The 72,089-nt window shown below is 36.3% G+C and overlaps 1 protein-coding gene across 1 annotated transcript; it reads right to left on the bottom strand.

Moving 5' to 3' along the window:
• Positions 1 to 26,969: 26,969 nt before the first annotated feature.
• Positions 26,970 to 38,877, bottom strand: LOC120212238. Its single transcript, XM_039210622.1, has 4 exons — positions 38,440 to 38,877; positions 28,094 to 28,491; positions 27,789 to 27,982; positions 26,970 to 27,684 (listed from the first exon to the last, which is right to left on the bottom strand). Exons 1-4 carry the CDS (start codon positions 38,730 to 38,732, stop codon positions 27,286 to 27,288), a joined length of 1,284 nt encoding a protein of 427 aa, XP_039066553.1. The 5' UTR covers positions 38,733 to 38,877; the 3' UTR covers positions 26,970 to 27,285.
• Positions 38,878 to 72,089: the final 33,212 nt, after the last annotated feature.

Below are 72,089 nucleotides of genomic sequence, written 5' to 3'. Positions count from 1 at the left end.
GTTCGTAGTTCTTTATAACTAGTGGGTCAAAGTACTTCATACCACCCCTTCAAGAAGCAATATAAAGTCTGGGTCTTTGCTCTATATAGCATTGGTTCTTCTTTGAGTCTTCTTTAAGATATTATCCTCACAACCATTCCTTTGTTTCATAAACCTTAACCATAGCCATATCAACCATCTTTCGCTACCATCTCTCAATTAAACAGCCCACCTAATCACCCATACGTTTACCACCATTAACCATTCTATTTTGAGCCATTCACTTTTTAAGTTGTTTTGCTTCCTTCCTAGATCCACAATCAATTTGTTAAGGCGTCAGAAGAGCCTTACTTCAGATGGTATAGGAAGCTTTGGTGTGGCTTCTCCTTGGCGTGAAGATGAGCAGCAAACTAGGTATGACTTGGCATCCAACTTGCGTCTAGGTGACATGGCATCAATGGGGCAGCAACTTATTATGAAAGGTCAAATTTGTATGAGGCAACATTTCATTATTTGAGCTACTTCCCATGGGTTTGAGTTGAAGTTGAGCTGGCCATAGATGAATGACATGTAGGTGAGTCTTAGATCAGCTCCTTGTGAGAAGGAACCTCTTGGAATGGCATCTCTTCATGAAAAGGTACGAATCCACAAAAATTGACCTAGACCATATTTGAAGTCCTTTGTATTGTGGTGGTGGTGGTGGTGGTGATGGTGCAACTCTCCAGATAAAATGAGGTCTCTAGCTAGCTCAAAAGTCTAGCTCAAGTGAGCTATGAGCTCGGGGGTCAGCTGGAAACTTTGTCCCAAAATATTCTTGAGTTGTCCCGGAGTTGTCCTAGTCAAGTTTCCTTAGCTCATGGACTCTAATGCTAGCTTTAAGTCAGCTCCCATCATGTGGCCGAACATGTACCTACAAAAGAAAGCATATTATAAGCTAAGTAATATAAGATATAATTATGTAAATATGTGGTTCATATATTATATTATATGTTAACATGAAACATAGTATATAATCTATTGTTTGGGGATGCATTTCTAAATGATTCAAAGGTTTTAATGCATTTGGTTGTAAGAGCTTCCCTGAACAGTTTGGCTCTTGATCGAGTTATTGGTCCTCGTGGCATTATTTCCATATTCTTTTAAGATGGTGTTGGTGTTCTCACATCATCCCCTTCTTTTATGTGATTTGTCCCCAAATCATCATCATCCTTGTTTGGAGATAGATCTGCTATATTAAAGGTGGCACTTACATTGTATTCTCCAGGAAGATCCAACTTGTATACATTGTCATTAATCTTCTCGATGATTTGAAAGGGACCATCATCTCTCGGTAAAGCTTAGATTTCCTTTTAGTTGGAAACATTTCCTTACGCAAATGCACTCATACCCAATCTCCGACTTTCAAATGGAGTGGTTTGAGTCCCTTATTGGCTTGTTAATCGTACTGCTGTGTTCTTATCTCAATATTGTGCCGAATTTGTTCATGTAACTTCTTGATGAACTCGGCTTTGTTCTTACCTTCCTTGTTAACCATTTGTTCTTGAGGTGGAGGGAGAAGGTCCAAAGGAGTTAAGAAATTGAATCCATACACTACCTCGAATGGTGAAGTCTTTGTGGCTGAATGAACTAACCGATTGTAAGCAAATTCAACATGTGGAAGGTAGTCTTCCCAAGTCTTTATGTTCTTCTTGATGATGGCTCTCAACAACGTTGATAATACTCTGTTGAAAACCTCTATTTGCCCATTAGTTTGGGGTGACAAGTTTTGAAAACAACAATTTAATTCCAAGTTTGTTCCACAATGTCCTCCATAAATGACTAAGGAACTTAATGTCTCAGTCAGAAACAATGGTCCTTGGTATACCGTGCAATCTCACAACTTATTTGAAGAATAGATTAGCCACATGGGTTGCATCATTGATTTTGTGATATGGTATGAAATGGGCCATTTTGGAGAACCGATCAACCACCAAAAATATATAATCTCAGCCATTTCTTATTTTTGGAAGACCCATCACAAAATCCATGGAAATATTAACCCATGGTGCTGTAGGAATGGGAAGAGGTGTGTAAAGTCCATGAGGCATGACCTTTGATTTAGGTTTTTTGTAAACGATGCATCTTTCACAAACCCGTTCAACGTCTCTTTTCATCTTAGGCCAATAGAGTTGTTCTTTCAAGATTTCTAACGTCTTGCTGATTCCAAAATGTCCCATGAGTCCTCCTTCATGTACTTCTCATACCAATACTTCTCGGAAGGAACCTTGTGGCATACATAGCCTTTCTTTCTTGAATAGGTATCCATCATATCTATAGAACTTCTCAACTGCACCTTTTTCACAAGACTTGTATTTCTCTCCAAAATCATGATCATTAGCATAATAGTCTTTAAGGAAAGAAAACCCAAGTAATTTAGAGTTCAAGGTGTTAAGAAGTACATACATTCATGAAAGGGCATCTGCAACAATATTCTCTTTACCTTTATTATAGTGAATGACGTATGGAAAGGACTTAAGAATTTCTACCCACTTGGCATGTCGTTTGTTGAGTTTGTGTTGGCCTTTAAAATACTTTAATTCCTCATGATCAGTATGGATGACAAACTCCTTGGGCCATAGATAATGTTTCCACTTTTCTAATGCCCTTATAAGAGAATACATCTCTTTGACATAAGTGGGGTAGTCTAGTGAAGAACCACTTAACCTTTCACTAAAGTATGCGACTGGTTGTCCCTCTTAAGTCAAAACGACACCTATAACAATTCTAGAAGCATCACATTCTATTTCAAAAGTTTTATCGAAATTAGGAAGTACTAGTAGCGGTGCTTTAGTCAAGCATTCCTTGATGGTCGTGAATGCTTCTTCTTGTTCTTTGCCCCATTCAAAGGTGGAATTCTTTTTAATTACCCCGGTTAAAGGAGATGTAATAGAACTAAAGTTGGGCACAAATCTCATGTTAAAGCTTACAAGTCCATGGATACTTTTGACTTGGCTTATTGATGTAGGTCTTGGCCAATCCTGAATTGCTTTAATCTTTTCTGAATCTACTTCAAGTCCCTGTGAACTTACAATGAATCCTAAGAATGAAAGCTTGTTAGTGTAAAAAGAGCATTTTTGAAGGTTGGCATAAAGTTTCTCCTTTTGGAGAGTTTCAAGTACTGACCTCAAATGTTGCACGTGATCTTCCAAAGTATGGCTATAAATCAAAATATACCACAAAAAACTTACCAATAAAGGCCCGGAGTACATGGTTCATTAACCTCAAGAAAGTACTAGGCGCATTGGTTTGTCCAAATGGCATAACCAACCATTCGTACAATCCTTTCTTGGTTTTTAAAGTGGTTTTCCATTCATTTCCTTCTCGCATCCTAATATGATAATATCCACTTTTAAGGTCAATTTTGGAGAAGATGGTGGCACCACTTAGTTCGTCAGTATGTCGTCAAGCCTTGGAATTGGATGTCGGTATTTGATGGTAATTTGATTAATTGCTCGGTAATCTACACACGTTCTCCACGAACCATCCTTCTTTGGTACAAGCAAAACGGGAACAACACATGGACTTAAGCTTTCTCGAATATACCCGTTTTCCATTAATTCACCAACCTATTTTTGAAGTTCCTTTGTTTCCTCCAGATTAGTTCTATAGGCTGGTTTATTTGGAATGGTATCACTGGGAATGAAATCAATTTGATGTTCAATCCCTCGAAGGGGTGGAAGTCCTCCTGGAATATCTTTTAGGAACAATGCTTCAAATTCCTATAAAACAGAAACAAAAGAAGAAGGCAAGCCTTCTTGGAGATTAGTTAAAAGTAGACTCTCCTTGTACATTAGTACAATTAAAGCCTTATGTGACAGCAAGTGTTTTCGAATCTCCCTTCTTCCAATATATATGTTCAATGCTTTATTTGTCTATTTTTCATTATTTTTATATGACTCCATGCTTTTCTTCAAATGAATCTGGTCTTAATTCACTTGACTAGGAGAAAGTGTCATCAAAGTGAATTTCTTATCAATATGGATGATAGTATATCTGTTGGTAAACCAATCATGGATTGCTCGTCGGTTGAATTGCCACAGTCTCCCCAAAAGTATATGTCCAGCATACATTGGTATAACATTGAATAGAACTTCATCTTGATATTTGCCAATTGAAAATGGAATGAAAATTTGCTTTGTGATTCTTACTTCTCCATCGTCATTTAGCCATTGAAGTTTATATGGATTCGGATGCTTGGAAGTCTTCAGACCAAGTTTTTCCACCATAATAGTTCTTGCAACGTTCGTACAACTTTCTCCATCGATGATCATGAAAGAAACTTTATTGTTTACATGACAACGAGTATAGAAGATGTTTTCTCTTTGATCATCTTCTGTGATTTGAGTTCTTAAAGCCTTTTTAATGACAAGCACTTGTCTTGAAGCTATACGAAAATCAAGCAATTCTTGAGACATGGTTAGTGAAAAAAATAAATTGAAACCTTACCAGCACGCTCACAAAAGCCTCACTTGATCACTCCAAAGAAAATTTCAGATTGCACTCCACTCACACTCGTGTTTGCACTCGAGGATATATTCTTGGCTTTTTCTTGATCCCTCTTCTGATCTCACCGTCTCGTTTGCCTTTTTCCGCTCGATTCTCTCTTGTAGGTCCTTTTTAAGAACTAACTCAAGATTGAGAAAGTCTCTTTAGTTTTTGCATCGGCTTAAAAGAAATGGTTAGGGTATAGAAAGGGTTATGGTAGAGGTAGAATAGAAAAGGTTAAGAAAATGATCAGGTAATGGAGTAAGAATAGATGAAAGAATAAGGAAATGAAATAGTAAGAAAGTGAAGATATCTTATAACTCAAGTTGCAACACTTACTATCTTCCTTAATAAGAAACAACAAGGATACCTCCTTGTAGTTTGTTGTTGGGCAGATTGTTTTGTGCTTTTCTTTTAGTGTACTTTGCAACTTTCTTTACTTCTTTTTCTTTGAATTTGTTTTCTTCTTTTAATTTTCCTTTTGTTTTTCTTCTTTCTTTTTCTTTTTGTTGCAGAACTTGATTTTCAATCCAACAAAACTCTAATACCACTTGATATAAGGCTATCCAAGCTTCTTAAATAATGGAGAAGTTGGCAGCCTTTTTATTTCCCGATCTAGGAGAGACACCAATTGCTACAATTTGAATTGATAAGTAATCTGCACAATTAAGAAATAAAATGATTAATTAGAAATAAGAAATTAAATAAATGTAAATTGATAAGAAATGAAATGGAAAGAAATGATATCAAAGTAGGTTATGGAAGTATTGTATAATTATCCTTCAAGTGATGATGAATTCGACCTCCAAATGATGTTGATGGACGTATGCCTTGTTGATGAATGAAGGATTATTTAATGGTGAAGAGATGGTAATGGAAGGATGATGATAGAGGCGTGAATGCTGATGGAATATGATGATGGAAAGATAGTATCTTATAAGACTAAGAAGGAACCAATACTATAAAGAGCAAATACCCGTTTCTTATAAGTCGTTATAAGGGGTGGTATCAAGGACATTGACCCACTATCTATAAAGAGATAGGAACTAGAAGCATCAATGGAAGGGGTTTGACACCACAAACTTAAGAAATAAGCTTGCTTAATCGATATAGTTATAAAAGAACTTAAAAGAGAGAATAATCTCACAAGGATTTAATTTATCAAAGGGTTAAGTACAAATGATAGCCAAAGCCCTATTTATAGGCTTGCATAGGTTTGGCAAAATAGTTATGTGTCCATGCGGCTAGATATATGTCTTTTTAATGGAAATACATGTCTTAAAACGAAAATAGATGATGCTTGGATGAGGGGAAATGTCCTTGGCCTAATGGTTCCCTTGTTGTTCATCTTGGTGACAACTTTGAAGCAAGATGATGCCTTGGGTGAATAGAGAGAACTCCTTTCACTTTGGCGCCCATTTCATCCACACGCATGGCATATGGGTGGCTGGTCATGAGGCACTCACATGGGTGGCATAGGATGCTTTGGTGTGGCTTCTCCTTGGCGTGAAGATGAGCAACAAACTAGGTATGACTTGGCATCCAACTTGCGTCTAGGTGACATGGCATCAATGGGGTAGTAACTTATTATGAAAGGTCACATTTGTATGAGGAAACCTTTCATTATTTGAGCTACTTCCCATGGGTTTGAGCTGAAGTTGAGCTGGCCATAGATGAATGACATGTAGGTGAGTCTTAGATCAACTCCTTGTGAGAAGGAACCTCTTGGAATGACATCTCTTCGCGAAAAGGTATGAATCCACAAAATGGACCTATACCATATTTGAAGTGCTCTGTGTGGTGGTTGTGATGGTGTAACTCTCCATATGAAATAAGGTCTCTAGCTAGCTCAAAAGTCTAGCTCAAGTGAGCTATGAGCTCGGGGGTCAGCTGGCAACTTTGTCCCAAAATATTCTTGAGTTGTCCCGGAGTTGTCCTAGTCAAGTTTCCTTAGCTCATGGACTCCAATGCTAGCTTTAAGTCAGCTTCCATCATGTGGCCGAACATGTACCTACAAAATAACCATATTATAAGATAAGTAATATAAGATATAATTATGTAAATATGTGGTTCATAGATTATATTATATGTTAACATGAAACATAGTATATAATCTATTGTTTGAGGATGCATTTCTAAATGATTCAAAGGTTTTAATGCATTCGGTTGTAAGAGCTTCCCTGAACAGTTTGGCTCTTGATCGAGTGATTGGTCCTTGTGGCATTACTTCCTTATCCTTTGAAGATGGTGTTGGTGTGCTCACATCAGTTGATAGGAACCATATGAAGAGTTTTTACAATTAAAATAAAACAATCACTAAATGCAATTGAATTCAATTAAATGACTTGTCATTCTTCTTATCCTTTGATGGATGACCATGTAGATTGAAAATGGATTAATTAAGCTTTAATTTGAGATAATTCTAGCCTTAAATTCGTCCAAAAAGGAGGGGTGACCCTTGGGATGCCTTGCTTTGCTTGCAAATGGAACAAAAGAGGTTAAATGAAGTCATAGGATGAATGTGGACATCCTAAAAGTCCAAATCAGCTTGTCTCTTCAAATTCTTTGCTTATTTTATCACTTAATTTGGTGGTTAAATTAAATAAAATCAGCCTTAATTGCTTGTTCCCTTTAAAAATATGATCAGTCTTCAAAAGATGATAAAGGCCTTGAATGCTAAGTTTTGAATGATGGTTATTGCATGTCCCCTTTCTTGAACATGAATGGCCTTCAATGGGTGATAACATCAACGGTGAATGCCTTGAATTGGTGAATTAAGATGGCCATCAATTGCTTGTCTCTTGGTAGAAGATGAAAGGACTGTTCCTTGGCTCAAACTCATCCAAATCATCCTTGTATAAAATTCCCGTAATGAAAATTCCAGCCTTCACTGTCTTCAGTAAATCGATTATATCTCAAGCTCCCGATATCGGATTGTAGGTGATTCAAAAGGCGTTGGAAAGCTAAGAGATAGAGGAATAATTTCCAATTTATTTATGGAACCAAACATGTCTGTATCATATCCAGAATTGAAAGACATTCTGGTTGACATTCTTGCATCTGTTGAAACCGTTCAACTTATCTCATGCACCTAGACACAAAGGTGAACTTTATTCAATATTTAATTGAAAACATGCATGAAACAATTAAGAGTTAGTTTAATAACTAGTTTAATTAATGAACTAACTTTATTAAATGAACTAGATGCATGAATGATGTAGCTTACTAAATGATCTAAATATGCATAAATGAACTACTTCCCTGAATGAACCAGATGCTTTAAATACAATGCATGCTTAAATGAACATCACACTTATTAAATGCAATGAATGTCATGCAACTAATTAAACTCATGCAAATTCATGAAATGAATGATATCAAGACGAAGTAAGGTACAACTCCCTTTGAATAAGCCTTGGTGAACTTTAATAATTTAAACAGATCAAGACGAAGGTTAGGGCTGATTGGGATCATTCCCTCCCTCTTTAATGCGATTTGTCCCCAAATCGACACTTACTACGAACGAGAACAATTTTGATTTTCTTTGGGTGGAGAACTGCTTCACTTTTGATATACACGAATCCCATTGTCCAAGATCAAGATCTTCACACTTGTAAACCTTATTTTCATATGGTTTACTTGAATTTGAACATGCCTTTTGGATCTCTCTTTTTGAAACATCATATCCTTTGGCAACAAGAGTTGTGTTTTAAACCTTGCCTTGATTCAAAACATCACTTCCATTGATGAAGGAACTTGTCCTTTGAATCATTCCTTGGTCTAAAAGGTTATGACTTTTGATTAAAGAATGTTTCTCTTCAATTCCACTCATCTTTTGGTGTTGTTCTCTTTTAAAAGGATGTTTCATTTTATTTCCTACAATTAAAATAAGATTAGTAGAAAAGGAAATCAGATTTAAAGAGATAGGGAAAACAAACCCAAGAATATTCAAAGATAATGGTTGATGGTTGAGGTTCTTCATGGAAATATGCATTGGTTCATGCGATCTTTCTTTATGGTGTCCCTTGGAATCATCATGCCAATTGGTTAATGCATGAAGCTCCTGTAAACCTTCATTGAATAAATGGTTTGGGTTTGTATGTGCACAATTCTCTTGGACTCATTCAAGTATGTAGGTCATGCCAACTTTAATCTTTGTGCCCTTCCATATTATGAACCTTGAATAGATAGATAATGTCTGTTTCATCTCCTTGAATCGATCATCACAAGCAAGAGAAACTCCATGAATCAATGTTCTACAAAATAAATATAAGTTTGAACATTGAACACTATTAATAAAATGAATGAACATAGAAAATTCATGAAAGTTCGTGAATGGAATTTGGCCCTTAATCAGATTAATTGAAACTTCCCTTTTATGAGGTTCTTCGAATGGATGGAGTATACTTGGAATGTCAATAAACACGTCCCTTGGAATTTCAAGCGATTCAACCTTTGAAACTTCAAGTGTCACTCCTTTTGGAACTTCAATGGATATGCTTATTGAATCATCATTTTGTAATGGTATTACTCGTGGAATATCCTGTAAATCAAGATGATGAGTAGGAAGAAAAGACTGGTTAGTAAAAATAAATTTTCCAACTCTTCACTTTCTTTTCTCTCACTTTCATGCTTCTTTTGAACTATCTCTTCAATAACACACTCTTGTTTTTCAATGTGCTCACTTTCACTCTTAATTCTCTTTTCAATGCTCTCAATGTCTTTTTCAACTCTCGTTTCATCTTCATTTTTGCAAACAATTTCTTTTTTGTAGTTGTTCTTGCAATTGTGTTTCTTTAACAAAATTATCAAAACACACTTGAAGACAGGCTAGACTTTCTGGATTGAAAGATGCAAAATTCCTTGGCTCACTTCGCGTTAAACTTTTGACATTACTTCTTGTTAGAAAATTGGGGTCCTCCATGTAAGATTTTCTACTGCAGTTATGTATAGAACTATAAAAGGATTGAGTATCATCTCTCCTTTTTAGTTATGTTTTGATCTTCGATGGACACGTGATACAAGCACGTTTTCAACTATAAAGGGAGTACTCTTGAACATCTTTTAATGCATTTACTTTATAATGGCCTTATAATATATACTATTATATTACATATCATGCTAAGGATATTAGTTATGAAGTTAAAGAATAACTTAGTATGAATACATCTTACACATTGTTATTTTAATATGTTAAGCATGTTAGGATAGCTATATAATTATATTATGCATGATTATAACATATACATCAAGGCAGCATACTTATAATGCATTTCATTAGTTCATTTGCATTCATATTAGCTCTTAGGCTTTATACCTTACCTTACACATATTAGGAGATGATATAATTAGCTCATGACATTCAAACTTAGCTCACATTACCATAATCAAACATGGCAGCAAGGTAATTAGCTCATATTAGCTCAATACCATGGAATTACCTTGTTTCCTTGCACATGTAGGTACATTGGAGCATAATGAACATTGAGGTAGTTTGGTGAGTGATTTGGACGTCATATGCAGCTCACAAATAGCTTACAAAGTACAAGGTAGCTCATGGAACACTAAGGGAAGCTCGATTCAGCTGGATGAGCTTAAGGCTAGCTAAACTTAGCTAGTTGGACTATTTGGAGCTGAATTGCCAAAAAGTGATGTCAAAGGTAGCTGAATGTAGCTGAATATGTTGTTATGGAGCTTATAAGGACTTAGCTAGGAAGCTTGTTCACAAACAGCCCATGATTGCTAGCTAGCTCCACAACTCAAGCTAGCTTGGAGGAGACACATGCACGCCCAAGAGAGAGCACATGACCAGCCATCATTCCATGCGCAAGGATGCACCACAAGCATCCTAGAGAAGCCATGTGCCCGATTTGTGACCAGCCTACCATGTGCTAGGCGTGTGACTTCATTTAGGCGCCAAGATGAAGAGTCCCCTCACCATTCTGCCAAGCTCTCCTTTCTCTCCAATTTGGCGCCAACTTGAGGGGACACAAGAGCTATTCAGCCAAGGGTTATTTCCCTCCATCTAGGGCTGAAACATTATGTCATTTAGCATTAAAATTATGTCATTTTATAGAGACACAAGGGCTGGCTGAATCCTTTTGTAACCATTCGGCCATGTCTCCCCATTTCCTATAAATAGGAAAGTAAACATCATTTGTAACCAGCAAACATCATTTGTAACCAGACCTTTTATTTTAATTGAAGTGAGATTATTCTCTTTCTTAAGTCCTGGTGACTTTTTATCGATTTATTATGTATTTTATACTTGTGGCGTCAACCCTCTTCTTTGATCTTGATACTTCTGGTTCCTAGTTCATATAACTAGTGGGTCAAAGTACTTAACACCACCCCTTGAAGAAATAATATAAAGAGTGGGTCTTTGCTCTCTATAGAATTGGTTCTTCTTTGAGCATTCTTCAAGATACTATCATCTCAACCATCCTTTTTGTTTCATCGCTATAACCATAACCATTTCAATCATCTTCCGCTTCCATCTCTCATTTATTAAATAGCCTACCTATTAAACCATACGTTTACCACCCTTATCATTATGTTTTGAGCCATTCACTTGTGCAGGTTGTTTTGCTTCCTTTCTAAATCCACAATCAAATGAGAAGGTAGAATTACCTTACATCAAGCGGTAATCAGATCTTTGGTGGAAGAAGCAACATGCAACAAAAACAAAAATACAAAAAGAAAAAGTGCAAAGTGAAGTGCAAAGTCAAAGAAAGCAAGAAAAATCAGAAAAGAAGCACTCAAAAAGAAGAAATTGAAAATACTCAAAAGAAGAAAAAAAGAAAGAAAAGTTGGAAGCACTCATCACCAAGCCATTCAAGTAAGCCTATAAATTTGATTGTGGTGATAGAAGGTTGTAAAGTGACTTGTGTAAGTAACCCCTTTATTCTCTTCTTTCTATTTTTTCTAAGCCACCATTTCAATTATATTTTGCTTTCCATTCCTACTAATCCATTTGCAGCCAACGCCAAACAAGTAAAATTTACCCGATATAGTCTTGAGTAAAAGTTTTCTAGAACTTGAGACAAGAGAATCGAGAGGAAAAAGGCTGGAGCGTGTGTGATATCAGAAGAGGACAAGTAAAAGCCATTAAAGTCCTAGAGTGCAAACACGAGCGAATTGAGTGACATCAAGTTTCCTTGGAGTGACTCGTGAGGCTTTGGGAGAGTATATTCTGGTAAGGTCTTTTACACATCTTATTCTTTTCTTATTTCACTAACCATGTCTCGAAGTTCAGGACGATCCCCCGAAAGAGAAGCCCCTAACTTGCAGACACAAGCTATTATGCACGAAATGGTAAGATTATTGAAATTAGAATTAGAGCCTTTGCAAGATCGTATGGATCAATTAGAAGCATCTTTAGGCAACCGGAGAGTAAACTGCCCTAGACTGAAAGAAGACTTAGAAGAGGAAGAGGCTAAAGTAACATCAGAGCAATTAAAAAATTTGAAACAAGGAAGCAAGAACGTTGAAGATTATTTCAAAGAAATGGAGATTGCCATAATCTGAGCCAATGTGGATGAAGATAGAGAAGCAACAATGGCAAGGTTTTAATCTGGCCTAAATCTTGATATTGCTAACCTTGTTGAACTTCAGCATTATGTAGAGATTGAAGAAATGGTGCATGTGGCCATGAAAATTTAAAGACAACACAAAAGGAAATCCTACACTAGGAGCAGTCCAAATTTGGCCACCAAATGAAAGCAAGAACCTATTACTTTCTGGAAGCAAACTCCAGTCCAAATAAAGGATCGTGCAGAGATACCTAAAACTATACAAGTGAGCGAATCTAACAAGGGTAAAGAAAAGCAAACCAACACTTTTGAGATCAAGAGAAATCAAATGTTTCAATTGTTTTGGAAAAGGACATGTTGCTAGTCAATGTCCCAACCCAAATACCATGATGGTGCTTGACAATGGAGATATTGTATCAAATTCTGATTAGACTATTTTTGACGAGATACCTGAAACAATACAAGAAGAAGAAACGGAATAAAATGCAGATCATGGTGAGATGCTTGTTTCAAAGAGGTGCCTACAATCACAAACATCCCAAGATGATATTCAAAGAAACAATATCTTTCATACAAGGTGCCATGTCAAGGATAAGGTTTGCACAATGATCATCGATGGAGGAAGTTGTACAAACGTAGCCATTACTCTTATGGTTGAAAAACTTGGATTGGCAACTTCAAAACATCCTACTCCATATAAACTCCAATGGCTCAACGAAGGAGGTGAGTTAAATGTTACCAAATAGGTTCTAATTCCTTTCTTAGTTGGTAAGTACAAGGACGAGGTGCTTTGTGACATTGTCCCTATGCATGCTAGCCACATCTTACTTGGGAGACCATGGCAGTATGACTAAAGGGCCATTCATGATTGTTTTCACAATCAATACACTTTTAAGCATGATGGACGCAAGGTGACCTTGATACCTTTAACGCCAAAAGAAGTACAACAAGATCAATTGCATATGCGAAAGAGTGTACAAGCATGGCGCAAAGACAAAACTCTGACGAAAAATGAAGAGGAATAAAACAAGAAACCAAACTTGTTCATAGAGATACATGATGGTTCAATGCTAGAAACTGAAGGGTCACCTACGAAAAGTGGTGATGTTTGGGACTTAAAGTCACAACTCTTCACCAATGATTTTAATCTACAAAAGGTAAGTACCCCTTCATATAAAACCTTTTCCCTCCTCACTTTTCAGGACAAATCACGTGAAAGGTCACTTCCAAAAGGGATATCCCTAGATAAATATCATTCCCAAAAGGTACCTGTTGGTAAATCATATTCCAAAGAAAGGCCTAGAGGGAAATATTACAGAAGGGTACCTAATGGAAGAACACAAACGTTCAATGGATACTTTCTTTTAGTAAAGAGGCATGAAGCTATGCAAGGATAGAATGAACTCGATTTGTGGACTTCAGGACAAATCACGTGAAAGGTCACTTCCAAAAGGGATATCCCTAGATAAATATCATTCCCAAAAGGTACCTGTTGTAAATCATATTCCAAAGAAGGCCTAGAGGGAAATATTACAGAAGGGTACCTAATGGAAGAACACAAACGTTCAATGGATACTTTCTTTTAGTAAAGAGGCATGAAGCTATGCAAGGATAGAATGAACTCGATTTGTGGACAAATCGCCCTAAAGAAGAGGGGGATGATGCAAGCACATTTTCAACTATAAAGGGAGTACTCTTGAACATCTTTTAATGCATTTACTTTATAATAGCCTTATAATATATACTATTATATTACATATCATGCTAAGGATATTAGTTATGAAGTTAAAGAATACTTAGTATGAATACATCTTCCACATTTTTATTTTAATATGTTAAGCATGTTAGGATAGCTATATAATTATATTATGCATGATTATAACATATACATCAAGGCAGCATACTTATAATGCATTTCATTAGTTCATTTGCATTCATATTAGCTCTTAGGCTTTATACCTTACCTTACACATATTAGAGATATATTTAGCTCATGACATTCAAACTTAGCTCACATTACCATAATCAAACATGGCAGCAAGGTAATTAGCTCATATTAGCTCAATACCATGGAATTACTTTTTTCCTTGCACTTAGGTACATTGGAGCATAATGAACGTTGAGGTAGTTTGGTGAATGATTTTGACGTCATATGGCAGCTCACAAACATCTTTAAAAGTACAAGGAAGGTCATGGAACACTAAGGGAAGCTCGATTCAGCTGGAGGAGCTAAGGGCTACTAAACTTAGCTAGTTGGACTATTTGGAGCTGAGTTGCCAAAAGTGAATATTCATAGGCTTAGCTAGGAAGTTTGTTCACAAACAGCCCATGATTGCTAGCTAGCTCCATAACTCAAGCTAGCTTGGAGGAGACACATGCACGCCCAAGACAGAGCACATGACCAGCCATCATTCCATGCGCAAGGATGCACTAAAAGCATCCTAGAGGAGCCATGTACACGCCTTGTGACCAGCCTACAATGTGCTAGGCATGTGACTTCATTTAGGCGCCAAGATGAGTCCTCTAAAGTCCTGGTGACTGTTTATTGATTTATCAAGTATTTTATACTTGTGGCGACAACCCTCTTCTTTCATCTTGATACTTCTGGTTTCTAGTTCATATAACTAGTGGGTCAAAGTACTTAACACTACCCCTTGAGAACAATATAAAGATTGGGTCTTTGCTCTATAGCATTGGTTCTTCTTTGAGCATTCTTCAAGATACTTCCCTCAACATCCTTTTTGTTTCATCGCCATAACCATAACCATTTCAATCATCTTCCGCTCCATCTCTCATTTATTAAATAGCCTACCTATTAAACCATACGTTTACCACCCTTATCCATTCTGTTTTTGAGTCATTCACTTGGCAGTTGTTTTGCTTCCTTCCTAGATCCACAATCAAACGAGAAGGTAGAATTACCTTACATCAAGCGGTAATCAGAGCTTTGGTGGAAGAAGCAACGTGCAACAAAAACAAAAATACAAAAAGAAGAAATGCAAAGTGAAGTGCAAAGTTAAAGAAAACAAGAAAAATCAGAAAAAAAGCACTCAAAAAGAAGAAATTGAAAACACTCAAAAGAAGAAAAAAAGAAAGAAAAGTTGGAAGCACTCATCACCAAGCCATTCAAGTAAGCCTATAAATTTGATTGTGGTGATAGATGGTTGTAAAGTGACTAGTGTAAGTAACCCCTTTATTCTCTTTTTTTTATTTTTTCTAAACCGCCCTTTCAATTATATTTTGCTTTCCATTCCTACCAACCCATTTGCAGCCGACGCCAAACAAGTAAAATTTACTTGATATAGTCTTGAGTAAAAGTTTTCTAGAACTTGAGACAAGAGAATCGAGAGGAAAAAGGCTGGAGCGTGTGTGAGGTAAGAAGAGGACAAGTAAAAGCCACTAAAGTCCTAGAGTGCAAACACGAGCGAATTGAGTGACATCAAGTTTCCTTGGAGTGACTCGTGAGGCTTTGTGAGAGTATATTCTGGTAAGGTCTTTTACACATCTTATTCTTTTCTTATTTCACTAACCATGTCTCGGAGTTCAGGACGATCCCCCGAAAGAGAAGCCCCTAACTTGCAGACACAAGCTATTATGCACGAAATGGCAAGATTGTTGAAATTAGAATTGGAGCCTTTGCAAGATCGTATGGATCAATTAGAAGCATCTTTAGGCAACTGGAGAGTAAACTGCCCTAGAATGGAAGAAGACTTAGAAGAGGAAGAGGCTGAAGTAACATCAGAGCAAGGAGAGATGTTCATCGAAATCAAAATGCCAACTTCAGCAACATCAAAGTGACTATTCCTCCATTTCAAGGATGAACTGATCCAGAAGCCTATCTTGATTGGGTAATCAAAATTGAACACATTTTTGAATGCCAAAACTATACAGAGCAAAAGAAGGTTAGGCTTGTTGCTATGGATTTCGTGGACTATGCCTTAGTTTGGTGGGACCAATTGGTGAGTTCAAGAAGACAAAATGGTGAACGCCCCATCACAACATGGGATGAAATGAAGGCCATTATGAGGAAAAGGTTTTTTCCTACTCACTATCACCGAGATCTTTATCATAAATTACAAAATTTGAAACAAGGAAGCAAGAACGTTGAATATTATTTCAAAGAAATGGAGATTGCCATGATCCGAGCCAATGTGGATGAAGATAGAGAAGCAACAATGGCAAGGTTTTTATCTGGCCTAAATCTTGATATTGCTAACCTTGTTGAACTTCAGCATTATGTAGAGATTGAAGAAATGGTGCATGTGGCCATGAAAATTGAAAGACAACTCAAAAGGAAATCCTACACTAGGAGCAGTCCAAATTCGGCCACCAAATGGAAGCAAGAACCTATTACTTTCTGGAAGCAAACTCTAGTGGGTAAAGAAAAGCAAACCAACACTTTTGAGAGATCAAGAGACATCAAATGTTTCAAGTGTTTTGGAAAAGGACATGTTGCTAGTCAATGTCCCAACCGAAATACCATGATGTGCTTGACAATGGAGATATGTATCAGATTCTGATGAGCCTATTTTTGACGAGGAACCTGAAACAATACAAGAAGAAGAAACGGAAGAAAATGCAGATCATGGTGAGATGCTTGTTTCAAAGAGGTGCCTACAATCACAAACATCCCAAGATGATATTCAGAGAAACAATATCTTTCATACAAGGTGCCATGTCAAGGATAAGGTTTGCACAATGATCATCGATGGAGGAAGTTGCATAAACGTAGCCAGCACTCTTATGGTTGAAAAACTTGGATTGGCAACGTCAAAACATCCTACTCCATATAAACTCTAATGGCTCAATGAAGGAGGTGAGTTAAATGTTACCAAACAGGTTCTAATTCCTTTCTCAGTTGGTAGGTACAAGGACGAGGTGCTTTGTGACATTGTCCCTATGCATGCTAGCCACATCTTACTTGGGAGACCATGGCAGTATGACTAAAGGGCCATTCATGATTGTTTTCACAATCAATACACTTTTAAGCATGATAGACGCAAGGTGACCTTGATGCCTTTAACGCCAAAAGAAGTACAACAAGATCAATTGCATATGCGAAAGAGTGTACAAGCATGGCACAAAGACAAAACTCTGACGAAAAATAAAGACGAACTAAACAAGAAACCAAACTTGTTCATAGAGATACATGATGGTTCAATGCTGGAAAATGAAGGGTCACCTACGAAAAGTGGTGATGTTTGGGACTTAAAGTCACAACTCTTCGCCAATTATTTTAATCTACAAAAGGTAAGTACCCCTTCATATGAAACCTTTTTTCTCCTCACTTTTCAGGACAAATCACGTGAAAGGTCACTTCCAAAAGGGATATCCCTAGATAAAGATCATTCTCAAAAGGTACTTGTTGGTAAATCATATTCCAAAGAAAGGCCTAAAGGGAAATCTTACAAAAGGGTACCTAATGGAAGAACACAAACGTTCAAAGGATAATTTCTTTTAGCAAAGAGGCATGAAGCTATGCAAGGACAGAATGAACTCGATTTGAGGACAAATCGCCCTAAAGAAGGAGGGATGATGCAAGCACGTTTTCAATTATAAAGGGAGTACTCTTGAACATCATTTAATGCATTTACTTTATAATAGTTTTATAATATATACTATTATATTACATATCATGCTAAGGATATTAGTTATGAAGTTAAAGAATAACTTAGTATGAATACATCTTACACATTTTTATTTTAATATGTTAAGCATGTTAAGATAGCTATAATATATTATGCATGATTATAACATATACATCAAGGCAGCATACTTATAATGCATTTCATTAGTTCATTTGCATTCATATTAGCTCTTAGGCTTTATACCTTACCTTACACATATTAGGAGATGATATAATTAGCTCATGACATTCAAACTTAGCTCACATTACCATAATCAAAAATAGCATCAAGGTAATTAGCTCATATTAGCTCAATACCATGGAATTACCTTGTTTCCTTGCACATGTAGGTACATTGGAGCATATGAACGTTGAGGTAGTTTGGTGAATGATTTGGACGTCATATGCAGCTCAGAAACAACTTACAAAGTACAAGGCAGCTCATGGAACACTAAGGGAAGCTCGATTCAGCTGGAGGAGCTTAAGGCTAGCTAAACTTAGCTAGTTGGACTATTTGGAGCTGAGTTGCCAAAAGTGATGTCAAAGGTAGCTGAATGTAGCTGAATATGCTGTTATGGAGCTTATAAGGACTTAGCTAGGAAGCTTGTTCACAAACAGCCCATGATTGCTAGCTAGCTCCACAACATAAGCTAGCTTGGAGGAGACACATGCACGCCCAAGAGAGAGCACATGGCCAGCCATCATTCCATGCGCAAGGATGCACCATAAGCATCCTAGAGGAGCCATGTGCATGCCTTGTGACCAGCCCACCATGTGCTAGGCGTGTGACTTCATTTAGGCGCCAAGATGAAGAGTCCTCTCACCATTCAGCCAAGCACTCCTTTCTCTCCAATTTGGCGCCAACTTGAGGGGACACAAGAGCTATTCGGCCAAGGGTTATTTCCCTCCATCTAGGGCCAAAACATTATGTCATTTAGCATTAAAATTATGTCATTTTATAGAGACACAAGGGTTGGCTGAATCCTTTTGTAACCATTCGGCCATGTCTCACCATTTCCTATAAATAAGAAAGTAATCATCATTTGTAACCAGACCTTTTATTTTAATTGAAGTGAGATTATTCTCTTTCTTAAGTCCTGGTGACTTTTTATCGACTTATCAAGTATTTTATACTTGTCGTGTCAACCCTCTTCTTTTATCTTGATGCTTCTGGTTCCTAGTTCATATAACTAGTGGGTCAAAGTACTTAACACCACCCCTTGAAGAAACAATATAAAGATTGGGTCTTTTCTCTCTATAGCATTGGTTCTTCTTTGAGCATTATTCAAGATATTATCCTCTCAACCATCCTTTTTGTTTCATCTCCATAACCATAACCATTTCAATCATCTTCTGCTTCCATCTCTCATTTATTAAATAGCCTACCTATTAAACCATACGTTTACCACCCTTATCCATTCTGTTTTGAGCCATTCACTTGTGCAGGTTGTTTTGCTTCCTTCCTAGATCCACAATCAAACGAGAAGGTATAATTACCTTATATCAACACATTTGGGAACAAGAAGGTCGTTCGATCATTTGCTCCAATTTCTTTGAGATTGGGTCGAGATGCTTTTGAAACAAACTCCTTATCTCTAGTGTCATGGATTGCATTTGCAAGTTTGGTGCACCACCATCAATTTTGGCGTCACCTCCTGAAATATGAGAATTGTCTCTCGATTGTTGAGACATAGTTAGTAAATAACAAGATTTAATTCCTCTCCAACATCTCACCAATACACTCCAAGGAAAAGTCTCTCCTCTCGTGTTTCACTTGAGATGGCTTTTACCCTTAATGCACACTCTTACCTTTTACCACTCTTTCTTTCCTTTAAAGTTCTTGTGGAACTCCCTCGAGGCTTACAAGATGTCTTGTAGACTTCGACTAAAACAGTTGTGGCTTGGTTGGAGAATAATGTGAGTAAAGAAAGAAATGGCTACAAGAAAGAACGAAGATGAGACTAGGTAATGAAATCATAAATATAATGAAAGAAACGATGAAACGAATACGAAACCTTCTTAATTATTTTTTTCAAAGATGAAAATAATTGCTCTCGCCCTCTTCAAAAAAAATTCTTTTTTTGAATTTTTTGAATTTTTTACTAATCTGGGAGAGAGAAAATGATACGCTTACTGAATCAAATTGCTCTGATACCAAATGATATGATCTCAATTATGTGTTCCGAGTCATATACGTTGTTGCCCGATCGTGATTCTAGTAAGAAACTCTGCAGTGCTTGAAATGATTGTGAAAGTGCAAGATTAATGTTATGAATATGAAATAAACAAATAAATAATGAAATTTAAAAGGATGTGGATGAAGTTGAAGTGGTTTACAAATGAAAGAAGTATAGTGGTGATAGTGGTTGAATGGATGTAACGAAAATGATGAAGGATGGCTGTAGTAGGCGTGGAGGATGATAGAAATTCAAAGGATGGATTATGACCCGTTAGCTATATATAGCTAAGAACCAACAATATAATATAATGGAATCAAGGTGAAAGAGGATGGAATGTGACCCACTAGCTATAGGTGAGCTAGGAACCAACATTATACACAAATGAAATAGTGGAAGGCTTCAAGACTGACAAGAAACCGATAGAGTTCTCATCCAAGAACTAAAATGAAAGCAACCTTTCAAATAGTATATTATGCAAAAAGTTATTAGTACAAATTACATGGAGGTGCCTATTTGTAGTGTTGATAGGCACCATATGAAGAGTTTTTACAATTAAAATAAAACAATCACCTAAATACAATTGAATTCAATTAAATGACTTGTCATTCTTCTTATCCTTTGATGGCTTGCCATGTAGATTGAAAATGGATGAATTAAGCTTTAATTTGAGATAATTTCAGCCTTAAATTCGTCCAAAAAGGAGGGGTAACCCTTAGGCTGCCTTGCTTTGCTTGCAAATGGAAGAAAAGAGGTTAAATGAAGTCATAGGATGAATGTGGACATCCTACAAGTCCAAATCAGCTTGTCTCTTCAAATTCTTTTCTTATTTTATCACTTAATTTGGTGGTTAAATTAAATAAAATCAGCTTTCATTGCTTGTTCCCTTGAAGAATATGATCAGCCTTCAAAAGATGATAAAGGCCTTGAATGCTAAGTTTTGAATGATGGTTATTACATGTCCTCTTAATTGAACATGAATGGCCTTCAATGGTTGATAACATCAACATTGAATGCCTTGAATTGGTGAATTAAGATGACTATCAATTGGTTGTCTCTTGGTAGAAGATGAAAGGACTGTTCCTTGGCTCAAACTCATCCAAATCATCCTTGTATAAAATTCCCGTAATGAAAATTCCAGCCTGCACTGTCTTCAGTAAATCGATCATATCCCAAGCTCCCGATATCGGATTGAGGTGATTCAAAAGGAGCTGGAAAGCTAAGAGATAGAGGAATAATTCCCAATTGATTTATGGAACCAAACTTGTCTGTATCATATCGAGAATTGAAAGACATTCTGCCTGACATTCTTGCATCTGTTGAAACCGTTCAACTTCTCTCATGCACCTAGACACAAAGGTGAACTTTATTCAAAATTTAATTGAAAACATGCATGAAACAATTAAGAGTTAGTTAATAACTAGTTTGATGAATGAACTACTTTAATTAATGAACTAACTTTATTAAATGAACTAGATGCATGAATGATGTAGCTTACTAAATGATCTAAATATGCATAAATGAACTACTTCCCTAAATGAACTAGATACTTTAAATGTAATGCATGCTTAAATGAACAGCACACTTATTAAATGCAATGAATGTTATGCAACTAATAAAACTCAAGCAAATTCATGAAATAAAATGATATCATATGATAAGCATATCCTAAGAGATAAATACAAACATATGATAAAATATAGTGCATAAATGAGTAGCTATAGGATGAAGTAAGGTAGAACTCCATTTGAATAAGCCTTGGTGAACTTTAATGATTTAATCAGATCAAGACGAAGGTTAGGGCTGATTGGGATCATATCAAGCCCTCTCATTTCCTATAAATTGAGAGGTTTGCTTTCATTTTTACTCATCTCATTCATATTATAAACAACTTCTTTGTGAGTTAATCTCTCTTCAAAGTTCTTTGAGAACTTTATCGATTAAGCAAGTATATTTCTATACTTGTGGCGTTAAACCTATCGTCTTGATTCTTATAATTCCTAGATCTTATATCTAGTGGGTTAAAGACACCATTATCATCCCTCAAACAAGTTTGTGAAGACCGGGGTTGTGTTCTCTAGCATAGCTTCTTCTTTGGTGTGTTTGAGATACACTATCATCACCATCTTCCATACAACTTTAACATCATCAACCATCTTCCATTGAAGGCCACCAACATTATCATCTATATTTCCGCAGCCATCTCTTTTCTTATTCTTATTCCATTACTTATTTTACTTATCTATTTCTTATACCATTACTAATACTATCTATTTATCTTCCTTGTTGCAACCATACTTATAATTGAAGGGAATTACTACTTGTCATTCCTAGATCAAGACAACAATAAGGCTATCTATTCACTTACCTTGAAGAGTGTAGATTCGTCTTATATCAACATATGTATAATAGGCTAAGTAACATACCAACTGAGTATGTTTAACTCTAAATTATAGAACATAATATAATTACTAGTTATAAAATAGTTAGTTATCTTGTATTTCGGTAAATTGAATTTTGTAAACTAAATAGATAAATTATTTAAAAAAAAATTTTTACTAATTTTCGAATAAGGAAAGTTTTAAAAGTATCATGTAGAACATTGGACTCGTATTCGGTAACGTATACGGGTAATGAGTGTTACATACTTGGTGTTTACTTAACTTGTAAGTTGCAATTGATGAATTTGTGAGATTATGAATTTATGATAATATAGTGTGAGAAAATAATTCTTCACTATTTAAGGTACATGATTAACTATGATCGTTAAATTAATATGTTCACTTCTTATATTTATAAATTGTAATCTACAAATATACTTAAAAGTTCTATTAAATCAATAACTTATGATTGATAAAGTTAATAAAAAGAATTCTTCGCAATTTAAAAAATTATTAATTATAATCATTAGATCAATAAATTTAATTATGATTATTAGATTAATAAATTTATTTTTATATTAAATATGATCATTAGATTAATAAATTTGATTTGTATATTAATTATGATCATGAGATTAAAAAATCTGATTATGACCATTAAATTAATTTTATTTAATGATTTATATATTGATTATTAATTTTATTAGATTATATAAATGATTTTAAATATCAATAATTATATATCATTATTATAATATAATAATTTGATTAATAATTTAACTTATATATATATATATATATAACTTGATATTTATTTGATTTGTAAGTTGTAAACTTTAAACTGACAACTGATATTATAATATGACATATGACAAAATAATTCTTCATCATTTAAAGCACATGATTAATTACAATCATTATATTAATAAAATTATTTTATTATATAATATATAAGTATATTCAAAATTTTAATCAAATTAGTAATTTATGGTTGTTAAATATGTTAAAAAATAATTCTTTACTTTCTAAGATACATAATTAACTAAGGCCATTAGAAAAATAAGTTTAATTAAGATCATTAGATTAAAAAATATTTGATTTCTATATGTGTAAATTGTAATAAATAAATTGCTTATATTTTTTATACCACTAATAATAATAATTTTAAACTTTATTTAAATTATTTTTGTTAAACCGTTCATTGTTAATTATTAATTTTATTAGATTATCATTATATTATATAAAATGATTTTAAAATATCAATAAATTAAATTATTATTAATGATATAGGGAGGGAATATATAATAGAAGATTTCCATTTTAAAAATTCACTAAAATTTTAAAAACTAGATAGAGAAAAGAGAATAGGGTATGTTTTCATTTTTAAAAAGCATAATGTTAAAATTAGCCCCTTCCTCATGTTTATCAAAATTGTTGTTTTACGCCTATTCTATTTTTTGGAGCATTTTGGCCCGCTAATGTTTCATTTAGGGCAAAAAGGCCCATAATATTTGATATAATAATCACTCTTTCTTATTCTTTTTATAATGATTCATTTTAGGTTAAAAAAAGCTTCCATTTTAGAGTGTTAATCTTGTGTGACTAATGATTTTCATCTATAGAGAGAGCTTTTTGTCCCAAAGAGAAACTTGGGGGCTAAAATGCTCCAAAAAAATAATATGGACCAAAATGATAATTTTAGTAAATATTGGGGATTATTTTTTGTATCAAGTCTTTTTAAAATTTCATTAAATTTTTAAAAACTAGGAAGGGAAGAGTGAAGAGAGAAGATTTTATTTTAAAAATTCAATAAAACTATAAAAAAAAAGAGAAGAGATAATTTTTTCATTTTAAAATTTTAATAAATTGTTTTGTGTATAATTATATTAAATCAAAGTTTATACTTTATATGTTAGATACATTAACATTTAGTCAAAGTTTATGAGTAAATTGATCTTTATAATTTTTGTTCATTTTATTCTTTAAAATTATATTTTTATTCACAATTGGCCCATATTTATTTCTATTTTTTTATAATTTAGTTTAAACTCAATAAATTATATCATAAACTCTAAATCATATAATATCATAATCTCCAAACTCTATAAATTTTTATCGCAATTGGCCCATGTATATATAATTTATTAATGCATGTATCTATTAATGTATGTTTTGATGTATACATGTTTGTATATATGTATGTTATTGATGCATGTATGTTATTGATGCATGTATGTACATATGATATGCATACATACATCTATAACATACATACATTATATATACATGCATACATGTTTTACATGTATACATACATACATACATACATACATACATACATACATACATGCATACATTATACATATATGCATAAATGTTCTACATGCATCATACATACATGTATGTTCTACATAATACATACATACATACATATCATGCATACATTCATGCATTAATATATCTTTATAATATTTTCTAAATAAAAATATTGATTAAGATATTAAATTTTTGTTCGTTAACTTTTAAAATAAATTTAATTTAGTCTAATTTGATATTAATTTCAGTTTTATATTGTAAAATTGTTTCAATTTGATTTATGTGTGTTGTTTAATTTATTTAAGTTTCATGTTTGTTCAATTTAGTCCTTAAATTTTTATTTTTATCCGGAGTTGACCCATAATTATTTCTATCTTTTGTAATTTACTCCAAATCCTATAAATCACATCATAAATTTCACTTCAAGCCCTATAAATTATAATAATCTCGAAACCTTATAAACTTTTGTTCACCAACTTTTAAAATGAATGCATTTTAGTCCTATTTGATATTAATTTTAGCTTTAAATTTTGTAATTGTTTCAATTTGATCCCTATGTATTGTTTAATTTATTTAAATTTCAATTTGTAATTTCATGTTTGTTCAATTTAATCCTTAAAAATATATTTTTATCCTAAATTAGCCCATAATTATTTATATTTTTTGTAATTTACTTCAAACTCTATAAATCACATCATAAACTTAATTTTAAACTCTATAAATTATATCATAACCTCCAAACCATATAAACTTCTATTTCGAATGAAATTTACTCAATTTTTTATATTAATTTCAGTTTTGCATTTTAAAATTATTTCGATTTGATCCCTACTTATTGTTTAATTTATTTAAATTTTAGTTTATAATTTCGTGTTTATTTAATTTAGTTCTTAAAATTATGTTGTCTAAAATTGACCCATAATTACTTCTAATTTTTAAATTTACTTCAAACTCTATACAATTATACATTACAAATTGGTGTTCATGAAAGGTGGAAAATAATTCACCCGAAAATGACCCTACCTGAAGTCCATCCATACCTGGTAAGATCCAATCTGAATTTTATTTGTCAATGATGTGATCCGATCTAAATGAGATCTGACCTGAAGTCTATTCAAACCTGGATTAACCTGCTATTTAACTGATTCAGACCTGAATCGTTTTGACCTGAATTGATATTGATTCGAACTGAAATTAACCTAATCCAAACCAGAACTGAATATGATTTCAAATTAACCTGAAATGACCCAAACTTGAGTTAACATGGACCCGACCTGATCCGGGTCAAATTATTGAATTGATCTGACATAACCCGTATTCAATTAAACCTGACCTGACATGATCTGACTAAATATGATCCGACTTGAAACCTAAACGATTATTTGATTTCACGTCTCTAATTCAAGCTTGATCACCCAACCTCTCATGGATAGAAATGAGCTATTGCTCTTGGAGAAGGTGTTCAACAACATTAAATCTTAAAGGGCGAGTAGGTCTAGAGTGATCAATAATACCGCAGTGTGTGAACATCTTACAAATTCCTTTATAAGAGAAACGAATCCAAATAAGTTCGCAATCATCTCCGTTAATGTGAGAATGGGTTAAAACGAATCCAAATTGATGTAGCAAGATGAAGAGCATACAAGTCTAATTAGAGCTAAGAACCACATAAAATAAAAGTAACATGGAGAGATTTAATTAGTTATAAATCAAGGTTGATAGCAAAAGAAAGTAGGGTAAAGTACACAAATGGTCCCCTAACTATAGGATAATATTTTGTTGAGTCTTTCGATTATTAAAAGTTACAAAATGATCTCCCGACTATTAAAAGTTACAAAATGGTCCCCGACTATAAGGAGTTGTTTTTTTTGTGTTCCTCAACTATTAGAAGTTATAAAATAATCACCCAACTTTTCATTATGTTTCAAACTCGTCCTTTTTTGTTAAAAAAATAACGATCGTTTGAGTTGGACGTTAACATGCTGATCGAGATATGATAGTCGTTTGAAATTATGAGATCAAATTTTATCATATATCGATCAAAATCTTAACATCCAGCTCAAACTATCGTTAATTTTTTTAACGGAAAATGATGAATTTGAAACATAATAAATAGTCGGGTGACTATTTTGTAACTGTTAATAATCGAGGGACTCAACAAAGTAGTATCCTATTGTCAGGGGATCATTTGTGTACTTTACCCAAGAAAGTAATGACTTAGAATCTAAGTGAAGCACATAAAAGAAAGTAATCAAATTCGGTCCGATTTTAAACTTTGCAATTACTAGTGCATCCTTAGTGCCAATGGAAGAATACTTTATTTCCAAGTGAAAAAGTCTTTTCGACTAAATCCGTATATATTATCTCGGCATAATATAAATGTCCAAATAGGTTTTCTATTTCTAACACTCAAATGAGAAAACGTGCAAGATTCATCACACAAAGTTACTAAGCAAAATTCATAAATCAATGGAGAGTGAAGGCAACAGCTCTTACAACAAGATAAAGCAAGGCCGAGTCAAGCTAAACATCGGCTTCCATTACCAGATAGTACAACCAAGTTTCATATGTAACAGTAAAACTCTAGTTCCATGTGTACACACAATCAAAGACAAAATCCTCGCCTGTCATAACAGAGTAAAAAGCGTGAAAGAATACAACGATATAAGCCCTCAGTCAAAGAGGAAACTAAATCGTACACACCAGTCTTCTCCAACCTCGAAACCGAGGTATAATGTTATGCTGGAACGTCAGCCATCGCTTGTCCATGTGAAGGCCAAAATAACAATTGTAAGCGAAAATAAAATAGTCCCACAAGCAAACAACCACATAACCTTGCTTGGTCCTTGTTTCTGGCCCTCTTGATTCCCCAACTCAACATCTTTGAGAAGCTCCCTTACTTCATCCATATCAGAATCCTTGGCCGCTTGCAAAAGTCTACCTTGAATTTTCCTAAGCTTAGTGAGTCTACTATCTCTAGTTCCACCTTTAGCTGACCAGATAAAACCAGTCATCTTCCAAAGAAGAATACCCACATAGATGGAAACTAAACAATCTACGGAATAATAGTGGCGCTCTCGTACTTCTCGCTGGGCGCTGTGCATAACAAGCAGCCATATAAGAGCTGAGCTATACCCACCATAAGCCTCCTGCAATTTAAGATGTTGAAAGGTCAATATGACTTGATCATTTGTGATTTGACAACAGCCATTAGAAGAATAGATAGTCGGTTCCAAATGTATAATAACAGTACCGTCCATGCCATAGCAGTGTGTACAGCAACAAGCATGTGGCCACTGTATACAAGGTCATTGCAACCGCCCCCAGCCATTTTAAGCAGACTGTACCATGAAGATCCTTCTGATGTGGTGGGTCGCAGAAAATCTAATAGGAAGCTCATTGAGCCCCAATCCGGATGGTAGTCCACAGTGTAGTTTCTAGTATCAACTGCAAAGAAGAGGAACGTTTAATACAAACTTCTAGAGACAAGTAACAAACATATAAAAATAACAATTAAACAATAGCTTACAGGCATCGAAATATAAATATATAAGTTACCATATGCTATATCCCGTTCTATTACTTGACGAATGGCATAAGTATCAGCAGCATAAGGAGCATAATATTTCTGAGCCCAACGATGAGGATGTTGAGGGATGATACCATAGCGAGATGAAGCACACCATGGGCGGGGTGATGGCAGAATTGTAGATGCAAAAGTTATTGCACGAAAAAGACGGCCAACTGCCATGGTAAACATGTATCGTGCGCCTAACCCAAGACCAGGAGCTTTCACAGAGTCAAATAGTACAGAGAAGGCCAACATTATAAATAACATCAAGTAATGGTGCAAGCCAATAATGTGAGGTCTCAGTATCTCAACAACTGCTTCAGGAAGTTTCTCATTTAGAGCCAGAAGCAACCATTGACCAGTATCTGGAAGAGGAGGCCTAGCACTGTTAAATATTACCAATTTGATCAATGGTCCCTTTGCAAAATGAATATATAGTTACAGATGAAGCAATCTAGGAAAAGAACGGTTTTTTTTAGTTCCCAAAGAGAATGCAAATAATGCAGAAATTTAACATCCTAAGCTACTGTCAAATCTGATTTATATATCATGTATAGTTGTATACGTTTCAAATCATTACACAGTGACAAAGATCCCCTCATTTAGAAATGGGTAATAATCTAAACTTCATCCGTATGTACCAACTATGCAGTTACAATATGATTCAATCCCATTATTCCCTCAATTTTTTGTTAGGCCCTATCCTTGTAACTCTACCTAATTTCTTCCATCACATTGTAAATAACCTGAATAAAAGATAGCTTTCAATGTGCATTGGTTGTCAAATGAAACATGGTTTTCCATGTTCATCTGTATGTACCAACTATGCATCTTGGGTGATTGATGTGTTCATGAAAATAAAGTCACGTAAAAGTGAACCATCACTTGTCATAAATTGTCCCCTTCTTGGATCAGCTAGGTGTCCAGGATTTGAAATATTGTCCAGATTCAAATTTCCAATTTCATATCATGTTTTTCAAATCAAACTTCAGGAGAAGAGTAACAGAACTACAATTATTCATCTATTTGCGCTGATAAACTTCATTGTTTGTAGCGAGAAATTAAGTTCTATCATCTATACATTAATGTTGTCATCGATATACAACTTCTATAATACATGATAAAAAGCAATGGTTGCCCTCGAGCGAAAGAGAAGATCTTTAAAGAGAGGAGTTAAGACCATGAACAACATGGAAGAAATGATAAAAACTCTTATAAACTCAGAGAACCACTGCTTGCTCCAATAAAGGGACACTCCTCACAGAATTTACAGTGGGAACGAAGGGCATCAGTTGAATACATGCATACTATTTTAGATCAATTTGGTGCAGGCAGATGACAAGAACAAATGTGATAGCCACTGTCCCGGAACTACCTGTAGAATATGCATTGCACCAAAAGGGATACAATACCTAAGAGGAATGGCATAAAGGAAAACATACAGAATAATGGTAAAGGTATATTTAAAAATTATGCTTTTGGGTTAACCGAGTCAATAATAGCCTTGTAAATTCTACAAAATGGAGGACTTTGAAGAAACAAAAATTGTTTAAGAAAAGCAGTTATGCGGGTGTTTCTGGAATTAAAAATGAAATGGAACCATAGTTACATAAATCACTCAATAGCCCACAATCTACGTATTGAACGCTGCGATCCAAAACGCGGTACAAACGCGTTCCAGTCGTTCCAAAATCGCGATTTGGTACGAAAGCTTATACGATTCGTACGAACGTGTTCAGGTCTTTCCAAAATCGTCGGAGACGAAAAAAATTGAAGCTTTCTTCGTAGATCTACGTTAATAGACACATTTTTAGGCAAAACTAACCTTGGATCTGAAACAAGGGTGAGGAAACACTTCGGGTGACATCTCTCTTTTAATTCCAACGCCGGCGTACGGTGGTGGCCGTTGATGACGCGGCGGAAAACCACCAGAATCTGGGCGCCGGTTGTATCTCCCTCCCTCTCTCTCTCTCTCTCTCTCAAAACTGAGAAATGAAACAAAATGATAATAAGCCCGTTTTAGCTTATGATGATGATCCAACCTTCCCACCCTTGGATCAAAGTAGATCTAATGGCTTAAAACACTATGTGTTTTCTCCTATGGATCGATGATGTGGCGTGACGGGAGCCTTAGGATCAAGCCTTCAACCAAGGGCTCTAAGTGATTTGTGTTTGTTTGACTTGGATGGATGAAGTGGCTAGGAATAAGGGCCCTTGGATCAAAGCTCATCAATGGTCCAAGTTGATTTGTGTTTTCTTCACTTGGTTTGATGAGTTGGCAATCCTAGAAAATACCAAAATTATTAATTTCATAAAAGCAAGGCCCCACCTCATTTAGGCGATTTTCCCGATATATCACCGGTGACCGGTAATATTACCGATCTAACACCGGTCAGACTATATTTCCCGATCTAACACCCTTAGCAGTAAAGCGCTCCCCCTGCATCGCGCTATACGATGATTTGGCGCCACATGGGGTATAGCGCGCCCCCTGCACCACACTATACGGTGAGCTGGTGCCACGTGGGTATAGCGTGGCACCTGCAGCGCGCTATACACCACGTAGGGGTATAGCGCGGATCAGGTACCGTGCTATACCTTTACTCCTAATAATTTTATATAGCGCGGGGCAGGTACCGCGACATACCTTTACTCCTGACATAATTTTATATAGCGCGGGGCAGGTACCGCGTTTTGTATAACTTTCCCCGCTATAAATACCATTCTCCTTCGGTTAATTTCTCACATCTCTCCTCTCAACTTATAAATTAATACAACAATTCCGTCAACGAGTCAATAATTCTGGCAATTTTCTCATATTTTATTTAGAAATTCGTTCGATTTTTCGTTATAAGGTAATTTTGTTATAATTTTTTTATTTATTGTTTATTATGATTATTTGAAAAAAAAATATTATACTAATTATTTTCAATTAATTTTGTGTTTGTAAAATTGGAAAGCGGGAGCATACGTCGAAATAATTTTGCGGTGCAGGTAATAATATTAAATTATATTATTTAATTTATTTACGTTGATGTGTAAAAATTTTATTGTGTTATATGTTCGTTCATATATAATTTATTAAATCAGGTTTGTTTCATTTTTTTCCAGATATAATAGTGCCGCACTTTTAAACTCAAATAATGGCGCGACTTTCAGCTATTATTTATTATGATGGTGAAATTCGAGAAGATGAAACCGGCGTTGTTTTCGTATCAAATGAGCGTGTTAAAATATAATTCAAGAGAAACATAACTCTTGAGGAGCTTATAACGAAGATTTCGAGGAAAATTCATGTTGGAAGTAATAGAAGAGTGTTGTCGTTGCAGTATAGATTTCTAACATCATTGTTGCCATTAACTTATACAGCGTTCGAACTTTCGAATAATGATGATGTTGAAATGATGGTTGAAGCTCAAAGTAATTATTCAGACACTGCTATTGAGATGTATGCACATTTTGTTCAAGTGTGTGTTGTTCGGGGTCAATCATTAAGCTCCCACTATGGGCTGACTGAACAAGTTGACAGCCCGACGAAAGTAATGTGTAATGATTTTAATGCCATAATGGGGAGACATTCATCCGCAACTCCTTACGATATGTACCAAGGTAGGTCGATGAACAATCCGTATGGAAACATTGCGTCCAGTTCAAGGGGAAGGCATTCATCTGCAAATCCCTTTGACCTTAATATGGAGATGCCATCGATGCAACCATCTGTGCAGTTTCCATTTGACGCGATGGCTTCAAGGTCTAGGGGGAGGCATTCGACTGCGAGCTTTTTCGATCTCAATGTCGATATGCCTTCCAGTTCAAGGGGAAGACGTGCAAGTAGTAGGTTCTTTGACCTAAATGTGGAGAGCATGGAGGAACCATCATCTCCACCAGAAGAACCGCTTTGTGAGCTTGGTGCGGATGATGTTGAGACTGGACTGTTCATTGACCCAGAATCACCACAATTCAACTCCGATGATGATGAAGTTCCAGGAAATGTGGCACAAACTGACCCTCCTGCACACATGTATGAAGTTGATTATGGTGCAATATACGGGCCATAATTTGTGGATATGCCTCATCTCGGTGACTATGGGTATTACTCGTCAATAAATAATGGTGAGTTATCTTTAGGCATGGAGTTTTCAAGCAAAGAAGAAGCGATGATGGCTATCAAAAATTACAATATTCGTAATTCTGTTCAGTCCAGAGTATACCGCTCCACGACCGAAAAATATGTATGCTACTGTGCCCAGCGCGAAAACGGATGCAATTGGATGGTTCGCGTATCAAAAAGGAAGAGGAAAAACAACAGATGGGTACTAACAGTATACAACGGTCCTCACACATGTTGTGCTGGAGGGGTCAACCAAGATCATCCCAACTTGGACTCTGAAGTGATATGCCAAGCCATCAATCCCATGGTCAAAGCAAGCTCTCATATAGCTGTTGCAGTGTTGATTTGAGCTATACAATCGCAGTATGGGTACGGTGTCTCCTATAAAAAAGCTTGGTTGGCAAAACAAAATGCCATTGTCAAACTTCATGGCGAATGTGATGCATCTTACAACGAACTTCCAGGTTGGTTTAGCCTGGTGCGAACGTTGAATCCTGGGAAAATTGTGGACTTCGAAACCTCCTATGCATACCATAATGATCGAGTTCTTCGCGATCGATGCCAATTCTACCGGGTTTTTTGGAGTTACCCACAGTGCGTTACTGCTGTCAAATTCTGCAAGCCTATGGTCCAGATCGACGAGACTTTCTTGTATGGAAAATACAAGCAAGTTTTATTATTGGCAGTTGTCCAAGATGGTAATCGCAACATTCTTCCAGTTGCTTTTGCTCTTGTCGAAGGAGAAGATACAGCTTCTTGGGCTTTTTTCCTCTGAAATTTACGTGCACATGTTATCAAGAGGGAAAACATCTGTGTCATTTCAGATCGCGAAGCTGGGATCAAAGCAGCAATGGAGTCTTTGGGTCCAATGTGGCAACCACCCTTTGTCCAATATAGGTATTATCTTCGACACATTGCTGCGAACTACCATGGAAGGTACAAGAAGAATGATGAGCGTCAATTAATTGTGCACATAGGTAAGTGAAACTTAGCAAGTTTGTTATCTTTCGATCGTTTTAATTTTGCAAAGACAACAAGTTAGTAAGTTATATATTTTTTTGATCAGGTTATGAACTACTTCCTCGAACGTTTGAATCAATGTTTCAAGAGTTGCGGACGAAGAACGAGGAAGAATATGATTACATCAGCCTCATCGATAAAGAAATGTGGACGAACGCATATGATGGTGGATATCGATATGGACACATGACGACCAACTTGGAAGAGGCAATCAATTCAACCTTAAAGGGTGCACGTCACTTACCTGTAGCGGCTTTGGTAAAGACTACATATTTTTGTTTGGGGGCGCTTTTTGTGAAACTCGGGGGACAAGCTCAAACCTGGATGCAAGGCGTCATGTCTATCACCCTAGATTAGTTGCAGATCTACAGAAAAAAATTGTTGCATCAAATGGAATGTCTGTAACAAGCTTCTCTAGAAGGCATGAAATGTTTCGTGTCACAGAGTTACCGCTACCTCTTCAAGGGATTGAAGTTGTGTCGTTAAGAGTAAATCTAAGGGACAGAACGTGCGAATGCGGGTTTTTTCAAGCTCTGAAGTATCCATGCTCTCATGTGATAGCAGCTTGCTCGCATACACATCAAGACTATAGCCATTTTGTGGATCCCGTATACATACTATCTGAAGGTTTTAAGGTATACGAATTTGAGTTTCCCCCTATAGGTAATGAAAAAACCCTGATGAGGTTCAAGATTGGCTTCCGATTGTACCAAATTCGAGTTTATTGAGGGAGCGTGGTCATCCAAAATCCAATTGAATTCATTGCGATATGGATATTAGAGAAAGATCTAGACAAGATAGAAGATGTGGTCATTGTAGAAACCCAGGACACACTAGAAAAACATGTCCACTTCTGTTGTCATCAAGTAACAATTGATGAGGAAATGATGTATTTTATTATCAAATAATAATTCTTCTACTTTTAATTTGCATTTACTTCAAGTTAATGTCATTTGATAATCACCGATGAAGATTAAAAAAACAAACACAATCATTAAATTTTAACAAACTGATAACAATAAGTATTAAATGGTAAATGATAACCAAATTACAATAACTGATATTAAATGGTAATAAAAAAATGAACTGAAATACATTAAAAAACAAAATAAAGTAAGTATTAAATGAGAAATAATAAAAAATTACAATTTAACAAAATAAAGTAAATACAAATATAATAAAAAAACAAAATCTATCGATGCCTGCGACGCGAATGTGTTTCGCAGGGCGGTGGCTGTCGGTCTCGAGGAGGATTTCTTCGTATCACTGGTTCTGACTCCTCGCTGTCATCATCATCACCATCGTCGTCGTCGTCGTCGTCGTCGTCATCGTCGTCGTCGTCGTTGTCGTCGTCTTGCGTAGGTACATGAGGAGATGATGACGATGAAGCACCTTCGTAGAATAAGGACCCTGGAGGTGTATGACTGACTATCCCACCGGCCTATGAAAACTAGGAAAAGTCATAAAACCCAGACATCGCTGAGTGTGAAAACTGTACAGGAGGCGGTGTTTGTGCTGCGGCCATGGGTGATAAGGCTGAACCCGCCAAATATCCAACATATGAAACCCAAGTCAGGTTTGCAAACATAGACCCATAATAGACTCCAGGATGGGTCATCTGTGACGGTGGCGGTGGCGGGGTCATAAAACCAGGTGAAGGCGGTGGCGACGACATCTGGTAATGGAAAGGCGATGACGGCATCATATATGGCTGCAACATCATATATGGCTGCGGTGGCTGCTGGGAAGGTCATGCTGGTGGAGTTGAGGATGAACCGGAAGCACCTGCTCTCTGTCCACGAGTCGGGGGACGATGGTGCTGTGTCGGTGAACGTCTCTGTCGACGTCGTGGAAAGGTCTGCCCTCGTGCATCCTCGGGAAGTAGAAACGGTTTCCCGTTACTGTTGAACCACTCATAATAATCCTCAGCATACATCAAGAAGTCAGTAAAAATAGGCTCTCTACGTGGAAGGCGCCGATGTCGATCCTCCCACAACACGACCCACTCATGATGCCTCACCAGCCAATCTGTATCTGTCTTGCCGCGTCTATCTAAGCTATGTAACTCATCCATATTGCGAGGTACTTCCGAAATTGGTTGAAAACAACCAAACTGCCAGAGCACGCGATCAGTGGAGTGCATCTCGACGGTCGCATAACAGATCAGAGGGACCATTTCCATCCAAACATCTAATGGCCCCTCAACTCAGGTGGGATCACCGCCCTCACATCATCAGTAGAATATGGCACCATTCAAACTAAAACAAATAATATATAATTTTTATCAAAATAATAATCTAATTATATAACTATAATCTAAAATCAATTTTTAAACATTAAAATTCATACTTGTGTGCCAGCCTTCTGATCGATTAGCACCCTAATCTTTTCTAAATCATCAGGTAGCTCCTGATGATTTTTCCTATCAGTAGACCACCTATTCAAGAAAAAAAATTTGTTATACGCTGTATAAAATTATTAATATACAAAATCAGTTTTATAATTACCTCAGAAGTAATGGAAATACGAATGGGTTCTTCACAACGGGACATAAAAAGGGCAATCGATACCATGCCCAAGACTGCAGCAGCAGAAGACATCCGCCGATAGCATTACGCCTGTAGTCAGTGGCTCCACACATCTCCCTGTACAGCAAAGCCAAAACTGCCGAGCCCCAACTGAATGATCCGGCGAGACGAAAGTCGCTAAGATGTCGCAACCACATGCAGTGAACTAGGTTGCGCGATTTGTCCGGCATCAACAACCCTCCTATCAGCTGCAGTATGCATGCCTGTGCATACATCTTAACCTCATCCTCATAGGCGTCTACGCTCAACTCCCGAAAATTTGCGTCTAACCAATTTAACAGTATCCTACCTCCGATAAAATTTTCCGGGACACGTCCTAGACTATCCCAACACAAACCAGTCCAAGAACCGGAAGCTATCCCCGATATCACATCTCCATCCACCGGAAGCCCCAGGTGCATAGAAACATCCTCAAGCGTGATCGTGCACTCTCCGCACGGAAGATGGAATGTGTGGGACTCCGGCCTCCACCGCTCTACTAAGGCAGAAATCAGGTCTGGCTCTATCTTACAGTGACCCTGATATCTACCTATGTAACCGAATCCAGCCTCTACTAAATACGACAAGACACAATTGGGTATCACTAACTTAAGATTTCTAATAAAAGGATCTAATACACGGTCCTTCTCCTAAAAATAAATAATTACAAAAATTAATTCTAAATCTAATAATCATGCATTAAATGAATCAACTAATTATTAATAATAATTTAAATTAAATTAAAACGTTAAAATGTTACCGTATCAGCAAAGTGTCGAGATATTTAATTAATAATAATCATGCATTAAATAAATAACTAAATATTGCTAATAATTTAAATTAAATTAAAACATTAAAATGTTATCGCATCAGCAAAGTGTAGAGATATATGATTTCCATCCGAGCGAACTAGACTGCCTTCCATTATATATCTGCAAAAGAATTATATTAGTAAAATATTAAATAAAGTACAAATATAATAGTAAAAATATTATAAAATATACCTTAAAAAGAGAGTATTTGAGAGAAATTTAGAGAATTTGAGAGAATTTGGTGTGATAAAATTGATTGAGAATGGGGGTATTTATAGGGAGGAGGGGTCGGTAGTTAGGGGTATAGCGCGCCCCCTGCACCGCGCTATACCCCACGTGTCAGATATACAGGTATAGCGCGCTGAAGGGGCCGCGCTATACCCACGTGACGCCAGCTCACCGTATAGCGCGGTGCAGGGGGCGCGCTATACCCCACGTTGCGCCAAATCATCGTATAGCGCGGTGCAGTGGGCGCACTTTACTGCTAAGGGTGTTAGATCGGGAAATATAATCTGACCGGTGTTAGATCGATAATATTACCGGTCACCTGTGATATATCGGGAAAATCACCCCTCATTTAACTGCCAAAACCCGTGGCAGAAACAAGGCAAAGAAGACCAATTTTTTAATTTTTGAAATTCAAGTATATTGGACTATAAATGGGCTATCTTGAGAAACTCTTGTTATGAACATTTTTTATTGGATTTATCTTGTAAATAGGTATTGATTTTGTAATATGAACAGGTTTGGTCTTGAATAAAATGGACTCTAAAATTTGTTTTAAAAAAAACGCAATCGTTTTGACTTTTTCCCATTTCTGTGTTTTTGGTTAAAGTAAATAGCTGTTTAAATCCTCATTTTTTATGTGTTATTTCAGTTAAGTTTTAATTTCTTTTATTTTATTCCTACTATTTATAGTTACTTATAAAATTTGATGTAGAAAAATAGCAACCTAAGAAACTGGTACATCGTACCAATTTATATGGTACATTGTACCGGAGCGATCCGAAATGAGTCTACCCCTTCTCGTACCGAATTTTAGGGACCTAGCGAATTGTGATCTCGTTCCATGTTCCCGTACCGGAGCGTACCGCGATCCATGTGACTATGAATGGAACCAACTTTGAATTTCCTGATTTCATACTATGCTGCATGTTCCTATTGACAGAAACAGAGTCAGAAATATCAATAAATAACTTTCTTCCCTACTTAATCCTTCTGTCTATTTTATCATTCGTTTGGTCTAAAACACTCTTAAATAGAAGTCATCAAATGGTGTAAGAAAACAGTAATGGATGCTGTGACGTAAGGCAATCTTGGTTTTGCACCTATAGCTCTGTTTATTACAGCCAAGTAAAGATTGCAATCATTTTGGAAAGAAATCTACGAAAAATCATTGACAAAGTGACATGAAAATCAAGTAAGATCAATAATAAATGTCATCCAATTAAAGCTAAAGATAGATTGGAAAATGCTTCTCCAAACCCAGATTGTAAGTTGACAGATTAAAAAAAGGCAAGAAACAAAATCCAAGCCTGAAACGCCTGGAGCAAAGTAGATCGCTCTTAACACTTAGCATTTATTATTTGTGCCAATCATATTTTTTCCACGATTAGCATTAGAGATTCTCATTGCAAGTCTACTATTATGATCCAAACAGCTTTCCTAAAATGCACCAAATAATTATATGTAAGAAACTAAAAATGACCCACACCCTCCAAAAAAAAAACCCACATAGTAGAAAGCAAAGAAATACAGAAATCAGAGAAAATCACATCGTTTTCTTGGTGATTTAAAATCTAGTTATATATTCCAATTCTTACTTGTGCCAGTCGAGGCCCAGAACAGCAGTAACAAAACGAACATCGAGAGTTTCAAAGAGAAGAGCTGAGAGCATGAATATCATCGAAGCAAGGAACGTGATGGCGGCTCGAAACTCGGCGTTCCAGTGACGATAAGAGGGGACGCGCGTGACGGCAACGAGGGCTAGCGAAGACCAGAGCAACGGTTGAAGACGTTCGTGCAACGTTGGGGATAGAATGCGTAGGTAGTCTATCGCCACGTATGCCATCGCCGTCAACCCCAGTCCCCCATTTTTCACCGCCGGCCACCGCATGGCGTTGACAGCTGTTTTGAAGAGAGGAATAGTATGGCTACCTAGACAAGACTGATCTGGGTTTGGTCTGATTCGTTGCAGAGATCGCGATTCAAGGATATTGGATCTTGAGTTTTGAATCAAAGTGTTAACTAGACAAATTAACCTAATATTTGAGTCTGTTAATGAATGTTGTTTGGGTTTGTATATAACTTAACCAAACCGAATTAAGTGAATTAAGTCAAAGGTTGTTTGACTGAGATAGAGATATCTAAAATCGATTTGAGTTTAAAATGATATTGATCTAAACCCGAATTAGACCTGAAAATTGTGGATTTGAATTTGATATGCGCTTGATCTGAGAACGACATGAACCCGAATTGAACTGAACTCAACCTATATCTGGTCGATATGAACTTGAACTCGAACTCGATATTAACCTAGTAAATAACTAGTATTATCCGACATATTATTAACCTGACATGTTATAAACTTGATATGTAATTGACTCAAATGATCTGATTTGTTATTGTACTGATCTAATTTGTTATTGTACTGATATGATATTTACATGACTTGATATTTACCTAACTTGAAAGTAATAAATTGCAATTTGTATAATTATGAGATTTTAAATTTATGATAAATTTGTGATAATTAAATTAATATGATTACTTTTTTAAATTTAAAATAAATTGTTAGTTATAACAACTAAATTAATAAATTTACTTTCTATATTAATTATAATCCTTATATTTATAAATTTTAATTATAATTATTAAATTAATTTTATTATATAATAGTTCTTGATCATGATTTTATTAGATTATATAAAATTAGTTAAGATATTTATAAGTCTATTTTATTTTTATGTAAAAATTGATTAATAATATAAATATAATTTAACTTAAAATTTTTAATATATATATATAAGATGAATTTATTTGATATTGAAATTTTGAATAATATAACAAATACTAAAACTAATAATTTATAAATGAATAAATAAAATTTATTACACTTTAATACACTAAAATTACAATAAAATCAACTAAACAAATTTATGTTAAAAATTATGCTCTTGTTATCACTCATTTTATCCGGGTGATGGAATTAATGTAAATTATATATTAGTATATACCATATACCATATACCATTTTCATATTTCATATCTATATATATATATTACCCATGTTATAAATAAATATACCCTATTTTTATTCAAGTCCAAAAATAATAAAAACTCATTTATATTACATATAAGTCCATTTACATATATTAGGACTCAATAAATGAAATTCATTATAAAAAAAATTTTGACCCAAATTACAAGCCCAACATGATACAAAGGTAAACCTTAGAATTTTACCATGCTTTGTCGCCACTTTATTGATCACGGGGGAAGCTTTTTTTGACTTGGAAACGATGAGCATTAAATAGCTCTATCTTTTAAGGTAACATGGCACTAAACTTGGTGAACAAAATCAAATCAATTTGGACCCTTGGTAGGGATTTGTTCCAATTGTCATTATTCTTTGCCACTTAATATTATAAGTAATATTTGTGCTACACACTCTCAACCATTTGACAATGAACTCTCAATCACCGCTACAGTCATTGGTGCTCGAACTCACAACCTCTAGGAACAACAACAATTCCTTTAATCATTGAAGTAAATTGGTTCATGTGTGGGTGTATATATATATATATATATATATAATTAATTAATTCGATTTAAATAATTAATTACATTTTATAATTAATTCAATTTGATCCCTTATCCATGCGTGTTGTTTAATTTATTTAAATTTTTGTTTCTAATCTCATGTTTTTAAATTTAGTACTTCAAATTATATTTTTATCAAAATTGACTCATAGTTATTTATATTTTTTGTAATTTAATCTAAACCATATACAATTACAAATTACAATTCGACGTTCTCACGTTCATGAGACATTGGAAGACGAAAAATAATTAACCCAAAAATGACCCGACTTGAAGTCAATCCGTATCTGGTAAGATCCGACCTGAATTTTGTTTGTCAATGATATGACCCGATTTGAACGAGATCCAATTGAAGTCTATCCGAACCTGAATTAACCTGGTGTTTAACTGCTTCGAACCTGAACTGACATTGATCTAAACTAAAATTAACTTAATATGAACTTGAGCTGAATCTGATGTAAAATCAACCTAAAAATGACCCAAACTGATTTGACTTGGACCTGAACTGATGCGAGTTGAACTATTAAATTAACATGACTCAACCTGTATCTGATTTGACCTGACCTGACAGAATCCGACTGAAACCTGAACGATTACCTGATTTTACAACCTTAATATTGTTCATGTTTTTGTTTGAGTTAATTAATGCTCTAACTATTACAACTTATTATAGCATTCATACCCAAATAAGTGCATAAACTATACCTTTTTCCCTGAATAGGTATCTACAATATTTTTTGACCATCCAGGTGCCCAACGTTACAAACATTACTACGTAGGTAGCCAGGACATAACAACCGTTAGTTGTCTCTGTTAAGTGAGATGTGTCACAATATGATAATTTTGAAATTTATTTTTTTAAATTAAAAAACTCCAATTTCTTTTAAATTACAAAAACACCTCAAAATCTATAAAATCCTCAAATCCTAACATTAACCCGCTATCAGCGTCTTTTCAAAACATGACCACCTCCTCCGACGTAGTCCCTACAATCATCCTAGTTATATGTTGCCCTAGTTGTAGTCGATTGACCATCAGAATCGTGTGGGATCATGATTTTCATCCTAAGGTTCGCAAGATATAAAATGTCGATTCACCGTCGATCAGTCATTGATCAATCAAGATTTCATAGGGGTTTTGGTCCAGTTAGTGGCCGGAAAGGGCGACGGCAGTGAGTTAGTGTTAGGATTTTTGGGATTTTGAGGTTTTTTATAATTTCAAAGAAATTAGGGTTTTTATAAATATAATAATATTTTTAATATTTTAAAAAATAAATTTCAAAATTACCAAATTGTGACATGTGTCACTTAATGGAGAAAACTAACAGTTGTTACGTCATGGGCACCTAAAGTGGTAACGTTTGTAAAGTTAGACACTTGGATGATCTAAAAAATGTTGTAGGCACCTATTCGAAAAAAATATAGTTTGGACACTTATTTGGATATTAAGCCTTTATTATATAATGTGAGTCTAAAATTTTAAATTAAGGTGTATATTAGTTTTAAAATGATGCTAATAATTTTATAAGAAATGTGAATTTTATTTCTATTATTATTTACATAAAATATTATGCAATTTTGGTTTAAATACATTATTGCCCTCTAAACTATATATTTTGTATCAAGTTGTTCATGAAGTTGATATATTTCGTTGTGAAGTTGAAATCCAATCTCGAGTTGTATTACTTAACTAAATTAGCTTTGAGTTGGATATCCTTTGTTGTGAAGTTGAAATCCAATCTCGAGTTGTATTGCTTCACCAAATTGGCTTTGAATTGGATATCCTTCGTTGTGAAGTTGAAATTCAATCTTGAGTAAGTGATGTAGGGTTATCCAAGCTTCTTCAATGATGGAGAAGTTGGCAGCCTTGTTGTTTCCCGATTTAGGAGAGACGCCAAAATGCTACACTTGAATTATAAGTATTATGCACAATATAAAGAAAGAAATAATTAAATGGAAATAAGAAATTATGAAAGAATTGATAAGAAATGAAATGGAAAGAAATATTATCAAAGGTAGGCTACAGAAATGTTGTAGAAGTATCCTTCAAGGGATGATGAATTCGGCCTCTAAATGATGTTGCTGGACGTATGCCTTGTTGATGAATTAAGGATAATTCAATGATGAAGAAATGGAAATGTAATGGTGATGATATAGGTGTGAAGGTGATGTAATATGGTGATGGTCATATAGTATCTTAATTAAGCCAAAGAGGAAGCAAAACTATAGAAAGTTTAACCTCGTTCTTTATAAACTTAAATAAGGGATGGTATGTAAGGACTTGAACCTATAGTTATAAGAACTAGGAACTCAAAGTATCTATGGAAAGGGTTGACGCCACAAACATAGAAAGCTTGCTTAATCGATATAGTTCTTAAAGAACTTGAAGAGAGAATAATCCCACAAAGAGTTTATATTATCAAAGGGTTGAGTTACAAATGAAATGCCAAAGCCTATTTATAGGCTTGCAAGGGTTTAGCCGAATAATTACATGTCTTTTTGGCAAAATACATGAGTTAAATTGAAAATAAATGTTGCTTAGTTGAATGAAGATGTCCCTTTGGCCGAATGGTTTCCTTATAGTTCATCTTGGTGCCAACTTGAAGCAACACCTTGCTTTGGCTGAATAGAGAGAAGCCCCTTCACTTTGGTGCCTAAATAGTTCCATACGCATGGCACATGGGTCGGCTGGTCATGAGGCACTCACATGGGGTTCATACGATGCTTAAGGTGTAGGCTCATCCATGGAATGAAGAAATGTAGCAATGTAGGCGTGACTTGGTATCCATCATACGTCTAGGTGACATGGCATCAATTGGGCAGCAACTTGTCATGAAAGGTCACTTTGTGTAAGGTAACCTTTTATCAATTGAGCTACTTCCCATGTGTATGAGTTGAAGATGAGCTGGCCATAGATGAATGACACGAAGGTGAGTCTCAGGAGAGCTCCTTGTGAAAAGGCACCTCTTGGAATGGAAACTATTAGCGAAAAGGTACGAATCCACAAAAATTAACCTAGACCATATTTGAAGTACTCTGTGTGGTGGTGATGATGGTGTAACTTTACAGCTGAAATGAGGTCTCTAGCTAGCTCAAAAGTCCAGCTCAGGTCAGCTAAGAGCTCGGAGGGTAGCTGGCAACTTTGTCCCAAAATGTTCTTGAGCTGTCTCGGAGTTGTCCTATTCATGTTTCCTTAGTTCGTGGACTCTAATGCTAGCTTTAAGTTAGTTTCCATTATGTGTTCGCCTATGTACCTATAAAATAAAGCATAATATAAGCTAAGTAATATAAGATATAATCATATAAAGATGTGGTTCATAGATTATACTATATGTTAACATGAAATATAGTATATAATCTATTATTTGGGGATATATTTTTAAATGATTCAAAGGTTTTAATGCATTTGGATGTAAGAGATTCCCTGAACAATTTAGCCCTTGATCGAGTGATTGGTCCTTGTGGCATCACTTCCATGTCCTTTGAAGATGGAGTTGGTGTGTTCACATCATCCCCCCTTCTTTTATGTGATTTTTCCCCAAATCGTCATCATCCTTGATTGGAGATAGGTCCGCTATATTGAAGGTGGCACTTACAATGTATTCTCCATGAAGATCCAATTTGTATGCATTGTCATTGATCTTCTCGATGATCTGAAATGGACCATCACCTCTCGGTAAAAGCTTAGATTTCCATTTAGTTGGAAACCTTTCCTTACGTAAATGCACCCATACCGAATCTCCGACTTCCAAATTGAGTGGTTTGCGTCCCTTATTGGCTTGTTGTTCGTACTGCTTTGTTCTTATCTCAATGTTGTGTCGAATTTGCTCATGTAACTTCTTAATGAACTTGGCCTTGTTCTTACCATCCTTGTTAACCATTTGTTCTTGAGGTAGAGGAAGAAGGTCTAAAGGAGTTAAGGGATTGAATCCATACACTACCTCTAATGGTGAAGTCTTTGTTGCTGAATGAACTGGCCGATTGTAAGTAAATTCAACATGTGGAAGGCATTCTTCCCAGGTCTTTATGTTCTTCTTAATGATGGCTCTCAACAATATTGATAACACTCTGTTGACCACCTCCGTTTGCCCATCAGCTTGGGGGTGAAAAGTTATTGAAAACAATAATTTAGTTCTAAGTTTGCTCTACAACGTCCTCCAGAAATGACTGGGGAACTTGACATCTCGATCAGAAACAATGGTCCTTTGTATGCCATGCAACCTCACAACTTCCTTGAAGAATAGATTAGGCACGTGAGTTGCATCATCGGTTTTGTGACATGGTATGAAATTGGCCATTTTGGAGAACCGATCAACCACAACAAATATGGAATCTCGCCCATTACTTGTTTTTAGAGGACCCATCACGAAATTCATGGAAACATCAACCCATGGTGTTGTATGAATGAAAGAGGTTTATAAAGTCCATGAGACATGACTTTTGACTTAGCCTTTTTGCAAACGATGCACCTTTCACAAACCCGTTCAACATCTCTTTTTAGTCCAATAGAGGTGTTCTTTCAAGATTTCCAAAGTCTTGCTGATGCCAAAATGTCCCATAAGTCCTCCTTCATGTGTTTCTCGTACCAATATTTCTTGAAAGGATCCTTGAGGGATACATAGCCTTTCTTCTTTGAATATATACCCATCATGTCTATAGAACTTCTCAACTGCACCATTTTCACAAGACTTGTATTTCTCTCCAAAATCATGATCATTAGCATAGTAATCTTTAAGTAAAGAAAAACCAAGTAATTTTGAGTCCAATGTGTTAAGAAGTACCTACCTTCGTGAAAGGGCATCTACAACGATATTCTCTTTACCTTTCTTGTAGTGAATGACGTATGAAAAGGACTCAAGAAACTCTACCCACTTGGCATGTCCCTTGTTGAGTTTGTGTTGGCCTTTAATATGCTTCAATGCCTCGTGATCTGTATGAATAACAAACTCCTTAGGCCATAGATAGTGTTACCACGTTTCTAATGCCCATATAAGAGAATACATCTCTTTGTCATAAGTAGGATAGTTTAGTGAAACACCACTTAACTTTTCACTAAAGTATGCGACTGGTCGTCCTTCTTGAGTCAAAATAGCACATATACCAATTCCAGAGGCATCACATTCTACTTTAAAATTTTTATCGAAATTAGAAAGTACCAGTAGCGGTGCTTTAGTCAAGCATTCTTTGATTGCCGTAAATGGTTCCTCTTGTTCTTTGCCCCATATAAAGGTTGAATTATTTTTAATTACCCCTTTTCCATTAATTCACCAACTTGTTTTTGAAGTTCCTTTGTTTCCTCTGGATTGCTTCTATAGGCATGTTTATTTGGAATGGTAGCACCGGGAATGAAATCGATTTAATGTTCAATTCCTCGAAGAGGTGGAAGTCCTTTTAGTATATCTTCTGGGAACATTGCTTCAAATTTCTGTAAAAGAGAAACAACAGAAGAAGGCAAGCCTTCTTGGATATTAGTTAAAAGTAGACTCTCATTGTACATTAGTACAATTAAAGCCTTGTGTGACAACAACTGTTTTTGAATCTCCTTTCTTCTAGTATAGATGTTCAATGGCTTATTCATCTCTTTTTCATCGTTTTTGTATGACTCTATGCTTTTCTTCAAATGAATCTGGTCTTCATTCACTTGACTAGGAGAAAGTTGCGTCAAAGTGAATTTCTTACCATTATGGGTGATAATATATCTATTTGTAAACCCATCATGGATTGCTTGTCTGTCGAATTGCCATGGTCTTCCCAAAAGTATATGTCCAGTATACATTGGTACAACATCACAAAGAACATCATCTTGGTATTTGCCAATTGAAAACGGGATGACAACTTTCTTTGTGATCCTTACTTCTCCTCCGTCATTTAACCATTGAAGTTTATATGGATTCAGATGCTTAGAGGTCTTCAAGCCAAGATTTTCTACCATAAGGGTACTTGTAACGTTCGTACAACTTCCTCCATCGATGATCATGAAACAAACTTTGTTGTTTACATGACAACGAGTGTGAAAGATAAACTTTGTTGTTTACATGACAACGAGTGTGAAAGATGTTTTCTCTTTGGTCATCTTCTAGAATTTTAGTGCTTAAAGCCTTTTTAACGACAATCACTTGTCTTGAAACTGTATGACAATCAAGAAATTCTTGTGACATGTTAACTGAAATAAAATAAATTAAAACCTTACCAGCACGCTCACAAAAGTCTCTCTTGGTTACTCCAAAGAAAATTCAGATTGCACTCCACTCACACTCGTGTTTGTACTCGGGGATATGTTCTTGACTTTTTTTTTGATCTCACCCTCTCGTTCGCCTTTTACTTCTCAATTCTCTCTTGTGGGTCATTTAAAGAACTAACTTAAGATTGAGAAAGTTTCTTTTTTTGTGCATTGGCTTAAAAGAAATGGGTATGGTATAGAAATGGTAAAGGTAAGATAGAATAGCTAAGAATGGATAAGGTAATAAATAAGAAACGATGAAAGAAAAGGAAATGAAATAAAGAGAAAATAAAGATAACTTACAACCCAAGATGTAACACTTACTATATTCCTTTACAAGAAACAACAAGGATACCTCCTTCAAGTTTGATGTTGGGCAGATTGTAATGTGTTTCCTTTGGGCATATTTGCAACTTTTCTTTACCTTTCTTTAGCTTTTGAATCTCTTCTTTTCTTTTCTTTTCTTTTTGTACTCCAAATTTAATGTAGGAGTTCTTTTTCTTTTCTTTTTGTTTTTCTTGCTGCACTTTCAATGTCAATCTGACTAAGCTCTGATTACTGCTTGATGTAGGGCTATCCAAGCACTTTAATGATGGAGAATTTGGCAGCCTTGTTGTTTCCCGATCTAGGAGAGACACCAAAATGCTACACTTGAATTATAAGTATTCTTCACAATATAAAGAAAGAAATGATTAAATAGAAATAAGAAATTATGAAAGAATTGATAAGAAATGAAATGAAAAGAAATGTTATCAAAGGGAGGTTGATATGATCTCGATTATATGTTTCGAGTCATATATGTGAATGTCCGATCGTGATTCTAGTAAAAAACCCCGTAATGATAGCTTGAACTCTGAAATTACATAAATATAAACATAAGAAGGAAATGATATGAAATAATAATTGAAATGATGGAATGAAAAGACTGAGGAAGTTGTTTGAAGGTGATGGAAGAGTGATGGTTGTTGTGGTTTGATGATAATGAAAATAGATGGTGAAGTATGAATGGTGTTGTCGTGGCAAATGGTGTTGTTGTGGCAAAGTGTGTAAGGATAAAGCAGATTGTGACCCGTTAGCTATTTGGAGCTAAGAACCAACAATATAAAAAAAATTGGAATCGAAATGGTAGGGTATGGAACGTGACCCACTAGCTATATATGAGCTAGGAACCAACGCTATAACAAAAGGAAATGGATGAAGACTACAAGACTATCTTGAAGCCGATAAAGTTCTACAAGAGAACAAGAATGAAAGCAACCTCTCAAAGATGTTTTATATATTCAAATGTGTACTACAAATGATCCCAAAGGTGTCTATTTATAGTATTTCTAAGAAGCATATGAAAAGACTCAAAAGATGAAAACATTCTCATCAATTTAGCAATAAAATGCACTTGAATGCTTTGTCTTCTTATCTTCAAAGTTGGATGAATATTCTAGATCCTTTTGGGGATGAATCTAGACAATTTGAAGCTTAATTTGGCCTTAATTTCGTCCAAGGGGTGGAAGACTCTTGCTATTCCATGCTGAAAATTGTCTTGATAAGTGAATTAAATCACCCTTCATTGCATGCTCCCTTGAAGAATATGAATAGCCCTTGAACTTAGATGATAACAATCAGCTTTGAATGCCTTTAATAGGTGAATTAAGAGTCCTTCAATGGCTTGTCACTTGGCTGAAGTTGAAAAGACTCTCCCTTGGCTCAAACTCATCCAAATCATCCATGCATAAAATTCCCGTAACAAAATTCCAGCCTGCACTATCTTCAATAAATCGATCATACCTCAAGCTCCCGATATCGGATTAAGGTGATTCAAAAGGCGTTGGAAAGATAAGAGATAGAGGAATAATTTCCAATTGATTTCTAGAACCAAACACATCTGTATCGAATCCATAATTGGAAGACATTCTGACTGACATTCTTGCATATGATGAAACCATTTAACTTCTCTCATGCACCTAGACACAAAGGTGAACTTTATTCAATATTTAATTGAAAACATGCATGAAACAATTAAGAGTTAATATAATAAAAGAACTAATTTGATGAATGAACTAGATGATTTAAATGCAATGTATGCTTGAATGAACAACACACTTATTAAATGCAATGAATGTTATGCAAACTTTAAATTCTCATGCAAATTCATGCATAAGCAAAGTAAAGTATTCCTCCCTTATTATTCCTTTTTCATCACATTCCAAACGTGATGTAAACATACTCTCCATAGCTGCTTGAAATTCCTTAGCCCTTGCTCGTGTGATGGGGCCACTTGGGTACTTCTTCGGGTCTTTGCTATTGGCTATCATATCAGTCCCTCCCTCTTTAAAGCGATTTGTCCCCAAATCATCACCTATATCATAAGGAGACAAGTTAGCAACATTGAAGGTTGCACTGACATTAAACTCACCTGGATGATCTAATTGATAGGCGTTGTCATTGATCTTCTTGACTATTTGGAATGGTCCATCTCCCCGAGGAAGTAATTTGGACTTTCGTTGTGCCGGAAACCTTTCTTTCCTCATGTGCAGCCACACCCAATCCCCTGGCTCAAAAGTAATTCGCTTACGACCCTTATTTGCTTGCTGCTCGTATTGCTTAGTTCGTTTTTCAATGTTCTCCCTTACTTGTTGATGAAGCTTCTTAACAAACTCAGCTTTATTATGTCCATCTTTATTCACAATTTGATCAGCAGGTAATGGTAACAAGTCTATCGGTGTTAATGGATTAAACCCATAGTAGTATGGATTGAACGGTTGTATGCAAACTCCACATGTGGTAAACTCTCCTCCCATGTTCTCAAATTCTTCCGAATGTTAGATCGAAGTAACATGGAAAGTACTCGATTCACCACTTCAGTTTGACCATCCGTTTGAGGGTGGCAAGTGGTGGAGAATAGTAACTTAGTACCAATCTTACTCCATAGGGCTCTCCAAAAGTGGAAAATCTATCAACAACTACAAAGATGGAGTCTTTGTTGTTCTTTGTGCGAGGAAGCCCTAGCACAAAATCCATTGAAATATCCATCCATGGTGCTTCTGGTATGGGTAGTGGTGTGTAAAGTCCATGTGGCATGACTTTAGATTTGGGCTTCTTGCAAGTAATGCAATGCTCACATAACCTTTCCATATCTCGTTTCATTTTGGGCCAATATAGATGTTCTTGAAGTATAGCCAAAGTCTTTGCTATCCCAAAATGTCCCATTAATCCTCCTCCATAGGCTTCCTTAGTGAGCAATTCTCGCATGGAACCTTGAGGGACGCATAATCTCCCTTCCTTGAATAGAAAACCATCATGATTAAAGTATTTATCAATCGTCCCTTTCTCACTAGATTTATAAATTTCCCCAAAATCAGAGTCAGAAACATATAAGTCTTTAATAAAAGTAAAACCCAACAACTTAGATTCCAAAGTGTTTAAAAGAACATACCTTCGTGACAATGCATCGACAACTATATTCTCCTTACCTTTCTTGTACTTGATAACATATGGAAAAGTTTCAAGAAACTCTACCCATTTGGCATGCCTTTTGTTGAGTTTATGCTGCCCCCGAATATGTTTCAACGCCTCATGATCGGTGTGAATGATGAACTCCTTAGGCCAAAGGTAGTGTTGCCATGTTTCCATTACCCTCACAAGAGCATACATCTCTTTGTCGTAGGTAGGATAGTTAATCGTAGATCCACTTAATTTCTCACTAAAATAGGCTATAGGACGTCCACCTTGAGACAAGACTGCTCCAATTCCTACACCTGATGCATCACATTCAATTTCAAAAGTTAAATTAAAATCAGGTAGAGCAAGTAAAGGGGCATGTATTAAACAATCTTTAATTCTATTAAAGGACTTCTCTTGATCTTCCCCCCAAAAGAATTTAGAATTCTTCTTAATAACACTTGTTAGTGGGGCGGCTACGGTGCTGAAGTTTGGGACGAATCTCCGATAAAAACTTGCAAGTCCATGGAAGCTCCTAACTTGAGAAATGCTTGTTGGTCGTGGCCACTCTTCAATGGCTTTAACCTTCTCTTTGTCAACCTCCAAACCTTCAGAACTAATAACGAAACCTAGGAAAATAACCCTATCAGTACAAAACGTACATTTTTGTAAATTAACAAACAATTTTTCCTTCCTCAAAACAAGTAAAACTGACCTCAAATGTTGAACATGTTCTTCAATGGTTTTACTAGATATTAGAATGTCATCAAAATAAACCACACAAAACTTACCCAAGAATGGCCTAAGAACATGATTCATTAACCTCATAAATGTGCTTGGTGCATTAGTTAAGCCAAAAGGCATAACCAACCACTCATAAAGACCTTGCTTCGTTTTGAATGCTGTTTTCCACTCATCACCTTCCCGCATTCGTATTTGGTGGTAACCACTCTTAAGATCAATCTTGGAAAAGAGGTTAGAATCGCTAAGCTCATCTAACATGTCATCTAAGCGAGGAATAGGGTGACGATACTTTATCGTAATTTTATTTACCGCTCGACAATCCACACACATGCTCCAAGTTCCATCCTTCTTTGGCACAAGTAGAACCGGCACGGCACATAGGCTAAGGCTTTCCCTCACGTAGCCTTTTTCCATCAACTCAGATACTTGCCTTTGTAATTCCTTAGTTTCTTTGGGGTTGCTTCGGTATGCTGGTCGGTTTGGAATGACAGCACCAGGAACAAAGTCTATTTGATTTTCTATGCCACGAATAGGTGGCAACCCACTTGGTATTTCTTCCGGAAATAGGTCATCAAACTCCTGCAATAAAGACACAACAAAAGCAGGCAAATTTTGATCAAGGTAGTTAGTGTTAAAAAAAAATTTCCTTGTACATGAGCACAAGTGCTTCCTTTGCCGTCATTAAACACTTTTTCAACTCTCTCTCTTTAGAAAGAATGAAAATTTTCCTTCCCTCATTTTGATCACACTCTTTTGCTTTTACCTCCATTTTGGTCTCTCTCTCTTTGGCTTTTTCAAAATTTCCTCTCAATTGAATTTGGTCTTCATGTATTTGCTTTGGTGAAAGTGGAGCTAAAGTGATCTTCCTTGCCTCATGGGTGAATGTATACCGATTGGTATAACCGTCATGGATCACTCGCCTATCAAATTGCCAATGCCTTCCATGTAGTAAATGGCTTGCGTGCATTGGTACAACATCACATAACACCTTGTCTTTGTACTTCCCTATGGAGAAAGCAATTCGAACTTGCTTGGTCACCTTGAGTTCTCCTACATCGTTGAGCCATTGCAGTTTATAAGGTTGTGGATGCTTTGTTGTTGCCAAGCCAAGGGTATCTACCATTAAGGTACTAGCAACATTAGTGCAACTACCTCCATCAATAATAACAAAGCATATCTTTCCTCCAACGTGGCAGCGAGTATGGAAGATATTTTCACATTGTTCATCTCCTCCATTGGATTGCACATTTAGACTCCTTTTGACAACAAGGACCTCTCCTTCCACGGCATGCTCTAATTCTTCCATATCAATGGTAGCATCTTCATTCTCATCCTCCTCTTATTCCAATTCAACTTCTCCATCATCTCGAAGAAGCATGGTATTGCGATTTGGACATTGGCTTGAAATGTGTCCACGCCCCAAACACTTAAAACATTGTATGTCACGAGAACGATTTGGAGTGGCGACAGTCTTACCATTGCTGGTTTCGACAATGGGCTTACTTCCTTTGGGCGGTCCTCCTCTTTCGTGGGATGGCAATGGAGGAGTCTTCTTGTATGAACTTTTCCCCCATTTTGAAGTTGCACTCCCATAAGATCGTTTGGCACCCTTCCTTTTGAGTTGTTTTTCCACCTTTATGGCCATATGCACCATGTCTTCCATCTCCACATAATGTTGTAACTCAACCACGTTCGCAATGTCCGGATTAAGTCCCGCTGGGAATCTTGCCATTGTCACTTCTCGATCCTCATCGATGTTGGCTCGAATCATGGCCACCTCCATCTCTTTGTGATAATCTTCAACACTTCGGTTACCTTGTGAAAGGTTTTAAAGACGGTTGAATAACTCCCGATGGTAGTGGGTTGGAATGAATCGCCTTCGCATCACTGCTTTCATTTCATCCCATGTAGTGATAGGATGTTCTCCATTCGTCTCCTACTTGATGTCAATTGATCCCACCATATTAGTGCATAATCCATAAACTCAAAGGCAACGAGTTTTACCTTCTTGAGTTCGGAATAATCATGGCACCCGAAGATGTGCTCTACCTTCTTTTCCCATGCTGAGTAAGCCTCGGGATCCGTCTTGCCTTGGAATGGTGGAATGGAAATCTTGATATTAACAAGATTATCATCCATTAATGGACGAAACCTTTGGGGCCTTATACCTCGATTTCCCATTCTTTGTTGTGATGCACGATCTTCTTATGGTCTTTCCACTTCTTCATTTCCTCCTTGATTGACATCTTCTTGCTCTCGAAATCCTTGAGTACGCTCTTCTTCAATACGGTCAATACGTTCATGGAGAGGTTCCAACTCTTCCCTCAAAATCCTAGTCAATTCACGCACCATGGCTTGCATTTGTAGGTTTGGTTCAACGGTACCTGTAACTTGAGAATTGTCTCCCGAATGATGAGACATAATTAGTAATAAAACAATAACCTCACTCAACAAAAAAAAAAACCTCACCAAACACTCCAAGAAAAGTCACTCCCACTCGTGTTTCACCCGGGATGGCTTTTACCCTTAATGATCACTCTTGCCTTTTACCACTCATGCTTTGATTTCAAATCCTTTTGGGAACTTTCTCATGGCTTACAAAGTATAGTGGACTTCAGCTGAAACAATTATGGTTTGGTAGTAACGATAGTGAAAAGAAATTGGCTACAAGGAAAAGAGATGGTAAGCAAAGGTAACAAAAATTGAATATAAAGATGAAGTAAATATATTTTTTTCTTTAAAGATGAAAAGAATTACTCCCTCCCTCTTTAAACTTTTTTTTTTAACTTTTTTTTGTACTGACCCGGAAGAGAGAAAACTGATACGCTTATTGAATCGACTAGCTCTGATGCCAAATGATATGATCTCGATTATATGTTTCGAGTCATATATGTGAATGCCCGATCGTGATTCTAGTAAAAAACCCCGTAATGATAGCTTGAACTCTGAAATTACATAAATATAAACATAAGAAGGAAATGATATGAAATAATAATTGAAATGATGGAATGAAAAGACTGAGGAAGTTGTTTGAAGGTGATGGAAGAGTGATGGTTGTTGTGGTTTGATGATAATGAAAATAGATGGTGAAGTATGAATGGTGTTGTCGTGGCAAATGGTGTTGTTGTGGCAAAGTGTGTAAGGATAAAGCGGATTGTGACCCGTTAGCTATTTGGAGCTAAGAACCAACAATATAAAAAAAATTGGAATCGAAATGGTAGGGTATGGAACGTGACCCACTAGCTATATATGAGCTAGGAACCAACGCTATAACAAAAGGAAATGGATGAAGACTACAAGACTATCTTGAAGCCGATAAAGTTCTACAAGAGAACAAGAATGAAAGCAACCTCTCAAATATGTTTTATATATTCAAATGTGTACTAAAAATGATCCCAAAGGTGTCTATTTATAGTATTTCTAAGAAGCATATGAAAAGACTCAAAAGATGAAAACATTCTCATCAATTTAGCAATAAAATGCACTTGAATGCTTTGTCTTCTTATCTTCAAAGTTGGATGAATATTCTAGATCATTTTGGGGATGAATCTAGACAATTTGAAGCTGAATTTGGCCTTAATTTCGTCCAAGGGGTGGAAGACTCTTGCTATTCCATGCTGAAAATTGTCTTGATAAGTGAATTAAATCACCCTTCATTGCATGCTCCCTTGAAGAATATGAACAGCCCTTGAACTTAGATGATAACAATCAGCTTTGAATGCCTTTAATAGGTGAATTAAGAGTCCTTCAATGGCTTGTCACTTGGATGAAGTTGAAAAGACTCTCCCTTTGCTCAAACTCATCCAAATCATCCATGCATAAAATTCCCGTAACAAAATTCCAGCCTGCACTGTCTTCAATAAATCGATCATATCTCAAGCTCCCGATATCGGATTAAGGTGATTCAAAAGGCGTTGTAAAGCTAATATATAGAGGAATAATTTCCAATTGATTTCTAGAACCAAACACATCTGTATCACATCCAGAAGTGGAAGACATTCCGACTGACATTCTTGCATATGATGAAACCATTTAACTTCTCTCATGCACCTAGACACAAAGGTGAACTTTATTCAATATTTATTTGAAAACATGCATGAAACAATTAAGAGTTAACATAATAAAAGAACTAATTTGATGAATGAACTAGATGATTTAAATACAATGCATGCTTGAATGAACAACACACTTATTAAATGCAATGAATGTTATGCAAACTTTAAATTCTCATGCAAATTCATGCATAAGCAAAGTAAAGTATTCCTCCCTTATTATTCCTTTTTCATCACGTTCCAAACGTGATGTAAACATACTCTCCATAGCTGCTTGAAATTCCTTCGCCCTTGCTCGTGTGATGGGGCCACTTGGGTACTTCTCCGGGTCTTTGCTATTGGCTATCATATCAGAGGTCGTGGAAGTGTTGTAAAAGTATCCTTCAAGGGATGATGAATTCGACCTCCAAATGATGTTTGATAGACATATGCCTTGTTGATGAATGAATGATAATTCAATGATGAAGAAATGAAAATAGAATGGTGATGATATAGGCGTGAAGTTGATGGAATATGGTGATGGTCAGATAGTATATTAATTAAGCCAAAGAGGAAGCAAAACTATAGAAAGTTTAACCCCGTTCTTTATAAACTTAAATAAGGGATGTTATGTAAGGACTTGAACCTTCTAGTTATAAGAACTAGGAACTCAAAGTATCTATGGAAGGGGTTGACGCCACAAACTTAGAAAGCTTGCTTAATCGATATAGTTCTTAAAGAACTTGAAGAGAGAATAATCTCACAAAGAGTTTATATTATCAAAGGGTTGAGTTACAAATGAAATACCAAAGCCTATTTATAGGCTTGCAAGGGTTTGGTCGAATAATTACATATCTTTTCAGAATAATACATGACTTAAATTGAAAATAAATATTGCTTGGTTGAATGAAGATGTCCCTTTGGCCGAATGGTCTCCTTATGGTTCATCTTGGCGCCAACTTGAAGCAACATTTGCTTTGGCTGAATTGAAAGAAGTCCCTTCATTTTGGCACCTAAATAATTCCACATGCATGGCATATGGGTGGGCTGGTCATGAGGCACTCACATGGGGTTCATACGATGCTTAAGGTGTAGGCTCATCCATGGAATGAAGAAATGTAGAAATGTAGGCGTGACTTGGTATCCATCATGCGTCTAGGTGACATGGCATCAATTGGGCAGCAACTTGTCATGAAAGGTCACTTTGTGTAAGGTAACCTTTCATCAATTGAGCTACTTCCCATGTGTATGAGTTGAAGATGAGCTGGCCATAGATGAATGACACGAAGGTGAGTCTCAGGAGAGCTTATTTTGCCTTTACATATTCATTTGTTTGCACTCAGCACAATTCAATTTGCCTTAACATCATTTTCATTTGCAAATAACATCACTAATCCCTGTGGAGACGATACTCACTCATCGTTTTGCCACATCGTTTTCATTTGCAAATAACATCACTAACTTTACTTAGGTAACATAGTAAAGAACTTTGATTGAACTTATCAATTTCCTCCAATCCCTGTGGAGACGATACTCACTCATCAGTGTATTACTTGTTCGATTGTGTATACTTGCACATATATACGCACCCATATTTAGGACTCTCAAATAGGGGACAAGTTTTTTCTAAACTAGATTCACCTACGTAACCATTCCATCTGAGAATATCATGATCATCATTGAACGTCATTATTAGAAGTAGAAACCAATTAGTTTTACAATTTCATGTGCTAGTTGCCCCATTTTGTCCGCTCCTAACACATACCTGAATGCCAAATTATTGATGGACTCTTAACAAGAAGAGAAAACTACCTAAATGTTGTGGAAGTGCAAACACAAGTGTGGCTACCATGTGTTTGATATACCCTCGAGCTTAATGGAATCGAACTCGAAGGTTTTTCTTGAAAGATAGCCCTTCTCGTCTTGAGCTATGCTGTAAATTTGATTGGGATATAGTTCCTTGTTGCTAAATCACAACCAACCCAGGTCTTCTTCTTAACTTAAAGACCTCACTTTAAACTTCAACCAGAAAGTAGTTCCTTGCTACTACTATGCGGTTGATAAGCCCTCAAGCTGAATGAAATCGAACTGTAATATCATACGTCGTTCCTCCATGGCCTTCAGGATATGGGGATTCTCTTGGTTTGGATTGAACTGTAATTACAAGATTTCTCTCAACTAGCGTTGGGAGTAATTCCTCATACGTCATTGGAATTGGATTGTTGTGAGTCTTTTCATGAAAGACATTATGAGGTCTAGTCCCCAGATTAGCTAGGTAAGATCCCACGATGTTAATCTCAGCTCTTTCCTCAATGTCACCTATCTGGCCATTCTTGATAGCTCTTTTGATTATTTCTCCACACATGATGATGTCAGAGAAACTCTTGGTGGAAGTTCCTATCTTGTAGTCGATACATGGAGACTTAATGTATCATTGAATAGAGTGATAAAATCTTTTACATTCATTAGTGGATGCATTTGAGATGCAACATCCCTCCATTGTTAAGCATATTACCGGAAGCTCTCACCACTTTTCATCTCTATATTCTGCAGTGTTGTTCGATCAAGGGCCATATCAATCATGTGTTTGTATTGGCCCAGAAAAGACTAGCCAAATCTTTTCAGGAGTGAACTTGAATATGACTCAGTTGATTATAACATCTTGAAGTGGGTCCAATCAGACTATCTTGGAAGTAGTGGATCAACATCTGATCATTGTGGGTGTATCCAGTCAACCTTCGAATAAACATCGTGAAATGGGAATTAGGGCAACAGTTCCACTGTACTTTTCAAAGTAGGACATCTTAAATTTTGGGTGGGAGCACCAGGTCTGGAACTAAAACTAGTTTAGTTGCATTCATTTCATTGTGAGAGCCTTGTTCTCTCATTCCTTTGAATATCTCTCTGCACCACTGTTTCAAGTCCTCAAGTATTTCATTCTTGGATCTTCTCATTACCTTAGGAACGAATATGTTATAATCAGTAGAATTATCCCAAGGATATAACATAGTTGTTCGATTTTTAGTGGTAGAGATGATTGTTGGGTGGTTTGGAAGCTTATGGGGTGAAATGAGTATTTGGGGACTAGAACGGGCTATCACACATTTAGAGGTTTCACAGGTTGAGGAAATATTCTCTTTGCCTCTTTCCTGGTTGAAACCAACCAATTTTTCTACCATTTGGTCAACTAGGTCTTTTTGGTTTTGCAAGATATACTCCACGGTAGCCTTTTGTGCCTACTCTATTTTAACTCCCCACTCTGCTTGCATCTTTTGCAAACTTTCTTCTAGCTCTTTCTTTAATTTATCAAATTTTGCTTCCATTCTCAGTACTGTGTAAGTGCAGTTACCTTTAGAAGCCCTTCCTCAAAGTTCCCCATAAGGTATGATTAATGCATGTCAAAATGCTTAAATGAATGCTATGAAAAATACAATGATGCATGAAACGTTCGAGGCATTGATCCAAAAACACGTCTGTTATTATAAATAATCTTTATTGGGACAAAAGTGTTATTTCTTAAGAGACAAAAACATTCTAACGGTACATTTTAACTAAGTCTTCTAGACTCGAAACAGGTTGACTAGTCTTCTGTCTTCGTCTGTCACCGGTTAAATACCATGTCGAACCACTCCGGCTTCTCTAGTTAAACCGTGCAATTGACGAGCTACTTTTTGTACTTGCTCCAAGAAGTCTCGAATGACTGCATCTCTGGCTTTCATCCTTTGCTGAGCTTGTTCCCAACGAAAATGCCATTGAAATCCTCCATCAAAGGGACTATCTGAAGTTCATTTGGTTATTTATTGAATTTGTCAACAATGGCTTCCAATTCAACAATCGTTTTGTCATCTTGTTCATGTTGTCTTTGAAGGAACATTCTAGGTCAATAACATGTTTTCTCATCTAACCCTGCAACCTTTACCAACCCATTTTTGAAAAGTTGACTTTTGATATGCTTGGTGTAAACCCAGTCCATTATGAGTCCTTTACAATGCAATAGAGTGGTATACTATTCGATTATGGGCACCACATCTTCTTGATTGAATGTGACACATAGTTGCCTTGCAGATTGTCTCCCTTTTCTTTCTGAGTCTTTTCTGACCATAGCCGGACCTCTACATTTTTCACCTCTTGTATTACAACCCCTTTATCCATTAATGCAAATTATTTATGTTTAACAAACACATTTTAATGGATTAACACCTCTTTTCAATGATGTAAATGATAAAAATAAAATGAAAGAGAACAAAAAATGAAAGGAAAAAGTTAGTGAGGTAAGGATAAAAATCAAAACAACAATGAAAATAAAAAGTCCTACCCCACATACTTATTATTCCTACCCGGACATAATCTCTATCCCGCAAGTTGATTTTGAACAAGTCCTAACCATATAAACTTCTAGTTCACATGCTCTGAACAAAAAATAAAACAGGAAATAATCTAAAAACAGCCTAGGTTTTGAAATGAAGTTTTGGGGTGGGCTCTAACTCTTTTTAGTCTCTTGGCTTAAGTTCTAAAGAAGGGTACCCGAGTTCTCGTTGCTGGTGCCCCCTTGGGCTTGCCAGACCCTAAGCCCTAAGCCCATTACAAGCTTATTTGAACCAAGTTAAACTCGAGAGGATACATTCCATTATGTCTATACAGATAATAAATTCACACGAAGACATAAGGTATATGAATCCCGAAGTTTACTTGCTAGGTCTATATGGAGAATAAGTTACCACGAAGGCATCGCTTTCACCTTCACTTAAAACAGTTTGGAGCTCGGGTATAGAGCCTGAGATGAAAATTTTAAAAATCTAAAATCATTGAAAAAAAGGTTAGTACAACTATTTATTTGAAAAATAATCAACGATAAATAATTAGAATTAAATAAATAAATTAAAACTTAAATTTACTATTTTCGCTTAAAAAGATAATTGGATATATTCGCTTAAACGGATTAACTTGCTTTGTGCTTGCTTATTTCGAACCCCACCATGAACTAATCCTATTTGGTGGGAGTTCCTTATAGATATTTGATTTTGCTTTAATTAATGGTCGTTTTTTTATGTTACAATCTGTTTTGTTTATGAAGTTTAATGCCTTAAGGTTATAGGAGCTATGAGAGTAGCCATTCCTTAGGAGAATACTAAGTGTTCGAGAGAATGTCTAATAGCACATCCTTAGTATTCGAGAGAAACTAGGGAGGAACCACATAAGCAAGGAGTTCTAGATAGTAACTAGGCCTAATCCACCTTAGAGAAAAGGATAGGATTTCATTCGACTAAAAGGACTTGCGCATGAGCGATAGGTTAGATGTTAATGCTGCCACAAAAAGGTATTGCCAAGACATATCCTGTTATCTGGACCAATAAGATCCGTGCAGTAGCAAACACCAATCGGTTTTGCCAAGGCATCTTCAATATGTTAAGTCCCTTAACTAGAGATAGCATAGAGAACCCTTAGTAAACTCTGTCGGGTAGATAAGGCATAGAAGTAAGACCATTACGAGAAGTAGACTTAAATTTCCTAAGTGACTCCTATCATTCATTCCTATAGTAGCTTGTCGTGTGAGGAGTCTAAAGTCCTTATAAGCAAATATAGTAATTACAGTTTATTTTGCCTTTACATTTTCATTTGTTTGCACTCAGCACAATTCAATTTGTCATAACATCTCAATTTACTATCATATTACCATCAGACAATTTCCACAACATCCATTCTTTTTGCCACAACATTTTCATTTGCAAATAACATCACTAACTTTATTTAGGTGACATAGTAAAGCACTTTGATTGAACTTATCAACTTCCTCCAATCTCTGTGGAGATGATACTCATTCATCACTATTTACTTATTCGATTGTGTATACTTGCCCATATATCCGCACCCATATTTAGTACTCACAAACAGCGGATAAGTTTTTGGCGTCGTTGTCGGGGATTGGCAACTGGAAGTTAATTTGTTTTGTCATAGCATTTTTATTTTACTTAGTTATTTTTCTTTTTAGATAGTTTTACTTTTTATTTTCCTTATCTTTTTCAGGTTTTTCGCGGTGTATGACCAGAAGACACTCGAACGAGCCATTAGAATCGGTTGAACCTAAGATCGAGAGGCTTTTTAGGCAACGAAGACGTGCTCAACGTGCAAATATGTATCGAATTGGAAATCAAGGCATTGGTCATCAGGAATATCAGAATACCGAGGCAAATCTAAATGTTGGGAATGCAGCCAGACCTCGTGTCATTTGTGATCACTTAAACCCTATATTGGATGACTTAAATCCTGGAATAGTGGCACCAGAGATTCGGGCAGCCCACTTCGAGCTTAAACTTGTCATGTTCAATATGCTGAATTTCATAGGGCAATTCGGGGGCATGCCAAATGAAGATTCCGTACAACATATTCATAACGTCTTAGAGGTGTGCGATTCTTTTCGTCAACAAGGAGTGCACGAAGATGTATTAAAGTTAAAGTCAACAAGGACTTGGTTGAGTGGCGTTCCAGCGGGTTCAATGGAGTCATGGACTGATCTGTGCAAAATATATTTGATGCAGTATAATCCTCCGAATATGAACACCTAACTAAGGAACGACATTGCTTCTTTTCGTCAAGCTGATGACGAGTCGATGTATGAATGTTGGGATCGATACAAAGGATTGCTTCATAAATGTTCGAATCATGGCTTTTAAGATTGGACACAAGTGGTGATGTTCTATAATGGAGTTAATGCACCCACAAGGATGATACTAGATGCCTCGGTAAATGGGACGTTACTTGACAAATCACCAGTAGAGGCATTTGATATTTTGGATAGGATTACCACCAACGACTACCAATTTCCATCTACAAGGCTTGGACTTGGGCGAAAATTATATGGAGCTTTCGAGCTAGATTCTAAGGATACGGTGTCCGCCCAACTTGCTGCTATCACGAATATGTTGAAGAATTTGCAAAATCCAAGTGAGGTGAGAGAAGTAAAGGTAGCTAATTCAGCATGTTTATTATGCCATGGCAATCAAAATGAGAGTGATTGCCCATCCAATCAAGAATCCATCAACTATGTAGGCAATTACAATCGAGTCAATAACAACCCCTATTCTAACACATATAATCCTATATGGCATCAACATCCAAACTTTTCTTGGGGAAATCAAGGATCCAATAATGCTCATCAACCAGCTCGATAGCAGAATTTCAATGACTCCCAAGGTTTTCAAACGAATATGCCATGGCATAATTCTCATAAGGGAGGGCCATCTTCATCTAACACCAGTTCATTGGAGACCACAATGCAAGAGTTCATAGCAACAAAAAAGACAATGCTGCAAGACCACACAACCTCCATCAAAAATCAAGGAGCCCTGCTTCAGAGCCACAGTTCATCGCTGAGGGCATTGGAGAGTCAGGTTGGTCAAATTGCCACGGCATTACAAGAACGACAACCAGGACATTTGCCGAGTGACACTGAAGTAACAAAACCTCATGGTAAAGAACAATGCAGTGTGCTAACTCTACAGATTGGTACACAGATCAAGGAGCCCTGCTTCAGAGCCACAATTCATCACTGAGGGCATTGGAGAGTCAGGTTGGTCAAATTGCCACGGCATTACAAGAACGACAACCAGGACATTTGCCGAGTGACACTGAAGTCACAAAACCTCATGGCAAAGAACAATGCAGTGTGCTAACTCTACGGAGTGGTACACAGATCAATGTCGAAGACAAGTTTGGGGGAAGATCGAAGGATGATTCATCCCTTGAGACCGTGCAAGCTGATCAAGAAGTACTAGAAGAAGCACCAATAGAAGAGAATAAAGATAAGGGTTCATCGAGTAAAGTGACTAAGGGGGCAAACAAAAATGCCAAAGCAAACTCTATTCCCACCCCGTCAGTACAGGAAGTCAGACCCCCGCCTCCTTTTCCGCAAAGACTGAAGAAGCATAACGAGGACATGCAATTCAAAAAGTTTGTTGACATTCTGAGTCAACTTCAAATTAATGTTCCTTTTCTGGAGGCTATGGAACAAATGCCTACATATGCTAAATTCCTCAAGGAGATTATTACCAAGAAAATAAAGGCTGAGTAGTACGAGATAATTGCCACGATAAAAGAATTTTGCTCTTTTTTAAGCAAGTTGCCACCGAAGAGACACGATCCGGGTAGTTTTATCATTCCATGTTCGATAGGAGACAAATATGTTGGGAAGGCACTATGTGAACTTGTCTCAAGTGTGAACTTGATGCCTAGGTCAATTTTCGTGAAGCTTGGAATAGAAAATGCGAGAACCACCTCTGTCATCTTGCAATTAGCCGATCGTTCACATGTTCGTCCCAAAGGGTGAATCAAAGATGTCATTGTGTGGGTTGAAAAATTCATATTTCCATTCGACTTTCTGATTATGGACTGTGAGGTCGATGCCACAACATCCATAATTCTGGGGAGACCCTTTCTAACTACCAGTCGCATTCTCATCGATTGCGAAAAGAGTGAGCTGACCATGAGAGTGGACAACCAACATGTTATTATGAATATCTTCTGATCTCTCAAATACATTGATGATTCTAAAGAATGCCAGAGCATTTTAGAAGTGGATACAATAATTGCAAGAAAAGCAAATCAATTTTACCATGACAATTTCATTCACCTAAAAACTGATGAGAAGTTATTTGAATATTTAAAGGTCGGAGAGCCTAATGACTTTTCTTTCGAGGAGCAACAGGCTAGCTTTCTCATAGCTAGCCCATGTACACATTTTAAACCTCTTAATTTTGATGAGTTTGTTCCTCCTAAGCCCTTATTACAACATGCTCCTACCCTAGAGCTAAAGAATTTGTCGCGGCATCTTAAATATGCTTATCTGGGTAGTAATAAAACTTTACCTGTGATTATTTCCTATGCCCTTACTCTTAACCAAAAATGCAGTTTGTTAAGTGTTTTGTCACAGCATAAGAGAGCGTTAGGATGAACGATGGTAGATCTGAAGGGAATAAGTCCAATAATTTACATGCACAAAATCCTACTAGAAGAATGCTATGGCAAATCCATAGAGCCACAGCGAAGATTAAACCCAATCATGAAACAAGTTGAGATGAAAGAAATTCTCAAGTGGCTTGATGCTGGAGTTATTTACCCCATTTCTGATAGTTATTGGGTGAGTCTCATCCAATGTGTGCCAAAGAAGGGAGGCACAACCGTGGTGACAAGTAAAGATAACGAGTTGCTACCAACATGCACTGTCACCAAGTGGCGAATCTGTATACACTACCATAAACTCAAAAAGGCCACCAAGAAGGATCATTTCCCTTTGTTGTTCATCAATCAAATGCTGGATCGACTAGCTGTCAAGGCATTTTATTGTTTCTTGGACGGATTCTCAGGGTATAATCAAATTACCATCGCACCAGAGGACCAAGAGAAGACAACATTCACGTGTCCCTATGACACTTATTCTTCTCGTAAAATGCCTTTTGGACTCTGTAATGCCCCAACAAATTTTCAGCGCTGCATGCAGTCATATTTTCAGACATGGTTGAGGATTTTTTGGAAATATTTATGGATGATTTTTCTATTTCCTGCTATGACTTTCAAAAATGCCTCGACAATTTGGAAAAGGTACTCAAGTGATGGGAAGAGGTCGATCTCGTACTGAACTGGTAAAATGCCACTTCATGGTGACTGAAGGCATTGTTCTAGGCCATAAAATTTAAGCAAAGGGAATTGAGGTAGACAAAGCCAAGATCGAGGTGATCGAGAAGCTACCCCCACCAACTTCTATCAAGAGCATTCGTAGTTTTCTTGGTTATGCTAGGTTTTATAGACGATTCATCTAGGACTTCTCCACGATATCCAAGCCCTTGTGCACCCTACTTCAACAAAACCAACCGTTCGTGTTCAATCAGAAATGCCATGGCACATTCAATTAGCTGAAGCGAAGACTTATCTCTACACCTATCGTGGTTCCCCCAGATTGGACGTCACCGTTCGAGTTAATATGTGATGCAAGTGATTTTGTCGTGGGAGCTTGCTTGGGTAACGTAGAGGTAAAATTTTCCATGTTATATATTATGCTAGCAGTACCTTGAATGAGGCGTAATTGAATTATACTACCACTGAGAAAGATTTACTTGCCGTGGTATTTGTATTTGACAAGTTTAGGTCATACTTAATAGGAACCAAAGTTATAGTTCACACTGATCACTCAGCTAACAAGAAAGATGCCAAGCCTAGACTTATTAGGTGGATACTACTACTGCAGGAATTTGACCTAGAGGTGATAGATAGGAAAGGTACTGAGAACCAGGTTGCAGATAATTTATCTAGGCTAGAAAACATTTCAGAATGCCATGACATTTTTTATATTAAAGAAGAATTCCCATATGAGAATATTTTATATGCCACAGCAATCTCGTGGTACGCTGACATTGTTAATTTTCTTGTTAGTGGATTTTTCCTTATGAATTGAACAGCCAGGGCAAGAAGAAGTTTTTGCATAATGCCAAGTTCTATTTTTGGGATGAGCCATATTTGTTTAAATAATGCGCCGATCAAATGATTCAACGATGTGTCCCCGAAGAGGAGCAACAAGATATTCTACACCATTGTCACACAGCACCCTGTGGAGGGCATTTTGGAGGTGTGAGGACTGCTGCAAAGGTCCTCCAATCAGGCTTCTATTGGCCATCACTATTTAAGGATGCTCATGAGTTTTGCAAAGCATGCGATAGATGCCAGCACACTAGGAACATTTCCAGACGACTCGAAATGCCATTGCAAAATATTTTAGAGATATAACTATTTGACATTTGGGGCATTGATTTCATGGAATCGTTCCCATCTTCTTTTATAGATTTTTATATTTTGCTTGCGGTGGACTATGTATCTAAGTGGGTTGAAATGATTGCCACACCAAGGAATGACTCTAAGACGGTGCTCAAGTTCATTCACAAGAATATATTTACTCGATTTGGAGTACTAAGAGCCATCATCAGTGACGAGGGCACTCATTTTGAAAACAAGCTAATTGCCAAGACATTACAGAAATATGGAGTGCGACATAAAATTGCCACGGCATATCACTCACAAACAAATGTGCAAGCTGAAATGTCCAATCGAGAAATCAAGCAAATCCTCGAGAAGGTGGTGAACCCTATACAGAAAGACTAGTCCCCAAAACTGGACGAAGCGCTCTGGGCTTATCGAATGACATTCAAAACACCTTTCGGAATGTCGCCTTTCAAGATGGCATATGAAAAAGCCTGTCACCCATCAGTGGAGTTAGAACATAAGGCATACTGGGTGATCAAAAAGCTGAACTTTGACGCATAACTAATTAGGGAGAAAAGGTTGCTCGATCTGAATGAAGTGGAAGAGTTTCGAGAACAAGCATATGAAAATGCCAAGCTCTACAAAGCAAATACCAAGAAGTGGCATGACAGAATTCTTTTACCACGACATTTTCATGTTGGCCAGCAAGTGCTCTTGTTTAACTCTAGGCTCAAGCTCTTCCCTGGCAAACTAAAGTCACGATGGTCAGGACCATTCGAAGTCCATCATGTTTACCCTCATGGCGTTGTGGATATCAATAATATGGATGACAGATAAATTTTCAAAGTTAATGGCCAGCGTTTGAAGGCTTATCAAGGAGCTTCGCCATTACGTGACAAATCTACATTCTTCTTGCAGGATGTCAAAACCTGTTAAGCATCTTCAAGATGACGTTACATTTTGGATTTACTCCTGTGCATAAATAAATGTTTATTTTGTTACTATTTTTATTCAGTTTCCTTTTATTTTACTATTTTATTTTTCTTTCCAAGGTTAGGGTCCATCCAGATTCAACCGTATCAGCATCATATTTTGAACACTCCATCCCTACAAAATTTTGAAAGCGCACACGTCGCACGACCGCCGCACCACCACAAGCATAAAGTGAAGGTACCTTGCATTGCATTTCATTTCATAGCATGTAATTTACTTTTACCTTAGTTTTTTTTAGCATTGAGGACAATGCTTCTCTCAAGTTTGGGGGAACTAGGGTTCTTAAATCATTGCATGATAGTATTAGTTGAATGAATATGCCATGACATTAGTAAGTGTTAGAATTAGTTTTCTGGAATAAATTAATGATGCCCGATGATGATAAATTCTTGATGGCTAGGATATAATGTACATGACTGTTGAGGATGATAGAACCAACTCTAGGACTTGCTTCTTTGAACCCTTTGAATACACGATTGTATGTTTTCCATGCTTAAGGAACTTAGAAATTTTTTTATAAGCAAATTTTTGAATGTCATGGCATAAAACTTTGAATGATGAAAACTCCACAAAAAAAGGAAAAAAAGAATGAAGTTGTGAATAAATGTTTCGGTATATCTTTAGAGGGACACTCCACTATTCCATGGTATTGCCTGGAAACTACAAATAAATAAATGGCAGCTATGGTATATGAGTGAATGAAAGTAGTCACGGGATAACTCTACCTGACTAGCTCAGGGGTAGAAGGTATGCTCCCTTTCACCTAGAGTGTGGGATGATAAGTGTGATGGGCTGACTATCTTCGTAGCAATGTTAAAAAAAGAAAAAAAGAAAAGAAAACAATGTGGGAGTAAAAATTATAAATGTCATGGAAAAACAAGAAAGCTTGCTTAGAAAAATTTTAGGTTTGTTAAGCATGGACCGGATATAAACACGCACACACCCACACAAAGAATCTTGCCCTAGGGGACAATACTTGATTTCTCAAACTAGTCTAGCATGTTGAAGCCAAATGTTCTGAGGGTTGAAATTCTATCCTATATAATGATGTAAGGCTCTTCTGATGCCTTAACAAATTGATTATGGATCTAGGAAGGAAGCAAAACAACCTGCAAAGTGAATGGCTCAAAACAGAATGGTTAAGGGTGGTAAACGTATGGGTGATTAGGTGGGCTGTTGAGAGATGGAAGCGGAAGATGGTTGATATGGCTATGGTTATGGTTTATGAAACAAAGGGATGGTTGTGCGGATAGTATCTTAAAGAAGACTCAAAGAAGAACCAATGCTATATAGAGCAAAGACCCAGACTTTATATTGCTTATTTAAGGGGTGGTATGAAGTACTTTAACCCACTAGTTATAAAGAACTAGGAACCAGAAGTATCAAGGTGAAAAGAGAAGGGGTTGACACCACAAGTATAAATTATACTTCATAAGTCGATAAAAAGTCACCAGGACTTAAGGAAGAGAATAATCTCACTTTAATTAAAACAAAGGTCTGATTACAAATGATGAATGATTTCCTATTTATAGGAAATGGAGAGACATGGCCGAATAATTACAAGGAGATTTGGCCAGCCTTGTGCCTTCTTATAGAGACATAATTTAATGCTAAATAGAGATGACAGTTCAGTTTAAATGGAGGGTAATAACACTTGGCCGAATAGTTCTTGTGTCACTTCATGTTGGCGCCAATTTGGATGGTAGTTGATGCTTGGCCGAATAGGGAGAGAACTCTTCATCTTAGCGCCTAAATGAACCACATGAGGGCTGATCACATGCAAAACACATGGCTTGGCCGAATAGGGAGAGAACTCTTCATCTTGGCGCCTAAATGATCCACATGTAAGGCACATGGAGGCTGGTCATATGCAAGGCACATGGGTGTTCTAGGAAGCCTTGTGGTGCAGCCTTGTGCATGGAATGATGGCTGGTCATGTGCTCTCTCTTGGGCGTGCATGTGTCTCTTTCAAGCTAGCTTGAGTTGTGGAGCTAGCTAGCAAACATGGGCTATTTGTGAACAAGCTTCCTAGCTAAGTCCTTGTGAGTTCCTTAACATTATGTTCAGCTACATTCAGCTACCTTTGACATCACTTTTGGCAACTCAACTCCAAATAGTACAACTAGCTAAGTTTAGCTAGCCTTAAGCTCCTCCAGCTGAATCGAGCTTCCCTTAGTGTTCCATGAGCTGCCTTGTACTTTGTAAGCTATTTGTGAGCTGCATATGACGTCCAAATCATTTACCAAGCTACCTCAACGTGAATCATGCTCCAATGTACCTATATGTGCAAGGAAACAAGGTAATTCCATGGTATTGAGATGATATGAGCTAAATACCTTGCTGTCATGTTTGTTTATGGTAATGTGAGCTAAGTTTGAAGGCCATGAGCTAATTATATCATCTCATAATATGTATAAGATTATGCATGAGGCTTAAGAGCTAATATGAATGCATATGAACTAACAAAATGCATTGTAAGTATGTTGCCTTGATGTATATATAATAATCATGCTTAATATGATTATAAAACTATCCTATCATGTTTAACATATTAAAATAACAATGTGCAAATTGTGTTCATACTTAGTTATTCTTTAACTTCATAACTAAAATCCTAAGCATGATATGTATTATAATAGTATATATTATAAGGCTAGTATAAAGTGAATGCATTATAAGGATGTTCAAGAATTCTCCCTTTATAGTTTAAAACGTGCTTGTATCATATAACTATTCTGCTTCTGAACTTGCCATGATATTTTTATTTTGCTTAATATTATCCATTGCTTAAGGATAAGCAATAGCTTATGTTTGGGGGTGTGATAAATCCGTAAAAATATCATATTTGAAACCTTTTCACTTAAGTTATTAACTGTCTAAGAGCTCATATAGGATCATATAGATGCATTTAGGAGCATATAGTTGCATGTGGTGGAAATCATTTTGCCGAGGCATTTTATTTTGTAATCAGTACTGCTTTATGGGGAAGGTGTTTTGTTTGATGATGTGCAGGATTTGGGAGCAAGGATAAGCAAAAGGGAATTGCCATGACATGATGAGACTATTGAGTAAAATGCGATTGTCATGACAACTCGGACGTCATTTCTGGCAGAAAAATAAAAGAAGATATTTTTAGTAAGAGCCAGCTCTCATTGACTATATGTGATTTCTACAATCAGCCATATAGGAGGGGCCCATTATACCACCTAGGCACCATATTTCACATAAAAGGAATGAACTTAAGGGTACTAGGGTAATTGTAACACAAACCCTAGGTTCATTCTCTCCCTATAAATAGAAGATGAAGCCACAATGAAGGAGGAGACTTTTAGACAGCCGCCAAGAACCTAAAAATTTGGAGAAAAAAATCTTTTCTTTTTTTCGTCAATCATTTTTGCCGTGGCATTCCTCTATTGACAAGCTAGAGGGAGTGGTGTTCTAGGCGTTTGAGAAGAGCTAAATCGCTGGGACAGTTCGTGGTGGCTGGGGTAATATCTGACAATGCAGTCGAAGGTTTTTCCTCCTTCCTTTTGCTCTTTGCTTTCATTATTTATTATTTGGGTTGTAAGGAACGGATTAACTTGTTTTGTGCTTGCTTATTTCAAACCACACCATGAACTAATCCTATTTGGTGGGAGTTCCTTATGGATATTTGATTTTGCTTTAATGAATGGTTGTTTTTTTTATGTTACAATCTATTTTGTTTATGAAGTTTAATGCCTTAAGGTTGTAGGGGATATGAGAGTAGCCATTCCTTAGGAAATTACTAAGTGTTCAAGAGAATGTATAAGTAGCACATCCTTAGTATTCGAGAGAAACTAGGGAGAAACCACACAAGCAAGGGGTTATAGATAGTAACTAGGCCTAATCCACCTTAGAGATAAGGCAAGGATTTCATTCGACTAAAAGGAGTTATACATGAGCGATAGGTTAGATGTTAATGCTACTGTAAAAAGGTATTGCCGAGATATATCCTGTTATCTGGATCAATAGGATCCCTGCAGTAGCTAACATCAACCGATTTTGCAAAAGCATCTTCAATTTGTTGAGTCCCTTAACTAGAGATAGCATAGGGCACCCTTAGTAAACTCTGTCGGGCAGATAAGACATAGAAGTAAGATATTTCTGAGAAGTAGACTTAAATTTCCAAAGTGGCTCCTATCATTCATTCCCATAGTAGCTTGTCGTGTGAGGAGTCTAAAGTCCTTATAAGGAAATCCAGTAATTACAATTTATTTTGCCTTTACATTTTCATTTGTTTGCACTCAACACAATTCAATTTTCCATAACATCTCAATTTACTACCATATTACCATCAGACAATTTCCACAACATCCATTCATTTTGCCACATCATTTTTATTTGCAAATAACATCACTAACTTTACTTAGGTGACATAGTAAAGCACTTTGATTAAACTTATAAATTTCCTCCAATCCCTGTGGAGACGATACTCACTCATCACTGTATTACTTTTTCGATTATGTATACTTGCACATATATCTGCACCCATATTTAGTACTCACAAACAGGGGACAAGTTTTTTTCTAATCTAGATTCACCTACTTGACCATTCCATCTTAGAATATCATGATCATCATTGAACATCATTAACAGAAGTAGAAACCAATTAGTTTGTCAATTTAATGTGCTAGTTGCCCTATTTTGTCCACTCCTAACACATACCTGAATGCCAAATCATTGATGGACTCTTCACGAGAAGAGAAAACTAGCTATGTCCCTACAAGAGAATGGTATATTTTCAGGTGTATCTTCTAGATTAGGATCAAGGGGTCCTTGTTTTGTAGGGGTCCAATCTTGTCATTTGTCAAATATTTACAACCTCAATTATTAAGAAGCTTTTAATTAAGGTGATATTAAAGGAATTCAAGATTAAAATTTCCTTATTGCTCATTTCCTCAGAATGAAGCATTTTATTTAGAATGTTGTGGAAGTGCAAACACAAGTGTGGCTACCATGTGTTTGATATGCCCTAGAGCTAAATGGAATCGAAGTCGACGATTTTTGTTGAAAGATAGCCCTTCTCACCTTGAGCTATGCTATAAATTTGATTGGGATATAGTTCCTTGTTGCTAAATTACAACCAACCCAGGTCATCTTCTTCACTTAAAGACCTCAGTTTAAACTTCAATCGGAAAGTAGTTCCTTGCTGCTACTGTGCGGTTGATAAGCTCTTCTCGCCTTGAGCTATGATGCAAACAGTTCCTTTAAGTGAATGATGGCTCCCTTTTGCGGGTCTAAATCGGTTATAATTCTTCAGCTGGTTCGCCTTAATGGGTCTGAACGAAGTGAGATTATCTTTGGATGACTCCCCTTCACATGAAAGTCATGTGAGATGTTCTTCGAGTGACATTGAAATCTGGCTTGAAAACTTTAACTGAAAACTAGCCACTCGCCCTTAAGTCAAGCTAAACTGGATCCGCTCTGAATTAACTCTTGAACTTTCCATAGGTCAAGTTGGT

This window comes from Hibiscus syriacus, unplaced genomic scaffold, assembly GCF_006381635.1.
Source record: "Hibiscus syriacus cultivar Baekdansim isolate YM2019G1 unplaced genomic scaffold, ASM638163v2 tig00110007_pilon, whole genome shotgun sequence".
Classification (NCBI taxonomy): Eukaryota; Viridiplantae; Streptophyta; class Magnoliopsida; order Malvales; family Malvaceae; genus Hibiscus; species Hibiscus syriacus.
This window is presented reverse-complemented; position numbering and strand designations above follow the sequence as displayed.

Bases quoted from the DNA above. Each gene is read 5' to 3' on its own strand.
- LOC120212238 (XM_039210622.1), bottom strand. From the start codon at position 38,732: ATGCGGTGGCCGGCGGTGAAAAATGGGGGACTGGGGTTGACGGCGATG. The intron at 27,983-28,093 runs GTAACTTATATA...TCTTCTTTGCAG, and splicing joins AGAACGGGATATAGCATATG to TTGATACTAGAAACTACACT. The intron at 27,685-27,788 runs GTACTGTTATTA...CTTAAATTGCAG, and splicing joins ACACTGCTATGGCATGGACG to GAGGCTTATGGTGGGTATAG.